This window comes from Coregonus lavaretus (assembly GCF_964263955.1).
Source record: "Coregonus lavaretus genome assembly, chromosome: 17".
Lineage (NCBI taxonomy): Eukaryota > Metazoa > Chordata > Actinopteri > Salmoniformes > Salmonidae > Coregonus > Coregonus lavaretus.
The window spans coordinates 13,922,319-13,994,407 of record NC_140004.1 but is presented as its reverse complement, the minus strand read 5'-3'; the positions used below and the strand labels follow the sequence as shown (position 1 = coordinate 13,994,407).

General features: G+C 43.4%; 1 protein-coding gene across 2 annotated transcripts; it reads right to left on the bottom strand.

Moving 5' to 3' along the window:
• Nucleotides 1–33,015: 33,015 nt before the first annotated feature.
• Nucleotides 33,016–54,184, bottom strand: LOC311144742 (lysosome membrane protein 2-like). Of its 2 annotated transcripts, none has more exons than XM_084180838.1 (13): nucleotides 53,689–54,184; nucleotides 48,808–48,965; nucleotides 48,290–48,437; nucleotides 47,088–47,282; nucleotides 45,747–45,838; nucleotides 45,281–45,400; nucleotides 43,071–43,249; nucleotides 41,400–41,518; nucleotides 38,779–38,852; nucleotides 38,604–38,655; nucleotides 38,195–38,347; nucleotides 37,325–37,372; nucleotides 33,016–33,776 (listed from the first exon to the last, which is right to left on the bottom strand). In XM_084180838.1, exons 1-13 carry the CDS (start codon nucleotides 53,809–53,811, stop codon nucleotides 33,639–33,641), a joined length of 1,599 nt encoding a protein of 532 aa, XP_084036964.1. In that variant the 5' UTR covers nucleotides 53,812–54,184; the 3' UTR covers nucleotides 33,016–33,638. The 2 variants fall into 2 exon arrangements, with proteins under 2 accessions (XP_084036964.1, XP_084036965.1); XM_084180839.1 differs by lacking the exon at nucleotides 53,689–54,184 and adding an exon at nucleotides 49,158–49,405.
• Between the last annotated feature and the right edge of the window lie 17,905 nt (nucleotides 54,185–72,089).

Sequence of the window (72,089 nt, the reverse complement as noted above, 5' to 3'; positions counted from 1 at the left end):
GTAATTGCTGCAAAAGGTGGCTCTACAATGTATTGACTTTGGGGGGGTGAATAGTTATGCACGCTCAAGTTTTCTGTTTTTTTGGTCTTATTTCTTGCTTTTTTTTTCACAAGAAAAAATATTTTGCATCTTCAAAGTGGTAGGCATGTTGTGTAAATCAAATGATACAAACCCCCCAAAAATCCATTTTAATTCCAGGTTGTAAGGCAACAAAATAGGAAAAATGCCAAGGGGGGTGAATACTTTCGCAAGCCACTGTATACAGTACCAGTCAAAAGTTTGGACACATCTACTCATTCAAGGGTTTTTCTTTATTTTTACTATTGTTTACATTGTAGAATAATAGTGAATACATCAAAACTATGAAATAACACATATGGAATCATGTAGTAACTAAAAAAGTGTTAAACAAATCAAAATATATTTTATATTTGAGATTCTTCAAATAGTCACCCTTTGCCTTGTATATATAACATAATATTATTTCCTTTTCATCAACAATTAATATTTTATAAAGAGAAAACCCTGCAGATTACACAATTTATGATGTGGGAACTGGCAACTAGACCCCCCCAAAAAATTTGCTATGTATAAATACATTTGTAATGCTTGTTATTTTGACCATTGAAACTGTCAACACAGGAAAATATTTCACGTCATAGCAAACATAGACCTTTATGATTATTGAGGTACACCGAATGTAATAGAATGGGAATGGCAATGTTTTTTGGGGGCAGTATTTTTGGGCGGTGTTAGCAATTCATTCAGCCAGACAAGACTAAACTAGACATCAGTCATACACAAAAAAAAGAAATGTATGCACGCATGACTGTAAGTCGCTTTGGATAAAAGCGTCTGCTAAATGGCATATTATTATTATTATTATTATTATTATTATTATTATTATTATATCAGGAAAGGGTAACATAAAATATGTAGTCAATGTGTAATTAATTATTAGTTTATGATGAAACAGGTTCAATCAAACAATTACTTTATTCACTGTTTTTAGTCTATCCTGTGAGGGATAGTGTTCTGTTGGTTTCCGTTTGATAAACACCTGTCAAACAGACAGCCTCTTATGTAATTGTGCCATTTGAAGCATTTGGGTTGGGCAGGATCCATCACAGCAGTGCTTGTCTTTTCCTGTCAGTGTGGAGACGGTTGTAGACACAACATGGACCATAGCTGCAGCCACCTCTTCCAGTTCAGCTTGAATTAGTGGTGTGTGGCATCCTTCCAGCTCACCCATGCAAAGGAATAAAAAAAGCAGTATGAGTCAACACATGTAAGACCTTCAGTGACACTGAGAGCATCAACATGTTTTGCAATATTGTCCAGACTAAACAAAAGTTGTGGGTCTACTTTCAAGTTGGTAACAGTGGTTAGTTAGACAAATGCAAAATTATCAACATGGTAACTACAGTTGTGATCACTGTAAAGCTATCTCATACCCTAATACTGGAAAAACACGTTGAATTGAGTGGGCAACTGCCCCATCAGTGGTTTAGCAGACTACGTTTTGACATTCAACAGTCATGAATTGGAGACATTCATTAGAACAAATAACACATTTAACATAGCAAAAAGCCAACTGGCTACATAGACAGACTGGAATACAGATAGCTGAGTAGAGTTTATCTGCAGACCGCAGACTGGGGGGTGCGCACATGGCGCGGCGTGTGGGATAATCGACTACATTTAACATCGACTACACACCGCTCCCACCAAGCAGTGCCACGCGAGAGTTGGGTTCAAAGGGTCTGGCTCCAGCAGATACGTGTACTATCTAGCTAGCTAGTGTTGTACTAGATAGTATGTACTAGCTCGCTAATGTGCATGTAGTGACGTAATGCTAATGGACGTCGTACTGTTACAAGTACCCAGTGGGCACAGCGTGTAGTTGGCGTGGCGTGTAGTTACTGCGGTCCTCCGATAGATATTATTGGGCTAGCTAGCTAGTTTAAGATTAACAAGATCAGTTATTATGGTGGATATCAGCAGCAAAACGATTACTACTAGCTACAATGCTAGCAACATTAGCTGAGTAAACCACACATTTTGCAACGATCACAAGTTCATCACTGTTTCGATTGTATATCTTCACATGTTTATGTCTTTGTTAACATGTAATTTGTGGGGAGACTTGCTGATACAGACCCGAAATGAATTGACAGGAAAGCTTGATCAGATTAATGTATTTTACTGCATCTGCTTCAAGAGTTGTGAAGCCAGGCTTCACCTCAGTGGATTCCTGGAGTAGCTGCACCCTCTACTGGACACTTGGTGAACCTAGCCAGACATGTCAATTTACACTTTGTAACGTCTTCATCAACATTTACATTTACATCAACAAATCATACAAGCATAGCTAATTGTCTTCAATTGGCTATATATAATAATGAATACTCTAAGCATCACATTGAAGAAATGTATCATTAGTGTGTGCGTTTTGAAATAAATATTAACTCAGTAGCCTTCAAATTAGCAATAAGAAAAGCCCCAGTCACAGTCTTTGTAAATTAAACTAAACTAGTTTTGATAGTGTGTGGAACAGAAGCATAACAAATACAATACCACACAGAGGTATTATCATAAAAGCGCAGCTAATTGCATTCTGAGGTCAAGTGTTAAAAATATTACAAAGAAAATTCCACCACTTTATAACAGTGATACTATGACTCCCAGACTGCATTGCAATGCTTTGCTAGCAAGCCCAGGAAAAGTCTAAATACAGTGGGGGAAAAAAGTATTTAGTCAGCCACCAATTGTGCAAGTTCTCCCACTTAAAAAGATGAGAGAGGCCTGTAATTTTCATCATAGGTACACGTCAACTATGACAGACAAAATGAGGAAAAAAAATCCAGAAAATCACATTGTAGGATTTTTAATGAATTTATTTGCAAGTTATGGTGGAAAATAAGTATTTGGTCAATAACAAAAGTTTCTCAATACTTTGTTATATACCCTTTGTTGGCAATGACACAGGTCAAACGTTTTCTGTAAGTCTTCACAAGGTTTTCACACACTGTTGCTGGTATTTTGGCCCATTCCTCCATGCAGATCTCCTCTAGAGCAGTGATGTTTTGGGGCTGTCGCTGGGCAACACAGACTTTCAACTCCCTCCAAAGATTTTCTATGGGGTTGAGATCTGTAGACTGGCTAGGCCACTCCAGGACCTTGAAATGCTTCTTACGAAGCCACTCCTTCGTTGCCCGGGCGGTGTGTTTGGGATCATTGTCATGCTGAAAGACCCAGCCACGTTTCATCTTCAATGCCCTTGCTGATGGAAGGAGGTTTTCACTCAAAATCTCACGATACATGGCCCCATTCATTCTTTCCTTTACACGGATCAGTCGTCCTGGTCCCTTTGCAGAAAAACAGCCCCAAAGCATGATGTTTCCACCCCCATGCTTCACAGTAGGTATGGTGTTCTTTGGATGCAACTCAGCATTCTTTGTCCTCCAAACACGACGAGTTGAGTTTTTACCAAAAAGTTCTATTTTGGTTTCATCTGACCATATGACATTCTCCCAATCCTCTTCTGGATCATCCAAAGGCACTCTAGCAAACTTCAGACGGGCCTGGACATGTACTGGCTTAAGCAGGGGGACTGCAGGATTTGAGTCCCTGGCGGCGTAGTGTGTTACTGATGGTAGGCTTTGTTACTTTGGTCCCAGCTCTCTGCAGGTCATTCACTAGGTCCCCCCATGTGGTTCTGGGATTTTTGCTCACCGTTCTTGTGATCATTTTGACCCCACAGGGTGAGCTCTTGCGTGGAGCCCCAGATCGAGGGAGATTATCAGTTGTCTTGTATGTCTTCCATTTCCTAATAATTGCTCCCACAGTTGATTTCTTCAAACCAAGCTGCTTACCTATTGCAGATTCAGTCTTCCCAGCCTGGTGCAGGTCTACAATTTTGTTTCTGGTGTCCTTTGACAGCTCTTTGGTCTTGGCCATAGTGGAGTTTGGAGTGTGACTGTTTGAGGTTGTGGACAGGTGTCTTTTATACGGATAACAAGTTCAAACAGGTGCCATTAATACAGGTAACGAGTGGAGGACAGAGGAGCCTCTTAAAGAAGAAGTTACAGGTCTGTGAGAGCCAGAAATCTTGCTTGTTTGTAGGTGACCAAATACTTATTTTCCACCATAATTTGCAAATAAATTCATTAAAAATCCTACAATGTGATTTTCTGGAATTTCTTTTCTCAATTTGTCTGTCATAGTTGACGTGTACCTATGATGAAAATTACAGGCCTCTCTCATCTTTTTAAGTGGGAGAACTTGCACAATTGGTGGCTGACTAAATACTTTTTTTCCCCACTGTATACATGCTATTACACATTTATCATATTATAATGCTCGCATGAATATAATGCTGAATATATGTTCATACCATTGACACCAATCAACTGCATTACACTCAAAATAATTCAAATTCAGATGCTAATCTGGTTTACGACACTCACCTGCTAAGTTAGCTAGATAACCAAACCCATTGTGATGGTTAGCTAGCATGCTAGCTAGCCCGACTACTACATCCGAAATAATTGTGTTTGCAACAATAGTAGCAAATGTCTTAAACAACAGTCCAAAACAACATATACAGTGGGGAGAACAAGTATTTGATACACTGCCGATTTTGCAGATTTTCCTACTTACAGAGCATGTAGAGGTCTGTAATTTTTATCATAGGTACACTTCAACTGTGAGAGACGGAATCTAAAACAAAAATCCAGAAAATCACATTCTATGATTTTTAAGTAATTCTGTCGAGACCAACTGGTCAACCGGATCCAGCCACCCACACCGCAGCACCCGGAGGGATCCAGATATTCCGACCACGGGGGTTCGACGGGACGGCGGCGCTCTGCCAAGGATTCCTCCTCCAACTGGAGCTCTATTTCTCCAGCTTCAGGCCGGCCCCATCGGAGCGGGAGAAGGTGTCCGTCTTCGTCTCTTGCCTATCGGGGAAAGCCCGGAGTGGGCCAATGCGGTGTGTAACAAAGGAGGAGCCGCGTTGGAGAACTACTGGGAGTTCGCTCGCCTCTTTCGGGCGGTCCTCGATCACCCGCCCGAAGGTCGAGAGGCAGGCGAGAGGCTGGTCCACCTGAGGCAGGGGACGAGAACCGCGTAGGACTTCGCTTTGGAGTTTCGGACTCTGGCAGCGGGGTCTTGGTGGAACGAGCGGTCCCTTATCGACCATTTCCGGTGCCATCTGTGGGAGGACGTCCGACGGGAGCTAGCTTGCCGGGACACCATGTTGTATTTCACGCAACTGGTGGACATGGCCATCGGTTTGGACAACCTGCTGGCAGCCAGAAGACGTCCTGGAGGGGGTCTGCTCGTTCCCACCCCGGCCGACTCAGATCCCGAGCTGATGGAGCTGGGTGGAGCCACCATCCGAGAGAGTGGAGGACGACAGCGACAGTACACCACACGGAGTCGTCAACGCTCTTTTGGGTCTGGAGGCGGCAGAAAGGGCAACTCTCGCATCACCCCAGGAATTGAACACCCACACTCGTTCAGAGCCCTCTGCTGCGCACTGTACCCTACCCATCTACTTTCCCGATCACATGGTAGTTCCCCAGTGTAAGGCGCTAGTCGATTCAGGCACAGCTGGGAACTTTATGGACAGGGCATTCTCACGCCGTCTAGGTATTTCATTGGTTCCCCTATCCATTCCACAGAAAGAGCACTTGATAGTCGACCATTAGGGTCCGTGTTTGTTCAGAAAGTTACTGCACCAGTCACCATGATTACCCAGGAGACTCATTGTGAGCAGATCACTTTTTTTATTATTGAGTCCCCTGCTTTCCCTGTGGTATTAGGTATCCCTTGGTTAGCACTCCACAACCCCACCTTCTCATGGCCGCAGAGGGTTCTCACGGGGTGGTCGCGAGAGTGTCAGGGTAGGTGTCTAGGTGTTTCCGTTGGTGCAACCACGGTGGAAAGACCAGACAGTACCTCCACCGTGTGCATTCCCCCCGAATACCTCAATTTGGCGCACACATTTTCAAAGACGCAGGCTACCAAGTTACCACCTCATCAGGTGGGGGATTGCGTGATAAACCTCCAGGTAGACGCTGTACCTCCCAGGAGTCATGTGTACCCATCCTTCTTCCAGTCCTTTGTGAACAAGGTGTTTCGGGACATGCTTGGTCACGGTGTAGTGGTCTACATCGATGACATTCTGGTGTATTCCGCTACGCACGCCGAGCAAGTGTCCCTGGTTCGCAAAGTGCTGGCCCGACTGTCACGGATTCTGCCGAGACTGCTCCTCCTCCTGGTTCGGGCAGGCTTCGGCGTTCGCCGTCCCCGGAGTACTAGCTGCCACCGCTCTATGTTTCGTAGTGTGATTGCTTTTGTCTGTCTTTTACACTTGTGTCCATTTGTGTGTTGATTACTTGTCTTATAAGTTCCTTGTTTTGCATTAGTCTGATTGTGTGTTGTTATTTTCTGCCTGTCGTGCAGAGCTGCGTGTCTGCACTCTGTCTATGTTTGGGATTATTGTTTACGCGTGTTTGCGTAATTGCCTCGCCTCCGTCTGTTTTCGAGGTCGTGTTTTGTTTGTTGCTCTTTGGACTATTAAAGTCTTTTGGATGTATCCTCTGTGTCCTGCGCCTGACTCCTCCACCACATCCACATCGGAACTACTGACAGAACAACACACCTAAACTATGGAGTCAGCAGGAACAGCGGCGGCACCCGAATCCCTGGAAGACCGGATCAGCTACGAAGACACCATGATCCGGCAACTTGGGGCCGCCATGGACGAGGTGACTGGAGAGGTGCCCACGCATTCTTACACCATCCCATCACCAACGGCCAGTCCTCCTCTCTCAGCACCGGAACCCAGTGGCATTCGGCTCTCGCTCCCGAGGGCATATGACGGTTCTGCAGCCGGGTGTCAGGGATTCCTCCTGCAGGTGGAACTCTACCTGGCCACCATACACCCGGCGCCCTCGGGATACGAGAGCGTCTCCGCCCTCATCTCCTGTCTATCCGGCAAGGCGTTGGAGTGGGCCAACGCCGAATGGAGGGGAATAGACGCCGCTACCATCACCTACGCGGAGTTCTCCCGCCGCTTCAGGGCTGTCTTCGATCATCCACCTGAGGGGAAAGCGGCGGGAGAGCGTCTGTTCCACCTCCGACAGGGGAAGAGGAGCGCACAGGAGTTCGCACTGGAGTTCCGGTCGCTAGCGGCGGATGCGGGGTGGAATGAGAGGGCCCTCATCGACCACTACCGGTGTAGCCTACGAGAGGACGTTCGTCGTGAGCTGGCCTGCAGGGACACCAACCTGTCGTTCGACCAGTTGGTGGACATCTCCATCCGTCTAGACACCCTGCTGGCTACCCGCGGACGTCCCGAGTGGGGGTCGTCCATTCCACCCTCCAGCACCTCCGAGCCGATTCCCATGGAGCTCGGGGGTGCTGGCGCTAGAGAGAGGAGGAGAGAGAACCCGAGGGGGGCCATCCCCTGCACCAACTGTGGTCGTGGAGGACACACCGCGGCCAGGTGCTGGGGAGGGTCTCCTGGGAGAGGGGACAACAGGTCACGCACTGGGGAGTCATTTCAGGTGAGTAGGCGCCCCACTTACCCAGAGCTTTCTGTTGGTCACATGAGTATTCCTGTGAGATTTCCACAGGTGGCACCTCATTCCCAGCATAAGGCGCTAGTAGATTCAGGCGCAGCTGGGAACTTTATTGATCAGGCATTTTGTTGTAGGTTAGGAATTCCCCTTCGGCCGGTAGAAGCTCCATTTCCTGTCCACGCCTTAGACAGCCGGCCGTTGGGGTCGGGCCTGATCAGGGAGGTCACAGCACCACTGACGATGACGACGCAGGGGGGTCATGAGGAGATCATTCAGTTTTATCTGATTGACTCTCCTGCGTACCCCGTGGTGTTGGGGCTTCCCTGGTTAAGCACCCATGATCCTACCATTGCGTGGCAACAGAGGGCTCTTATGGAGTGGTCTGCCCAGTGTGTAGGGAGATGTCTAGGTGTTTCCGTAGGGGCGACCTCGGTAGAGAGTCCGAACCAAGTGCCCACACTGCGCATTCCCCCTGAGTATGAGGACTTAGCACTTGTGTTCAGCAAATCGAGGGCAACACGGCTACCTCCTCATAGACAGGGGGACTGTGCGATAAATCTCCAAACAGGAGCGGCTCTTCCACGGAGTCGTGTGTATCCCCTGTCTCAAGAGGAGACAGCGGCTATGGAGACTTACATAGCCGAGTCCTTGGCACAGGGATACATACGGTCCTCCACTTCCCCGGTTTCCTCAAGTTTCTTCTTTGTGAAGAAGAAGGACGGGGGATTGCGCCCGTGTATTGATTACCATAGTCTACATCAGATCACAGTTAAGTACAGTTACCCACTTCCACTGATTGCGACTATGACGGAATCGTTACGCGGAGCGCAGTTCTTCCCAAAGTTGGATCTCAGGAGCGCGTACAATCTGGTGCGCATTAGGGAGGGGGATGAATGGAAAACAGCATTTAGCACCACCTCGGGTCATTACGAGTATCTCGTCATGCCATACGGGTTAATGAATGCTCCTTCAGTCTTCCAATCCTTTGTTGACGAGATTTTCCGGGACATGCATGGGCAGGGTGTAGTAGTGTACATCGACGACATCCTAGTGTACTCTTCTACACGAGCCGAGCATGTAGCCCTGGTGCGCCGAGTGTTGAGAAGACTGTTGGAGCATGACTTGTATGTCAAGGCAGAGAAATGCCTGTTCTTCCAGGAGTCCGTCTCCTTTTTGGGTTATCGGTTGTCCGCGTCTGGTGTGGAGATAGAGGTAGACCGTGTATCGGCCGTGCGTAATTGGCAAACTCCAACCACTGTAAAAGAGGTGCAGCAGTTCTTGGGTTTTGCTAATTACTACCGGAGGTTTATTCGGGGTTTTGGACAAGTTGCAGCTCCCATTACGTCCCTGCTAAAGGGGGGTCCGGTTCGTTTGCAGTGGTCGGCTGAGGCGGACAGGGCATTTGTCAAACTGAAGAACCTGTTCACCTCGGCCCCGGTGCTGGCGCATCCGGATCCCTCTTTACCATTCCAAGTAGAGGTAGACGCGTCCGAGACCGGTATTGGGGCAGTCCTGTCACAACGGTCCGGCACGCCACCTAAACTCCGCCCCTGTGCGTTCTACTCCAAGAAGCTCAGCTCGGCGGAGCGCAACTATGACGTTGGGGACAGGGAGCTGTTAGCCGTAGTCCAGGCCCTAAAGGTGTGGAGGCATTGGCTTGAGGGGGCTCAACACCCTTTCCTCATTCTGACTGATCACCGTAACCTGGAGTACATCCGGGCAGCTAGGAGATTGAACCCTCGTCAGGCTAGGTGGAACATGTTCCTAACCCGGTTTGTTTTTAAGATCACATACATCCCAGGGTCCCAGAATGGTAAGGCAGACGCCCTGTCCCGGCGGTATGACACAGAGGAGAGGTCCAATGAGCCTACTTCCATACTGCCGGAGTCTTGTTTGGTGGCTCCGGTGGTATGGGAGGTCGATGCGGAAATCGAGCGGGCACTGCGTACCGACCCTACTCCCCCCGAGTGTCCTGTGGGGCGGACGTACGTTCCGCTCGAGGTTCGTGATCGTCTTATTTATTGGGCTCATACATCACCCTCCTCTGGACATCCAGGTATTGGCCGGACCGTGCACTGTCTTAGCATGAAATACTGGTGGCCAACGTTAGCTAAGGATGTGAGGGTTTATGTCTCCTACTGCTCGGTGTGTGCCCAGTGTAAGACGCCTAGACATTTGCCCAGGGGTAAATTACATCCCCTGCCCGTTCCACAACGACCATGGTCCCACCTATCGGTGGATTTTGTAACCGACCTACCCCCCTCCCAGGGGAATACCACCATTTTGGTCGTTGTGGATCGGTTTTCCAAGGCCTGTCGTCTCCTTCCAATGCCGGGTCTCCCTACTGCCCTACAAACCGCTGAGGCCCTATTTACCCATGTGTTCCGGCACTATGGGGTCCCCGAGGATATTGTGTCTGACCGAGGTCCCCAGTTCACCTCCAGAGTTTGGGGGGCGTTCATGGAACGCTTGGGGGTCTCGGTAAGCCTTACCTCGGGGTACCACCCAGAGAGCAATGGGCAGGTGGAACGTGTCAACCAGGATGTGGGTAGGTTTTTGAGGTCCTATTGCCGGGACCGGCCGGAGGAGTGGTCTAGGTTCATCCCCTGGGCAGAGATGGCCCAGAACTCTCTCCGCCACTCCTCCACCAATTTAACACCTTTCCAGTGTGTTTTAGGTTATCAGCCGGTCCTGGCACCATGGCACGAGAGCCAGACCGAGGCCCCTGCGGTGGACGAGTGGATTCGGCGCTCGGAGGAGACGTGGGACGCTGCCCATGTCCATCTGCAGCGTGCCATCCGTCAACAAAAGGCGAGCGCCGATCGCCACCGCAGTGAGGGACCGGTGTACGCACCGGGAGATCGAGTCTGGCTCTCGACTCGAAACCTGCCCCTCCGCCTGCCCTGCCGGAAGCTGGGTCGGCGGTTTGTGGGGCCCTTCAAAGTCCTGAGAAGATTGAACGAGGTGTGTTACAGGTTACAACTGCCTATAGAGTACAAAAATATTAACCCCTCGTTCCATGTGTCTCTTCTCAGGCCGGTGGTAGCTGGCCCACTCCAAGAAGATGAGATAGGAGAGACCCCTCCGCCCCCTTTGGACATCGAGGGGGCCCCGGCGTACAGGGTCCGGACCATCTTGGACTCGAGGCGCCGGATGAGTGGTCTCCAGTATCTCGTGGAGTGGGAGGGGTACGGTCCGGAGGAACGGTGCTGGGTGCCCAGGAGGGACATCCTCGATCCATCCCTCCTGACTGAGTTCCACCGTGGGCATCCCACGCGCCCGGGTCCGCGTCCTCCTGGCCGTCCCCGGCGCACGGCTGGAGCCGCGCGTCAAGGGGAGGTACTGTCACGGATTCTGCCGAGACTGCTCCTCCTCCTGGTTCGGGCAGGCTTCGGCGTTCGCCGTCCCCGGAGTACTAGCTGCCACCGCTCTATGTTTCGTAGTGTGATTGCTTTTGTCTGTCTTTTACACCTGTGTCCATTTGTGTGTTGATTACTTGTCTTATAAGTTCCTTGTTTTGCATTAGTCTGATTGTGTGTTGTTATTTTCTGCCTGTCGTGCAGAGCTGCGTGTCTGCACTCTGTCTATGTTTGGGATTATTGTTTACGCGTGTTTGCGTAATTGCCTCGCCTCCGTCTGTTTTCGAGGTCGTGTTTTGTTTGTTGCTCTTTGGACTATTAAAGTCTTTTGGACGTATCCTCTGTGTCCTGCGCCTGACTCCTCCACCACATCCACATCGGAACTACTGACACCGACTTTTGAAAAATGACATTTATGCCAAGGCAGAGAAGTGTATGTTTTTCCAGCAGTCCGTCTCCTTCCTCGGATACCACATTACCACCTCAGGGGTGGAGATGGAGGGGGATCGCATTTCAGCCATGCGTAATTGGCCGACTCCCACCACGGTTAAGGAGGTGCAGCGCTTTCTGGGCTTTGCCAACTACTATCAGAGGTTTATCTGGGGCTTTGGCAATGTTGCAGCTCCCATTACATCTCTGTTGAAGGGTGGGCCGTCCCGGTTCCGCTGGTCTGCTGAGGTTGACCTGGCCTTCAGGAAACTGAGGGGTCTGTTCACCTCAGCCACGGTACTGGTCCACCCCGATCCATCACTATCATTCGTAGTGGAAGTGGATGCGTCCGAGGTAGGGATAGGCGCTGTCCTATTTCAACGCTCGGGCACGCCAACCAAGCTCCGCCCCTGTGCCTTCTTCTCTAAGAAGCTCAGCCCGGCGGAGCAGAATTACGACGTTGGTGATCGGGAGCTGTTGGCTGTTGTCCGAGCTTTGACTGTGTGGAGGCATTGGCTCGAGGGGGCGAAACACCCTTTCCTCGTCTGGACGGACCACCGTAACCTGCAGTACATCCGGGCAACGAGGAGGCTGAATCCTCACCAGGCCAGGTGGGCCCTATTCTTCACCCGGTTCGATTTTACACTGTCATACATCCCGGGTACGAAGAACGTGAAGGCAGACGCATTGTCACGGCTGTATGACACAGAGGAGAGGCCCAGAGACAACACCCCCATACTCCCAGCTTCCTGCATTGTGGCGCCGGTAGTATGGGCGATGGACGCGGATATAGAGCAGGCATTACGCACAGATCCATCTCCATCTCAGTGTCCAGCTGGTCTGCGGTACGTGCCTGCTCTTATCCGTGATCGTCTGATCTACTGGGCACACACGTCACCCTCCTCTGGTCACACAGGTATCGGTCGTACAGTGCGCTGCCTGACCGGAAAGTACTGGTGGCCTACCTTGGCTAAGGACATGAGGGTGTATGTGTCCTCCTGCTCGGTGTGCGCCCAGAGTATGGCACTTAGGCACCTCCCAGCGGGTAAGTTACAACCTTTACCAATTCCACAACGACCATGGTCTCATCTAAGTGTTGATTTCCTGACTGATCTTCCCCTCTCCCAAGGTAACACCACCATCCTGGTCATTGTGGACCGCTTTTCCAAGGCCTGCCACCTCCTTCCTCTGCCCGGTCTCACCACTGCCCTGCAAACTGTGGAGGCCCTGTTTACACACGTCTTCCGGCACTACGGGGTACCAGACGATATAGTGTCTGACCGAGGTCCCCAGTTCACATCCAAGGTCTGGAAGGCGTTCATGGAACGTCTGGGGGTCTCGGTCAGCCTGACCTCTGGGTTCCACCCGAGTCTAATGGGCAGGTGGAACGGGTAAATCAGGATGTGGGTAGGTTCCTGCGGTCCTACTGCCAGGACCGGCCGGGGGAGTGGTCGGTGTTCTTGCCATGGGCCGAATATGCCCAGAACTTTCTCCGGCACTCCTCCACTAACCTAACGCCATTTCAATGTGTGTTGGGTTACCAACCGGTTCTGGCACCGTGGCACCAGAGCCAGACCGAGCCTCCTGCGGTGGATGACTGGTTTCGGCGCGCAGAGGAGATGTGGGACGCTGCCCATGTTCAGAAGGCCAACGCTGACCGCCACCGCAGTGAGGCCCAGGTCTTCGTACCGGGTTATCGGGTCTGGCTCTCGACCCGGAATCTGCACCTCCGCCTGCCCTGCCGGAAGCTGATCCCGCGGTTTGTGGGGCCGTTTAAAGTCCTGAGGAGAATCGACGAGGTCACCTATAGGTTATTACTTCCCCCCGATTACTGTATTAAACCCTCGTTTCATGTGTCCCACCTCAGGCCGGTGGTGGCTGGTCCACTCCAGGAGTCTGAGGTGCGGGAGGTCCCTCCGCCTCCTCTGGACATCAAGAGGGCCCCGGCGTACTCTGTCCATTCCTTCCTGGATTCAAAGCGTTGGGTGGGGGGCCTTCAGTACCTCGTGGAGTGGGAGGGGTACGGTCCGGAGGAACGGTGCTGGGTCCCGGTGAGGGAAATCCTCGATTTTGTTGCCTTACAACCTGGAATTAAAATTGATTTTGGGGGAGTTTGTATCATGTGATTTACACAACATGCCTACCACTTTGAAGATGCAAAATATGTTTTATTGTGAAACAAACAAGAAATAAGACAAAAAAAACAGAAAACTTGAGCGTGGATAACTATTCACCCCCCCCAAAGTCAATACTTTGTATAGCCACCTTTTGCAGCAATGACAGCTGCAAGTCTCTTGGGGTATGTCTCTATAAGCTTGGCACATCTAGCCACTGGGATTTTTGCCCATTCTTCAAGGCAAAACTGCTCCAGCTCCTTCAAGTTGGATGGGTTCCGCTGGTATACAGCAATCTTTAAGTCATACAACAGATTCTCAATTGGATTGAGGTCTGGGCTTTGACTAGGCCATGCCAAGACATTTAAATGTTTCCCCTTAAACCACTCGAGTGTTGCTTTAGCAGTATGCTTAGGGTCATTGTCCTGCTGGAAGGTGAACCTCTGTCCCAGTCTCAAATCTCTGGAAGACTGAATTTCCCTGTATTTAGCGCCATCCATCATTCCTTTAATTCTGACCAGTTTCCCAGTCCCTGCTGATGAAAAACATCCCCACAGCATGATGCTGCCACCACCATGCTTCACTGTGTGGATGGTGTTCTCGGGTTGATGAGAGGTGTTGGGTTTGCGCCAGACATAGCGTTTTTCTTGATGGCCAAAAAGCTAAATTTTAGTCTAATCTGACCAGAGTACCATCTTCCATGTAATTGGGGAGTCTCCCACATGCCTTTTGGCAAACCCCAAACGTGTTTGCTTATTTTTTTCTTTAAGCAATAGCTTTTTCTGGCCACTCTTCCGTAAAGCCCAGCTCTGTGGAGTGTACGGCTTAAAGTGGTCCTATGGACAGATACTCCAATCTCTGTGGGATGTTCAAAGTTTCTGGATTTAATGGTGCTCCGTGGGATGTTCAAAGTTTCTGATATTTTTTTATAACCCAACCCTGATCTGTATTTCTCCACAACTTTGTCCCTGACCTGTTTGGAGAGCTCCTTGGTCTTCATGGTGCCGCTTGCTTGGTGGTGCCCTTGCTTAGTGGTATTGCAGACTCTGGGGCCTTTCAGAACAGGTGTATATATACTGAGATCATGTGACACTTAGATTGCACACAGGTGGACTTTATTTAACTAATTATGTGACTTCTGAAGGTAATTGGTTGCACCAGATCTTATTTAGGGGCTTCATAGCAAAGGGGGTGAATACATATGCACTTTTCCGTTATTAATTTGTTTGAATTTTTTTTAACAAGTTATTTTTTTCATTTCACTTCACCAATTTGGACTATTTTGTGTATGTCCATTACATGAAATCCAAATAAAATCCATTTAAATTACAGGTTGTAATGCAACAAAATAGGAAAAACGCCAAGGGGGATGAATACTTTTGCAAGGCACTGTAGGTGATTTGATGTTGAAATGTTGAAGTTGAAAGGGTGCTGGAGTAGTGGAGGCAGCTCCTGTTTTCTTTGGGACTTGCGGTAACTCTCCGTGGTTCTAAATCAATAGTTGTTTAGTAGTCCGAAAATGTCGGAAACATTAACTTGCTTGACCATTCTGTAGGTAATTTAACTGTTTGTTACATGCAATATGCTTTGTGGACTTCACCGGACAGATGTTGCTCTTCAGTTTTGTGATGAAACAAAGATGTGGTTGAATTTATTCTGCCACTGTGTTTTCTTATTGTCTCGGCCTAAGGCCTATATATCAATGTGGCAAGCCATATGAACCAACAGATTATAGAGCAAATAACGCAATTATCACAACACATATGTTGCAATATAGCATTTTTTTCCTGGCTTCCCCAGTGATTTTACCCATGCAACGCTACTTACGCCTGTTGGAACAAAACAGTCCTAGCAAAATGCTAATCACTACGGAATATGTCCAGTTGAGCATTGTCTCTCCAGTTGAGCAGTGTCTCTCCCTGACAGAGGGGAAAGGCTATACGGACACCGCTGGTGTCCAAATTGATGACGTATGTCGCGCAGCTGTGAATCAAATGTGGAGACGAACGGATTCGGTTTTGTCAGTCATCCTGATGAGCCCTTCCCAGCTAGATAGTTTATGCTGGCTAGCTGGCAGTAGCAGCAGCATGGCTCTAGTTATGGTCAAAACTTGTAAAAGAAAGTGATGTTTATTTCGATGGGCGAGGGAGAAATAACTTGTAGTATTGGTCACCATCTGGATGTCACCGTGACATGCCAATTAGCTAATGTAACGACAAACCGGTGTGAATGACCACTGACCAGTGCAATGGTGTTGTATTGAGGTGCTTGCCGACGTGAGTTGCTTCCCACCTGGCAGTTGTAGGCTATCACGTCGCAGGCGGTCAAAGCCGGTTCCAGGTATAAGTGACATAAGCGGTCGCTTAGGGCCCCTGGCCTGACCAAAAGGAACTCAGTCGGGATCTCAACTTACTATTGAGAGTAAGAATAGTAATATTTATGTATAGTCACTTTAACTCTACCCACATGTACATATTACCTCAACTACCTCAACTAGCCGGTGCCCCCGCACATTGACTCTGCACCGGTACCCCCCTGTATATAGCCTCCATACTGTTATTTTATTTTACTTCTGCTCTTTTTTTCTCAACACTTTTTTGTTGTTGTTGTTTTATTGTACTTTTTTAATAAAAAATAAATGCATTGTTGGTTAAGGGCTGTAAGTAAGCATTTCACGGTAATGTCTACACCTGTTGTATTCGGCGCATGTGGCAAATACAATTTGATTTGATTTGATTTGATACCCATGTTTAATTCTGACTCCATGTTCGTCCTGTTTGTGATTAACTTTGTTTATCTCATAGTTTACTGAAAAATCCTCATCAGTAGCTAGACTGTGTAGCCAATATCTGGTCAAGGTGACAGCTAAAGCACATTTATTGTAGTGATTTTCACAGAAAATGTACACCTGCAGTATGCATTAACGTCATTTTTTTGTTCTTTTTTTTTGTGTTGAACAATTACTCCAATAAACAGATCAACATCCTAGCAGTCACTGCTAGCGGTACACATCCCTCTCTCCCCGAGACGCGCAGGTCCGTACAGCTCGTTCCATTTCCGCATCTAGTTCAACATCCACTCGAGATCCAATTCAACATCCACTCGAGGACGTTCCATCCATCTGGACAGTGGATATAGCCAGAGCCATATATTTAAAGAGTTGGGCCAACTTTTAGAATGTTGAATATTGTTCTAATTCTAGACATTCAGTTACATGGCATTTTTTCTATATTCCCCATGTAATGTAATGGGGTGCTAACATGGATGCCATAGAATTTTGAAGTGTCATGTAAGCTAGGCTAAATGCATTATAATGCTCATTCTGTTAAAGGGAGCTAACATGGCTGCCATAAAATGTTGTAGTGTCATGTAAATGCATCATAATGCAGAAATCTCAATGTCCCAATTCTCTCAAAACATGGCTTTGGATATAGCGTGGTCAGATATCAAGTTTTGCAAAAAAAAAAAAAAAACTTTGTAAAGCACATGTCAAGTAAATGTTTTAAAAGTATAAGAACAGCCATAATTCATACACATAGAAAGGGACCCATGAGCATTAATTTCAGATGAAATAATGAATAATGTGAAAAATTAGCATTTATCACGTTTTGGAATAAAACCCTTAATTTCCAGAACCATTGTAGTTAATGTATTAATATATATTGACCAACCCACTATAACATATTATTGTGAACTAGACACAAATTATTTATTGGAAATTCAAGACAGGCATACGAAAAACCTTTTTTTTCCTGTGAAGTACACGATTTTGTATACAGTGCCTTTCAATCACAGATAAAGACAGTAGGTTACTTCAGACAGAAATAAGAGGAAGGGAGGGATGTTGATTGACAGGCGTATAATGGGAAGGTCTAGCAACCCAAACGCTGTATGTTCGAATCACATCATGGACAACTTTAGCATTTTAGCTAATTAGCAGCTTTGCAACAATACTTACAACTTTTTAACTACTTAGCTAGCATGTTAGCTAACCCTAACCTTAACCCTTTAACTACTTAGCTAACATGTTACCTAACCGTAACCTTAACCCCTAACCCTAACTCTAATCTAACCCTAACCTTAATGCCTAACCTTAACCCCTAACCCTAACCTTAACCCATAGCCTAGCTAATGTTAGCCACCTAGCTAACCTAGCTAACATAATTTTGTCTATATTACAATAAGTTGTGTTATTGTGTTGATATTGACACAGAAAATACTTAATATGACTTGAAGGTCATTCAGTGTGAGGGCCATTGAGTTTTGTTCTGTATCTTCAGTCTGTGGTAAATTAATCCCACTGACCAGAGCTGGAGGAGTGTTGAATGGACATAGGCATCCCTCTAAATGGCCCAGCTGGACTCCACTTGAAGGGAGAGATATGGACAGAAAAATGCACCATCCATATCTCTGGCTCAAGGACACAGACGTTGTTTTAGGAGACTAGCCAAAATCTGTCTTTGTTGGATGAGTAGCTAGCTACCTTACAGAGGAGACTATATTAAATTCATGGTATTTGGGACCAGGGAGATTAGGCTGCACATGGTGTAAACTTAGCTTTCAATCAAATTCCCAGGGTAGGGAGTGTGGGATAGATGGATACAGTGATGAAAAGTAGAAGGCGAAAAGATGTACAGTATCTGCAGATAGCGGCTTTTCAAGTGACAGGATACTTCACACTCAGTAATAAAATCACAATTCTCACCTCATTTTTTGATATAATTTTATAACAGTGAATTAAAGATGATTTTTCATTTGATTAAAACTTTTATTTCAGTTTTGCAAACTGAGGTAAACATTCATATTGAATTATTTTCTGTGGACGTGAGTGAAAAAATTACTAGCTGCATTCTATCAGTCTGACACTTTTCCAGGAACATTTTAAAGGCCCTGTGCAGTCCAAATTCAGTTTTTCCAGTTTTTTTTATTATATTGTACAACAGCTGATGAAACTGATGCTGTAAAAGTGTGGAAAAAATGTATCTGTGTTGTTTCCTGATAGTTGCTGGTTGAAAAATACAATCTACACAGGACCTTTTAATAAGCAGGTTTGCAGGGGCGGGAGTTTAGGCTTTCCATGTTGACATCACCATGCAGTAAATTGGTTAATAGACCAATAACAAAGAGAGTTCCAAACAGCTAGTTTTCAGTTTCCCCCTCCCCACTTAGACAACTCCCAGACAGTCCTAGCAAAAGTATTGCTTGAGGAATATGTTTTTGCTAAAAAGCTATTTTGGACCATTTTAGTGGGAATCTATAGACTGGTTGGTTGTTTAGCAACAAAACCGACGCGTGCGCAAATATGGGGCAAAACAGACATGGTTGGCTTAGATTTTTGACAGCATATAAACTATATTTTGTCTCCAAATGTTTATTAAAAACATAAATATATACATTTTCACAATGAGTACTTGGCGTCTCTCAAATGCATCAATACAGTTGCAGGTTAGCTAGCTAGCGATTTAGCCATATTAGCATTGACATGAAATCAGTCAAAACAACTCAAAACATCAAGAACAAGATAAAACTAGCTGAAACGAGCCACCTACGATTCCCCACATGACAGCTTCTTGTCATTGTTGCTAGCTTCATAACAGTGGGAGGCTACCGGCCACATCGATAAGCGCGCATAATTTTAGTGATGTTGTCAGCCAACCCGTCTATTACAGTAAGGTACTTAATTTTTACACAGAAATGATTTGATATTGATATAAAAACAGATGCATTGGGCCTTTAATGAATGCTGAGATATGCAAGCAAATTCTTTTCCCAAAGCTTTATAATTCCTATTCCATTTATCCTGACATGACCCTATCCTGGGACCGACCTCAAGAAGTGGAACTGTCAGCAAAAAATAGGGAATTTGTAGGGAAGCAAGGAGATACATTTTTGGGGGGTTTCATGGGATGAAAGACATAAAGAAACCCTTATAATATAATATGCTGATTGCTGTTTCAAAGCTATAATGAACGTTCAGGCTGCTGCATCTAGTAATAATTAATTTATTATACCCATAACAGTACATAGTAAACATTACATCTTTGTCATTCTGTAATTAGAAACTATGTGAGAACACTCACACAAACCCCATACCCAACAATCATGTCGATACAGACAGCTGTAATCAATGATGAAGTCTTGGTACATCCCCAAACAACACATTGCCTTTTAACAGTTACAGTTTGCCATCCTCCTATATAACAAACAGTCTAGCCCTATCAAGTCATTAGCCAGCCTATTCCACTTGAGACTCGTTGCCTTGATTAAGACATAATGCCTAACAAGCCACACCAGAGAACAAGAGAGCAACAAGACAGCTACCATATGGAATAGCAGCACATAGCTAAGATGTCAGTGGTGAAGTATAAGAATTAAGTGGAAAATGGTATTGTCCACCTCACTAGTATGTCTGATGATCTCAAACCTTGACTTGATGTGTGTGGATTGAAGAGAAATGCAAAGGTGCAAATGCTTCTGGAATACATACTGAGACTAACCATTCACCGGAAAGAATACTTGGAAACCTGTTGACAGAGTAGCTCCAGTGACCAGGTAAGTTGTTTTCTTTGAAAATAGCATTTCATATTTCATATATGGCTATGTTAAAGGGGCAATCTGTGATTGCTACATACATTTGGGGACTTTTAAATTGATTATATATACAGGTACTCATTGATTCTTGAAAAACATAACTTCTAAATGCTTAATGAGCTTAGTTCAAATACCCCATCAGAACCCAAAATATAAGCTTGTTTTACCAAAACAGTGGCAGGGTAATGCTTTGTTATTGTTTGAAATGCAGATTGGCCCTTTAAAATGAGGTGGTCTCTTACCATTTCAGTGTTTCCTGAATGAAAAAAGTGGAAGAAAATAAAAAGAAGCAGTAGAATAAAACGGTCAATATCTTACTTTTATGTATTGTTATATGTTTGTTATCAGACAGAATAAATTCAACATTAATTCCATCATGTTCCTCTTGTTGACTAAATCAAAGAGATTATGATTGTCAGATGTACAGTTGAAGTCGGAAGTTTACATAAACTTAGGTTGGAGTCATTAAAACTTGTTTTTCAACCACTCCACAAATGTCTTGTTATCAAACTATAGTTTTGGCAAGTCGGTTAGGACATCTACTTTGTGCATGACACAAGTAATTTTTCCAACGATTGTTTACAGACAGACATTATTTCACTTATAATTCATTGTATCACAATTCCAGTGGGTCAGAAGTTTACATACGCTAAGTTGACTGTGCCTTTAAACAGCTTGGAAAATTCCAGAAAATGATGTCAGGGCTTTAGAAGCTTCTGATAGGCTAATGGACATAATTTGAGTCAATTGGAGGTGTACCTGTGGATGTACTTCAAGGCCTACCTTCAAACTCAGTGCCTATTTGCTTGACATCATGGGAAAATCAAAAGAAATCAGCCAAGACCTCAGAAAAATTTTTGTAGACCTCCACAAGTCTGGTTCATCATTGGGAGCAATTTCCAAACGCCTGAAGGTACCACGTTCATCTGTACAGACAATAGTACGCAAGTATAAACACCATGGGACCACGCAGCTGTCATACTGCTCAGGAAGGAGACACGTTCTGTCTCCTAGAGATGAACGTACTTTGGTGCGAAAAGTGCAAATGAATCCCAGAACAACAGCAAAGGACCTTGTGAAGATGCTGGAGGAAATAGGTACATGTGTCTATATCCACAGTAAAAACAAGTCCTATATCGACATAACCTGAAAGGCCACTCAGCAAGGAAGAAGTCACTGCTCCAAAACCGCCATAAAAAAGCCAGACTATGGTTTACAACTGCACATGGGGACAACGATCGTACTTTTTGGAGAAATGTCCTCTGGTCTGATTAAACAAAAATATAACTTTTTGGCCATAATGACCATCGTTTGGAGGAAAAAGGGGTACGCTTACAAGCTGAAGAACACCATCCCAACCGTGAAGCACGGGGGTGGCAGCATCATGCTGTGGGGGTGCTTTGCTGCAGGAGGGACGGGTGCACGTCACAAAATAGATGGCATCATGAGGAAGGAAAATTATGTGGATATATTGAAGCAACATCTCAAGACATCAGTCAGGAAGTTAAAGCTTGGTCGCAAATGGGTCTTCCAAATGGACAATGACCCCAAGCATACTTCCAAAGTTGTGGCAAAATGGCTTAAGGACAACAAAGTCAAGGTATTGGAGTGGCCATCACAAAGCCCTGACCTCAATCCTATAGAAGATTTGTGGGCAGAACTGAAAAAGCGTGTGTGAGCAAGGAGGCCTACAAACCTGACTCAGTTACACCAGCTCTGTCAGGAGGAATGGGCCAAAATTCACCCAACTTATTGTGGGAAGCTTATGGAAGGCTACCCAAAACATTTGACCAAAGTTAAACAATTTAAAGGCAATGCTACCAAATACTAATTGAGTGTATGCAAACTTCTGACCCACTGGGAATGTGATGAAAGAAATAAAGCTGAAATAAATCATTCTCGCTACTATTATTCTGACATTTCACATTCTTAAAATAAAGTGGTGATACTAACTGACCTAAGACAGGACATTTTTACTAGGATTAAATGTCAGGAATTGCGAAAAACTGAGTTTAAATGTATTTGGCTAAGGTGTATGTAAACTTCCGAATTCAACTGTAAGTGATGGACTATGTCATTTGTCTGTTTTTCTATGATCCTATGTACATTAAACCACCTAGTCCTATAAACAACACTGACTTTCCATTTCAGAAACACAATCAGCTATGAAACACAGAAATCAATACTCACAATGTCATAGAAACGACAGTATTTCCCTGTAATGGCTTGTTACATGATAGCCACTGGTATATAAATATATTTCAGAAACTAAAAGTCACATACATATTATAGGCCTTACCAAACATGTAAAACTGTTTCAAAATCTAATTTCATAGAGGCAATGGCATAAGTAAGCCTTCATAGAATTACAGACTTCTGTAGGATTGAGACTATTAATTGAGGCCAGAGGTGAGCCAGAAGATAACAAGATTAAAATATTGTCTCAGTGAACATTATCACCCAGCACCATGCTCTCATCAGTTTCTGTTTAGTGGACATGTTTATTTTGGTCTGATCTATTTTGGTCTTTTAACGTTTGGCAATGTGACACGGCCCAGTTTCTATAAATTGTGATTCTTCATGTTTGCCTGACAGGAATAACCAAAGGATGTGACGTCACAAAGTCGAACCAGTTCCATACAACAAAGGGCGGAAAAGGAAGGCCTAACCTGACAGTTTGGAGTCCTGATCACTGGCCCTTATGTTCTATAAGCATCAATCATGTTTACTTCTTTCTTGTATCATTGGTGTATTGAAACACTTAGCATCTGTCTAAATTGTTCTTTACATATGAAATGTATCATTACCATAATTGATCAGAAAGGATAAAAAAAGGCATTCACTGATATTTTTCAAATAGTTGTGTTCTGTTTATCAACTACAGTAAGGTATTCTAACCACACACCCCTCTATTTCACTTCCATAACATAACATAATGGTAGGTGCAATCGTCCCAGGTAAACTCAGAGTCCAGTGCCATGTCTATCAGTCTTTCTCAAACTTTTTTTTGTCCCAGGAACCACCAAACGATATGGTTCTTCCTCATCTGAGGACCGCTTACATCAAATCTATTAACGAGAGCTGACTAAATGTATATTGGCTAACCATGTCAGGGACCAGTGTTGGTCCACAGACTGGAGGTTGAGAAACACTGATCATGTATCCATCACTCCATGCTTTTTTAACCTTAAAAGCACCAAGAGGGGTACATGACCCCAAGGGGTCAAAATGTCATAATTTGAAGAGTTTCATTCCAAAACACTCTATATACATTTTTAGATATGTTGGTAAATTTGCTTTTATTGTTCAAATAAATTATGAAAGAGATTGGTGTACTTTTTCCACTGTCTAATCACTATCTAATCATGGTGTTCAATGACAGACATGTATTTGTTTAAAATGTATCACTTGATGGTTTCATTTCAGAGAGACAAATAATCATGTTTTTTTTGCTAAATGCTATATATCTGCCTCACTCTCAGAGAAATAAGTAGTACTGCTAGGTTTTACACAGTCAAATGTAACAAATAAAAATAATAATAATAAAGAAATGTACAAAAGATACATTTGTGACATCAATATTTAAACTAGATGGTAATTTTCCATGAAGAAAAATTGTGGGACTTGCTTTAACTCTTTCAACATATTATTGTGGTAGTGGAAGACGTTTAAAACGTTTTACTTAAGCCAAGCAGTTAAATATAGTCAATGTTAAATGTAGTAAAATAATTGGTCTGATTACTTTGATAGACTACCATATCAACCTGTATGACCCTGTACCGCCATTGTGCAACCTTGGAGACCATCTTCAGAATAGTGGATTTAGACAACTCCGGTAACAATACTCTTTTACTCCACTTTCATTCCATGTATTGTTTCTTCAGGTGAATGTTTTGATCCTGTAGTATCTAACCAGTTTATGATTTTGCTGACGTTTGCAAATGGTGTGTTAGAGGAAGTTGGCTCTGCTTGCGGAAACATCTGGAAAGCATTACTATAGGGGCCCCCTAAAACAGAGGAGAGTCTGTTATGTGAAGGCCAGGGATTGGTCTAATGAAAAACCACCCATATTATGTTACATATTATAAATACCAGGGTTGGAACAAAGGACGGGGAGAAATAACATATTAGAGATTGGGTTGGTTGTTCTCCGGATTTTCTGCAGAAATCTGTAAATTGACGCTGAAATCTTTGATGTAATAAACCATTATAATCGAGGACAGTGTCAGCGGATTTCTTGTCATCACAGCATAATCAGCATCATTGTCTCGACACTACAATCCCACAAGACGTCAATCACCTGTTACCTGTGTTGACTCGGTTATTTGTTTGGGATGTGTAGTTTGCGTGCGTACACTCAGACGCCGTAGTTATTGAGGCCAATCACCCTGTAATCCATCTGTGGGGTGTTAAAACTAATGTCAGCAGCAGGTGGTGGCTGACTCTCGAAGTTAAATTGAGAATTAACCCACTGATCTCCTAGTGTCACATCCAGCCAACTGAAGCCAGCCCTGCTACATATCTCTCCCCTACTCCCACTGGCTCTCCATCTCTCCTCCACTTTTCTCCTCCCTCTCTCTCTCTCCTCCTTCTCCCTCCCCTCTCTACCATTCTCCCCCTTTCTCCTGCCTCTCCCTCCCCTCCTCCTCCCCTCTCTCCTCCAGGGTTTATCACAATGGAGGACTTCCGTCAGACGTGGGAGCTGCTGAGTGCCGACTTAAAGATGGAGATCACTGATGAGGCCATCTCAGACCTGTCCATCACCATAGACACCAACCAGGATGGCAACATTAACGAGTTCATGGAGGCCTTCCGGCTGACTGACATGAAGAGCCGGCTGGATAGGGGAAAGAGCATGTTCATGGGGACCGCCACTGACCTGACAAAACTGGAGGGGGACCCCAATATATGAGGGAGTAGTGGGGCTGGAGGGGGACACCAACATATTTTGGAGTACTGGGAATAAGTGAAAAAAGCAGACACTCAAGACCCAAGACACCCAAGACCAGGAACTACTACTAGCTGGAGTTGTTCAGTATGGAGAGACAGAGAGGATGGAAGAGACTGCTTGTTAATTACCTCAGGGACTACGGAGGGAGAACAAAAAAACGAACAAACAAATCAACCAAAAAGCTGCTTTGAGACACTGACACTATGGAGTGTTACAGCAGTGCCGAATAGACTAGAAGGTGGATAGAAGCCAATTAATCTCCTTGGTGATTAGAGAGATGGATGGATATTATTTTCATCATAGGTTGAAGTTCAAGAAGACACCACAGAGGGATGTGGTATTGGATTAATTCAGTCCATATGCATATCCAGAGCCCAATGATAAACATACACAACGTCGTCAAAGCTTATGTCATTCCAAGCAGAGTGACTTGCACATAATTTGAAACTTTCAAACATTCAATTTATGCCAGACTCACATAAATAGATCTGGACTAACTGTTATTGGTGCCTTAGTGATAGAATAGGGAAAGCCATCAATTTAGTGAAACTCTTATTAGTGTACTGATTGTATTGTCATTACCAACGGACAGTCACCTGTTCACTGGATGTTGCAGTGGGATTATATCTCCATTGGGACATTGGTCCTTTCTCACAAGAGCGGACCTCAAGCTCAGTGGCACCCACTGGTTTACTGTATAAACACCACTACAGGAGAAGGAGGCAGAAACTACCTCTCCAAATGTTTTTTTGTTTGTCTTGGACCCATCACTGTAATTGTCCTAACTTTTACTAAGCCCCATAATTCCTTCCATCATAAAAAAAAACTGCAATTGTTGGGCAACCTATAATTTAGCCTGATGTTTGGTTCACTTGTAATTACTGTAAATTGCTGTTGATGCTGTAATGTTATTTGACATATTGGAATGCATTGGATGTAAACATAAGTGACATTACTTTTGATTAATATTTTTAACAAAACAAGCTAAGCATGTGTACGTATGGGTAATTCATCCAAGAATGTCAGGTAGAATGTTTCTGTTTTTTATTTGTGTGTTTCACAAATAAAATCTTGATGACCTGATAGCGAACTTGGTAAAAAATATTTTTTGAAGCAACTATGAGTTTATTTTTAGAGGTACAACAAAATAGTTACTGGAGAGCAATAGTGGCAAATATTATATAATAATATCATTCAACAATACATCAAAATAAAAATTTCTGAAACATCCAAAGGAAAACATTGGTATTAATAAATAAAAAACACTGTGCAAGCAGGTCAATGCAATTTTTTAAAGAGAAGGATGTGAATACTGAGCTCTTTACGAGTAACCACCAGATGGCGCACATACACCACTTGTTGTTCACGTGCGTATATCCAATCAGACAGAAGGCTGTCTCAGTACTCTATTACTTCCTTTCCTTATCTCCTTTCCTTAATTAATACTGATAGGTGAAATGAATTGATTTCAGCCACATTTCTTTCACCTGTTATGTTGTTTCAGATCAGCCGTCAGGAAGGAAAAGGGGCTATACTACTATTGAGATACAGCCATGGGTAGACGAATTTGCCCTACACTCCTCCTGCATGAGCTTTTCTTGATGAATCAATATTGTTTTAATGCTGGCATGTGTGATGTGATTTCTGAAGAAAGAAAAAAGGTTTTATTTCATGTTCATTAAATGCCCGACAAAGTGAATTACTAAGCTCAACAGGAATAAAAGGACCTGAGAACACTAAACAAAGATAAGCTTACACCCACGCATTGCAGACAGTGCCCAAACATGCCTCAAATTCAGTGTGGTGGTATGTCCATTTTCAAGACTTTCAAAACAACTATGGTAGAGGATATGGAGATGGAAAAAACATGCCAGAAGTGTCCATGTTCAATGTATGTAGGAAGAATAGGATGGCCTATAGGAATTCCTGAGCCTGAGATCATGCTAGAAGAGGGACAAACAGCATTATTCTCTGCTGGAAGCAAGGCAAGGTTATTTATGTTTTGAAACTACTGTGTTCCTTTGTTTCCCAGAATCCATATGAGGGCCTGTAGGGGTGGTGGCTGGACAATAAGGTGACTGACTACTACAGAGGTAACATACAGTTGAAGTCGGAAGTTTACATACACCTTAGCCAAATACATTTAAACTCAGTTTTTCACAATTGCTGACATTTAATCCTAGTAAAAATTCCCTGTCTTAGGTCAGTTAGGATCACCACTTTATTTTAAGAATGTGAAATGTCTGAATAATAGTAGACAGAATGATTTATTTCAGCTTTTATTTCTTTCATCACATTCCCAGTGGGTCAGAAGTTTACATACACTCAATTAGTATCTGGTAGCATTGCCTTTAAATTGTTTAACTTGGGTCAAATGTTTCAGGTAGCCTTCCACGAGCTTCCCACAATAAGTTGGGTGAATTTTGGCCCATTCCTCCTGACAGAGCTGGTGTAACTGAGTCAGGTTTATAGGCCTCCTTGCTCGCACACGCTTTTTCAGTTCTGCCCACACATTTTCTATTGGATTGAGGTCAGGGCTTTGTGATGGCCACTCCAATACCTTGACTTTGTTGTCCTTAAGCCATTTTGCCAATACTTTGGAAGTATGCTTGGGGTCATTGTCCATTTGGAAGACCCATTTGCGACCAAGCTTTAACTTCCTGACTGATGTCTTGAGATGTTGCTTCAATATATCCACATAATTTTATTTCCTCATGATGCCATCTATTTTGTGAAGTGCACCAGTCCCTCCTGCAGCAAAGCACCCCCACAGCATGATGCTGCCACCCCCGTTGCAAACCGTAGTCTGGCTTTTTTATGGTGGGTTTGGAGCAGTGGCTTCTTCCTTGCTGAGCGGCCTTTCAGGTTATGTCGATATAGGACTTGTTTTACTGTGGATATAGATACTTTTGTACCTGTTTCCTCTTGCATCTTCACAAGGTCCTTTGCTGTTGTTCTGGGATTGATTTGCACTTTCGCACCAAAGTACGTTCATCTCTAGGAGACAGAACGCATCTCCTCCCTGAGTGGTATGACGGCTGCGTGGTCCCATGGTGTTTATACTTGCGTACTATTGTTTGTACAGATGAACATGGTACCTTCAGGCGTTTGGAAATTGCTCCCAAGGATGAACCAGACTTGTGGAGGTCTACCATTTTTTTTCTGAGGTCTTGGCTGATTTCTTTTGATTTTCCAATGATGTCAAGCAAAGAGGCACTGGGTTTGAAGTTAGGCCTTGAAATACACCCACAGGTACACCTCCAATTGACTCAAATGATGTCAATTAGCCTATCAGAAGCTTCTAAAGCCATGACATCATTTTCTGGAACTTACTGTATGTAAACTTCTGACCCACTGGAATTGTGATAGAGTGAATAAGTGAAATAATCTGTCTGTAAACAATTGTTGGAAAAATTACTTGTTAGATGTCCTAACCGTCTTGCTAAAACTATAGTTTGTTAACAAGAAATGTGTTGACTGGTTGAAAAACGAGTTTTAATGACTCCAACCGAAGTGTATGTAAACTTCCCACTTCAACTGTACAAGCCACAGCCTGCCCTCTGGCCCTCTTCTCAGTCACAACCCCCCAAAATTCTGGTAACTTTCCCAAAATTCCCTGGTTTTCCAGAAATCCTGGTTGGAGGATATCAGATTTCCTGCTTATTCCCTTCCAATTCCGGGAATCTTTCAACTGGGATTTCTGGAAAACCTGGGAATTTTGGGAAAGCTCGAGGAGTTTTGCAACCCTAGCTACTGTAGGGGTGTTACTAAGGAGGAAAACATGACTATTTTGTTAAGTTAAAGCTATAATTTGTGAACATTTCTTATTGTTAATATGCACAAAGCTCTCTTATCTGAAATCCTCAATAATGGAATGCAGAGATTCTAGCATACTATGTGAAGGCACCAATAAATACCATGAGCAGAAAAAAGGTATGTTAAACTACTACAGTCTCAATTAATTAAAAAGTAAAACATGAGTATTTATTGGTAGTGTTGGTATCATGTTAAAAGCAAAACACAGCCGTCAACTGTATTCTTTGCAACTTTATATTTTGGGCAAATACACAAAACATTTTTACAAAAGCATTGTATAAACATTTGTGCAGTGTAAATGATCAAAACTAAAAATAATGTATATTACATTTGAAATCGTTTTGCACCCAACATGACATGAGGATTGTCATTCTCAGCAGCAAAAAAAAATTTTATAACTCAGAAGTAACATGAAATGTCTGTTAGATGGTGACTGAGACTTTAAGAAACAGACACAAAATGAAATGTGAAAAAATAAACAGTTGCTACACTGCTCAAATACATTTCTTGAAAGCAAATTAAGGAAATAAAGGATGGTTTTGCACTACAGTTCTTTTTCCATGAAGGAGGGCTTCATTCATCTATGGGTTAGATTGCTTGTACATGACCCTTGTGCCCATCCAGGCACTAAGGCAATCTCCTTCCACATGTATACAGATTATCAGCCTTCCAATTAAATCACCCCAGTTGGAGAAAACAGTGCACTGGCTGCACAAAATTGTCTACATAAGCTTATCATCCCACACACACACACAACCATCAAGGAATTCTCTCTAAGAACATTTGTGAGACGGCAATATTTAAAGATCAACTGAAATGTGCTCGATGACCCCCAGTTGAATATTACTAAACTGTAAAAAAATAAAATGAAATAAAAATAAACAAAAATATTGGAAATGAAACGGACCACCAAAAAAAAAATTATACAAATTCTGAAAACAAATAACATTGAACATATGGATACATAAATATTGTCAGATTACATAACATTTAATAAAATGTATTTTTATGTAACATTGTATTGCTGTGTCAATACATAAAACGTATTTTTCCCCCCGCACATTAGAGCGGCATTTGTGCATAACAAGCAATACAGATCGCCCAAGTCTCTTGATATTAGTAATACTGATCGAATTATAAAAACATTTTTTTTGCCTTGTTGGGAAAAGAACACGACTCAAACACTGTTGTAAATACCCTGCACTTGGATCCTGGCACAGCTTTAAATGACGTGCATCTGAAATGGCACCCTATTCCCTAAACAGTGCAATACCTTTGACCAGAGCCCTTTGGTCCCTGGTCTAAAATAGTGCACTGTATAAGGCAGTCTTCTCCAACCCTGTTCCCGAAGAGCTACCCTCCTGTAGGTTTTCACTCCAGCCCCAGTTGTAACTAACCTGATTCAGCTTATCAACTAGCTAATTATTAGAATCAGGTGTGCTAGATTAGGGTTGGAGCAAAAACCTACAGGACAGTAGCTCTCCAGGAACAGGCTTGGAGAGCCTTAGTATAAGGTATACGGTACAATTACTAGAAGGTAGGCGGTGGTGGTGGCACAACCGTTATCTCTGAGGAGAGTAAACACAAGCTGGAACAGATCTATGTAGGTTATCTTTGGTCACGCACAGGGGAGCGAATGGACTTGAATGATTGAGTACAAAGGTGAATGGGACTAGTCAGTCAGACAGTGTCTCAGATGTGTGTGTGTGTGCACGCGCATGCGCACCGTTAAGTACATAACACACACATGGCTCTCAGGTTTAAGGTCTTATATGTTCAAGTCAATAAAGGATAGTATGATATACTGTGATGATTATACAAGTACAGCCATGTGTCACACCCTGGCTCTGGGGACTCTCGTATGTTGAGCCAGGGTGTTCGTTTCTATGTTTTGTGTTGTAGGTTGTGGGTCTAGTTTTTGCATTTCTATGTTGGCCAGGGTGGCTCCCAATCAGAGACGGCTGTAGCTCGTTGTCTCTGATTGGGAGCCATACTTAGGTAGCCGTTAGGCATTCGTTTGGTGTGGTTTCTTGTTCCTTTTGGTTTGTGTGTACCGTATGGTTTGTATTGTAACCAAGGACTTCACGTTTCGTATCGTTTGTTGTTTTGTTTGTGTGGTGTACTAATAAAATATGTACGCATCTCACGCTGCGCATTGGTCCACTTCCTCTATCGACGATCGTGACACCATGCTTGCACAAGGCAATGATTGCCTGTGTGTACGTACAGTAGGTTTCAAACTGAAAAGAAGGCCTATTGTGAATTGGTTCTTGATATATAATCATGACCAGTTTATCAGAGTACATCCCCAAAGCCATGTCTGACAGGCATCCTTAATGGCACAAACAAACAAACTAATGCTTGAACAACTCTCCTTCATTTGTTTACTAGGGCATCCATCTAGACCTCCACAGACAGGATTTCAATTTTTACCAACCCAAGCTATCATCACCCACAGAAACAAGTACAACAAATATAAAAATGATCTCAATATGGACAATTCTTCAGCCACTTTGTCTGCCACAATTACAACTGAGATCAAAGCATCATCAGTTAACAGAAGTGGTGTTAAAAACCATGATACTTGATGTTACAATTTTGCTATCTATAGTTATCTGCTAATTCCAGTAAATGGCAGCAAGCTTTGGGCATTGTATCCTATGCTCAAATAATCTTCAACATTTAAAGAGTTCACAGACCAGACTTATCAATTCAGAAGCGTTGATACCAGTTTCTGTTGGAACAACCCTAAACAGAATATGAGCATGGATGGTTTATCCACAGAAAAATACAAGCCCATAGGTTATGGCAATTATTTGCAGCAATAATAGATAAAGAAAAATATTAAATGTACTGAAAAGCAAGTAACAAAGGCAAAGTGTCCATCTAGAATTACACCTCAGGAACCAAAGAAAAACAACCCTGGGTCAAACCACTGAAATGCACTGAAGGACCATTGCATTTTACATAACATGGCCAAAAAAATACAGGGCACGTTTTCTTTTTTTGGAAAGTGCAGGAATCACATTTCCAAGTTGACAGTATTATGGACTTAGTTCATTTTTTCCAGAAGCAACTGCCAAAAGCCTTGACACAACACAGAGACTAGTGACCAACGACAGCAACAAAAAACATAACATAAGACAAATAGTGATTCAAGTGCCGTGTTTGTCTGAATACCTGAAGCTCCTTGGCTAGCCAGTTGACTCTGTTCGACATAACATGCACAGCAGAAGCAGTGTGCAGGGCCTGACTGTTTATTCTAGAAATCACTTATTTTCTTCTTTACAGGGCACCCGTCTGTGTTCAAATCAAATCTTATTGGTCACATGCGCTGAATACAACAGGTGTAGACTTTACCGTGAAATGCTTACTTACGAGCCCTTTCCCAACAATGCAGAGTTAAGTAACAAAACAATGCAAAAAATGTAAATATAATATGTATAATATGCTTCTAGCAGGGTACAGTCTATGTGAAGACCTGTTACCTTGTTATGAGGACTGTATTAGCAATCCAAATTGTGCTCATCCTAAGTATCAGTGAAGACACACAATGTGGGTCGACTGTTGTTTAAAAAATGTTTGTCTTAGACACACCTTTGACTACTTGCTGGATTAGGTCAGAGGTAGCCTAACATTTCCCCATTACGTATGTACAACTAAGATATCCAGCTTTTTACCATATCCACATAAAGAACCAACAAACGGAACAATTGTAAGGCAGAAAGTAGGTTCAAGTCTCCCTTGTACTGTAGGTTTGTCTTCCATTTTGAATATTAGATTCAAGTCTATGGCATATCTACTTCGGCTATAGGTACAATCCCCTAACACCACAATGGGAAAAGCAGCTATCTACTAATGCCTTATCTTCTGAGGACTTTGACATGTCTTCAAAAGGTTTCCAAAAATGCTGTGTTAAATAAAAAAAGCTAAATCTCTCAGTTGTCATACTACACAGTGCCTGCATCAAGCAAAATAGTCACCCATAGTCCAATCAAAACAGTCCAATCAAAACAGGACACTACAGTGTAAGACATGCACACACACACAGTCACAAATTCTGTTTGATGACAACTTGGGTACGTGAACTGACTGATTTATCTCAGGAAAATGCAAAATATAATATAAATAGTTTGGCTCAGTCCATTTCTTTTTTTTTTCCTTCTATCGTTTTTTTCTACAAAAAGGATATGGTAAGTAAGTACACAGTTTTGTTAGCAAAACCACATTCTGAGTCGCTAAACTCAGTTACAGGGAGGGAGGGAATACTACTAGTCATACTATTTCACTTTAGGAGCAAAGGTTTTAATCTGTTTGCTTGTTTTGGAGGTAATCTCACAAATACTGATACAAAGAAATGTTAGAGGACCCTCTGGTCTTCATTGTTCAGGTAAATACTAGAGTCAGTCAGTGCTCTTTGAGCCCTGTTAGAAGGCTGATAGTGGTTGCTCAGTGGTTGTTGATCACTGAGAATACTGCCTAATATTCTACTTATTCCCTCAAAGTGCAGAAAAAACTCAAAAAACCTTTTGTCCTGGCTGAGATAACTAGTGTTCCGTCATGAACCCAGTGCTGAGCTCGACAGGAACAAGAAGAGTGACAATAGTAGTAGACCGGAGATGTTGTTTTGCACTATGGCAGGAAGAAAGGCCATGCTCAGCAGGAGAGTAGGACAGTCCCCAAAAGTGAAAACCCCTGTCCTCACTGCAAAACCCTGCCTTGGTTATAATACCACGCCCAGGCTGCTCCGCCTGCCCCTCCCCTCCACACACTGCAGCCTCCATCAACACTTCTGAGCCTCCACAGGAGACATGGCGATGTAGGAGCCGTTCCTCATTGGCTGGTTGGTGTGGTTGTTGTCTGATGGTTCAACCTCTGGTTTATCGCTGACTTGAGTGTAGGCAGTTTCGTCTTTTGCCGTCTGGAGAGGGAAGAACATTTTGTAAAGGACAAAGCAGAATTCCACCATGAAAACAACAACCAGTTATATACTTATAACTAAATTGGAAATGTTATACACATGAAAATGAAATGTTTAATGCAATGTTATAGAATAAACTAATGGAGGATGAATCATGAATTAATGTCACTGTACAAAACCAACAAACCCCAAATACTTTTTAACTTAAATAAAAAATATAATATGAAGCAGGAATGAGATAGATACACACTGAACAAAAATATAAATGCAACATGTAAAATGTGAAATAAAAGATCCCAGAAATGTTCCATACACACTTGTGCTCAAATCTGTTTACATCCCTGTTAATGAGCATTTCTCCTTTGCCAAGATAATCCATCCACCTGACAGGTGTGGCATATCAAGAAGCTGATTAAACAGCATGATCATTACACAGGTGCACCTTGTGCTGGGGACAATAAAAGGCCACTCTAAAATGTGCAATTTTGTTTTGAGAGAGTGTGCAATTGGCATGCTGACTGCAGGAATGTCCACCAGAGCTGTTGCAAGAGAATTGAATGTTGATTTCTCTACCATAAGCCGCCTCCAACGTCATTTTAGAGAATTTGGCAGTACGTCCAACCGGCCTCACAACCGCAGACCACGTGTATGATGTTGTGTGGGTGAGCAGTTTGCTGATGTCAACGTTGTGAACAGAGTGACCCATGGTGGTGGTGGGGTTATGGTATGGGCAGGTTTAAGCTATGGACAAGGAACACAATTGCATTTTATCGATGGCAATTTGAATGCACAGAGATACCGTGACGAGATCCTGAGGCCCATTGTCGTGCCTTTCATCCGCCGCCATCAACTCATGTTTCAGCATGATAATGCACGGCCCCATGTCGCAAGGATCTGTAGACAATTCCTGGAAACTAAAACTGTCCCAGTTCTTCCATGGCCTCCATACTCACCAGACATGTCACCCATTGAACATGTTTGGAATGCTCTGGATGGACATGTATGACCGTGTGTTCCAGTTCCCGCCAATATCCAGCAACTTTGCACAGCCATTGAAGAGGAGTGGGACAACATTCCACAGGCCACAATTAACAGCCTGAGCAACTCTATGCAAAGGAGATGTGTCGCGCTGCATGAAACAAATTGTGGTCACACCAGATACTGACTGGTTTTCTGATCCACGCACCTACCTTTTTTCTTTTTAAGTAATCTGTGATCAACAGATGCATATCTGTATTCCCAGTCATGTGAAATCCATAGATTAGGGCCTAATGAATTTATTTCAATTACTTATATTTTTGTTCAGTGTATGTATGCATACATATATACTGAACAAAAATATAAATGCAACATGCAACAATTTCAAAGATTTTACTGAGTTACAGTTCATAGAAGGAAATCAGTCAATTGACATAATTCATTAGGCCCTAACCTATGGATTTCACATGACTAGGCAGGGGCGCAGCAATGGGTGGGCCTAGGGAGCCAGACCCAGCCAATCAGAATGAGTTTTTCCCCACAAAAGGGCTTTTTACAGAAATAAATACTCTTCAGCACCCCCCCTCCCCTTCCTCAGACGATCCCACAGTTGAAGAAGCCGGATGTGGAGGTCATGGGCTGGCGTGGTTACACATGGTCTGCGGTTGTGAGGCCGGTTGATGTACTGCAACATTCTCTAAAACGACGTTGGAGGCGGCTTATGGTAGAGAAATCTACATTTTCATTCTCTGGCAACAGCTCTGGTGGACATTCCTGCAGTCAGCATGCCAATTGCACGCTCCCTCAAAACTTGAGACATCTGTGGCATTATGTTGTATGACAAAACGGCACATTTTAGAGTGGCCTTTTGTAATGATCATGCTGTTTAATCAGCTTCTTGATATGCCACACCTGTCCAGGTGGATGGATTATCTTGGCAAAGGAGAAACGCTCACTAACAGGGATGTAAGCAAATTTGTACAAAGAAATGGAGATTAATAAGCTTTTTGCGCGTATGGAAAATTTCCAGGATCTTTTATTTCAGCTCATGAAAAATGGGACCAACACTTTACATGTTGCGTTTATATATTTGTTCAGTACACACACACACACACACACACACACACACACACACACACACACACACACACACACACACACACACACACACACGTATGTGGACACCCCTTCAAATTTGTGGATTCTGCTATTTCAGCCACACCCATTGCTGACAGGTGTATAAAATCGAGCACACAGCCATGCAAATCACCATAGGCAAACAATAGCAGTAGAACGGCCTTCCTGAAGAGCTCAGTGACTTTCAACGTGGCACCGTCATAGGATGCCACCTTTCCAACAAGTCAGTTCGTCAAATTTGTGCCCTGCTAGAGCTGCCCCAGTCAACTGTAAGTGCTGGTATTGTAAAGTGGAAAGGTCTAGGAGCAACAACGGCTCAGCCTCAAAGTGGTAGGCCACACAAGCTCATAGAACAGGACCGTAGCGGGCAAAAAAATTCTGTCCTCGGTTGCAACACTCACGACCGAGTTCCAAACTGCCTTCGGAAGCAACGTCAGCACAAGAACTGTTCGTCGGGAGCTTCATGAAATTAGTTTCCATGGCAGAGCAGCCGCACACAAGCCTAAGATCACCATGCGCAATGCCAAGCGCCGGCCGGAGTGGTGTAAAGCTTGCCGCCATTGGACTTTGGAGAAGTAGAAACGCGTTCTCTGGAGTGATGAATCACGCGTCACCATCTGGCAGTCCGACGGACAAATCTGTGTTTGGCAGATGCCAGGAGAACGCTACCTGCCCAAATGCATAGTGCAAACTTTAAAGTTTGATGGAGGAGGAATGGTCATGGGCTGTTTTTCATGGTTCAGACTAGGCCCCTTAGTTCCAGTGAAGGGAAATCTTAATGCTACAGCATACAATGACATTCTAGACGATTCTGTGCTTCCAACTTCGTGGCAACAGTTTGGGGAAGGCCCTTTCCTGTTTCAGCATGACAATGCCCCCGTGCACAAATCAAGGTCCATACAGAAATGGTTTGCCGAGATCGGTGTGGAAGAACTTGACTGGTCTGCAGAGCCCTGACCTCAACCCCATTGAACACCTTTGTGACTGCAAGCCAGGCCTAATCGCCCAACATTAGTTCCCGACCTCACTAATAATAATAATAAGCCATTTAGCAGACGCTTTTATCCAAAGCGACTTACAGTCATGTGTGCATACATTTTTACGTATGGGTGGTCCCGGGGATCGAACCCACTACCCTGGCGTTACAAGCGCCATGCTCTACTAATGCTTGTGGCTGAATGGAAGCAAGTCCCCGCAGCAATGTTCCAACATCTAGTGGAAAGGCTTCCCAGAAGAGTGGAGGCTGTTATAAGAGCAAAGGGGGGACCAACTCCATAGTAATGCCCATGATTTTTTAATGAGATATTCAACGAGCAGGTGTCCACATACTTTTGGCCATATATCATCCCTAAAGATAATTTAAATGATAAGCAACAAGCAAGAATTGCTAACAGCTCAAAGAAAATAGCAAACGAAGCAAAATGAAGACTTACAGTAAAAGAATGAAAAGCTTCAGTAAAATCAATACGTTTTACTTCATTCTAAAACAGAAAGGAAAAAGGGGGGGGGGGTTACAGAAATGTTTTATCATAATACGGTAACTATACAGTTCTTTATAATAGCTTTATTTGATAAAACAATATTTATCTGAATACTTTAAAAATACCAATTCTCTGTCTGTGATGTGAACTCCTATTTTGTTTCTCAGCATGAACATGTAGGCAGGCCTATGTCTGTTGTTGAACCATGTGGGGAAGATACTAAGCTAACTCTTATCTATCTGAGTCATGACTGATGGGTGGGGAATGGGGTCATGCACAAGGGGTCAGATCGACTAACCTAGACAAACACGTAAGTGTTGAAAGGACACTGGCTATTCTACAGGATTACTTGAGTTCAGTGCCTGTACGCCACTGTAGACTATACACTGTTATCATTGTGACAGTCTGCCAACGGGGAACTGCTCAATTCAGATATATACTTCCTGTTCTGACATCAGTGGTTTCAATTGTTAGAAACGCCAGCCGGAATAACATTTCATACAGACATTACAGGAGGTAGGACCTGCTGACTATGTGAGGTTACCCTCAGTCACCAGACCAGTGATGTTAATATAGAAGAATAAATGGTATATAAACAGATAAACATGGAACACAGTCAAAGCTAACATAAAACCTTTGTTGTGTCATTGCACCCCTATAGACTAATCACTTATGAAATCCTTCACAACAACTGACATATTGTGAGTGAAGTGCCCAATTGTTAATGAAATGTACAATTTACACTATATTTCAGAGAAGCTAATGAATATTCTTGTTTGGGGTGTCCTGGGAGTAAGTGCAAGGGTAGAGGGGAGGTCTTACCTTCTTCTGGCGAGACCTGCAGACCAGGATGACGAAGACTATGAGCAGGATGGCGCCCATGCCCACGATGAGCAAAGGGAAGTTGGACACCAGGGTCACGATGAGCAGCAGGGTCCTCATCTGGGCAGCAGAGTCATCGTCGATAGTGGCCGTCTGGGGGAGGTGGGGGTTCACTAAGGTTATCAACCTGTCTTTACTATGTTATTAACTGGTGTTATTAATGGATGCTGTAAACCAGTTATTAACTAGTCTTAATAATAGACCAGTAATAAAGGGTTATCTCTGGCTACATTTCTAGATTTTTTCAATGTCTGATACAACTTAATTTGACATTTCTACGCTGCGCGTGAGACCGACTGAATTTCACAAAATAAATTGGAGAGTGAGGGATGGAGGATATATGTCTTACCTCATTGACAAACATGATAGGGAAAATTATCTCCTTTAGATGTTTGGTTTTGCTGCAGAAGAGAAAATGCAGTGAGAACTCGAGGTTCAACAATGGGCCTTCTCATCCCTCATACGAATTGAGTGAAAAAAGATCAGGCTTCAAAGTGTGGAAAACTGTTCTGATTTTTACTTACGGGAAGCCTGGAACTCTGTTCAAAATGATATTGAGCTGGGCTCTCTTGCAGGCACGGATGGGGACACCAGTGGTCTAGAAATACAAAATAAATTGAAACATGCAGTTACATCTTGTCCTTTCCAATATGGAGACAGCAAATCTTAATAATCAACTGGTACTGCATAAACACACATCCAGTTGAAGTTGGAAGTTTACATACACCTTAGCCAAATACATTTAAACTCAGTTTTTCACAATTCCTGACATTTAATCCTAGTAAAAATGCCCTGTCTTAGGTCAGTTAGGATCACCACTTTATTTTAAGAATGTGAAATGTCAGAATAATAGTAGAGAATGATTTATTTAAGCTTTAATTTCTTTCATCACATTCCCACTGGGTCAGAAGTTTACATACACTCAATTAGCATTTGGTAGCATTGCCTTTAAATTGTTTAACTTGGGTCAAACATTTTGGGTAGCCTTCCACAAGCTTCCCACAATAAGTTGGGTGAATTTTGGCCCATTCCTCCTGACAGAGCTGGTGTAACTGAGTCAGGTTTGTAGGCCTTCTTGCTCGCACACGCTTTTTCAGTTCTGCCCACACAATTTCTATAGGATTGAGGTCAGGGCTTTGTGATGGCCACTCCAATACCTTGACTTTGTTGTCCTTAAGCCATTTTGCCACAACTTTGGAAGTATGCTTGGGGTCATTGTCCATTTGGAAGACCCATTTGCGACCAAGCTTTAACTTCCTGACTGATGTCTTGAGATGTTGCTTCAATATATCCACATCATTTTCCTTCCTCATGATGCCATCTATTTTGTGAAGTACAACAGTCCCTCCTGCAGCAAAGCACCCCCACAGCATGATGCTGCCACCCCCGTGCTTCACGGTTGGGATGGTGTCCTTCGGCTTGCAAGCAACCCCCTTTTTCCTCCAAACATAACGATGGTCATTATGGCCAAACAGTTCTATTTTTGTTTCATCAGACCAGAGGACATTTCTCCAAAAAGTAAGATCTTTGTCCCAATGTGCAGTTGCAAACCATAGTCTGGCTTTTTTATGGCGGTTTTGGAGCAGTGGCTTCTTCCTTGCTGAGCGGCCTTTCAGGTTATGTCGATATAGGACTCGTTTTACTGTGGATATAGATACTTTTGTACCTGTTTCCTCCAGCATCTTCACAAGGTCATTTGCTGTTGTTCTGGGATTTATTTGCACTTTTTGCACCAAAGTACGTTCTTCTCTTGGAGACAGAATGTGTCTCCTTCCTGAGCGGTATGACGGCTGTGTGGTCCCATGGTGTTTATACTTGCGTACTATTGTTTGTCCAGATGAACGTGGTACCTTCAGGCATTTGGAAATTGCTCCCAAGGATGAACCAGACTTGGAGGTCTACAATTTGTTTTCAGAGGTCTTGGCTGATTTCTTTTGATTTTCCCATGATGTCAAGCAAAGAGGCACTGAGTTTGAAGGTAGGCCTTGAAATACATCCACTAGTACCTCTCCAATTGACTCAAATGATGTCAATTAGCCTATCAGAAGCTTCTAAAGCCATGACATCATTTTCTGGAATTTTCCAAGCTGTTTAAAGGCACAGTCAATTTAGTGTATGTAAACATCTGACCCACTGGAATTGTGATACAGTGAATTATAAGTGAAATAATCTGTCTGTAAACAATTGTTGGAAAAATTACTTGTGTCATGCACAAAGTAGATGTCCTAACCGACTTGCCAAAACGATAGTTTGTTAACAAGAAATTTGTGGAGTGGTTGAAAAACGAGTTTCAATGACTCCAACCTAAGTGTATGTAAACTTCCGACTTCAACTGTACAAAATGTCACACAGCTACTAAATACAGTATATTTGTTATCAGATTGAGACTATGTAAACAGTATTTATTAGGTACACCACCCCGTTCATGAAAATGGCTTGCTCCTGAGTCACGTGGACGTGGTTTGCTATATAAAGCAGTCAAACAGGCATTCAGTTACTGTTCGATTGAACGTTAGAATGGGCAAAACGAGTAACCTAAGCGACTTTGAGCGTGGTATGATCGTCGATGCCAGGCGCGCCGGTTCCAGTATGTCAGAAACGGCCGGCCTCCTGGGCTTTTCACGCACGACAGTGTCTCGGGTTTACCGAGAATGGTGCAACAAGCAAAACACATCCAGTCAGCAGCAGTCCTGTGGGTGAAAACAGCTTGTTGATGAGCGAGGTCGAAGGAGAATGGCAAGAATCGTGCAAGCTAACAGGCGGGCCAAACAGGAACACAAATCCTGGTTCCTGTTGTGTCATGTTGATGGCAGAGTCAGGATTTGGCGTAAGCAGCACGAGTCCATGGCCCCATCCTGCCTGGTGTCAACGGTACAGGTTGGTGGAGGTGGTGTAATGGTGTAGGGAGTGGGGAGTGTTTTCCTGGCACACGTTAGATCCCTTGATACCAATCGAGCAACGTTTGAACGCCACAGTGTATCTGAACATTGTTGCTGACCAGGTGCATCCCTTCATGGCTAAAGGGGGGTTTCACCCGGTACTAGATGGGTGTACCTAATAAACTGGGCACTTAGTTTAGGCCCCATAACATATCCCACATATTGGCCTTATGACTTTAGATGTTAGATAAAATGTTTGTTCATACTGGATTAAGGTCAAGGTAAGTCTCATGCTCCTCCTTGTTGGGGCTCAGTCCTTCAACAGCGTTAATGTACTTGTCATCTGCCTGATAGAAGTGGGGGAATGACACCACAATAGGAGCACCTATGGACAAGAGGAAGGAGATGGGGGTGAAACATGATTTAAAAAGGCCCAGTGCAGTCAAAAATGTGCATATTCTGTGTTATCTAAATCTCCACTCTTTGGTTGGAATAATACTGTGAAATTGTGAAAATTATGATAATGCCCTTTTAGTGTAAGAGCGGTTTGAAAAGAGCGCCTGAAATTTCAGGCAATTATTTTTAATTTTTTTAGGGGGTAGATCAGGTTTAATATTGCAGATAGAATTTCAGCCTATTTTGGTGGGATGGAGTTTTGGCCTGCAACACCAGGCACTAAATTAGTTAATAGACCAATAAGAAAGAGAGTTCCCAACCGCTCTGCCAATAACAGCACCTATTTTTTTCTCCCCACTCAGACCACTCCCAAACAGTCTTTGCTCTTTGCCAAGAAGCTATTTTTGTTTGTTTTTTACCATTTTAATTTAAAACAATCACAGTAAGGTACTTAATTGTTACCCAGAAATTATTTGATATTGAGAAACGGCTGCATTGGACCTTTAAGAGACAAAACACCACAAGCACCCTCTATGCTCAAATAACCTATATCCTTATCCTGGACTTCCATCAGGGACGATTAAGCAAAACAAAGTCAAATGTTTGAATATTGAGGATCTAAAAAGGAAATATCAAGGACAAATATCATGGACAGATGTGAGAGATTGCTAATGTGTGCTATCTGGTATTATAACCCAAGCACAGAGATAGCGGAACAGATAGCAAAAATATGTGTTGAGTTCCTTCCTTGCCATTGGAAAGGCAGCCCATACCGGACAGGTTCTGATAAGATGACACGGTGAAATGATGGCCGTTTTTCACAACCCAAGAGAAAAACAATTCCTTTGAGGTCAGAATGACCATTCTGAAGTTCCACAAGGTACTACCTCAGAGACACAACATAATGTGTTCCATTTCATTCTGTGGTACAACTTGAGTGAGTTAATAACCCTCACTAAGGAATATGGAAACGACTCTAAACTGCAATATCTGACAAATGAAATTCATACCAACAAAAGGCATTAACAAGGGCCCTAGTTCACTTGTAGCCCTGAGATTACTCAGTCATAACAGCATCCAGATTGTTGAACTTTCTCTGCTGCACCACACCGCAAATGCGGATGTTTCTTAACACACATACAGTATGGGACTTAAAGACAGATCTACTCCCCCCACGAGACTTAAGGGTTACAGTAGTGCATTTATATACCATGTGTTTGTACATCGATTGTTTTATGAGGGGAAACTATTTAGAGATATGCCTTATCCTAGCCCTCACGTTCATAGCTATGCAGGCAATTCAAGTGTTTTATAGCCCTCATCCAGAGTTAATCATTCACCATCTACACTATTGTAAAATCTGCATAGTCAAACATGGGAATTTCTGATATTTATTGCAGCTAGAACTAGACTGACTGCGGTATTCTTTTCAGTCCAAAAAAATAGGTTATGTTGTTAGTCAAATCAAAACAGTGGGTAAGTGGGGCGCATGCTTTGTTATGCAAACCAGGGTTGCAACAGGGTGATGAACAGTCTCTTACCTTCTCGGCAAACACTGACTTTAAGCACCCCGGTGCCAAGGCAGTCCCCAGCTGGCACACAGAAGCCGGCGTTGGTAGGGTTCTCCTCAGGACTCTGCAGGACGTCATGTGGAGGGGCGAAGCGGTAGGCTGGGATGCCCTTCACTTCCACATCCTCAACATAACCCAGATGGATAGACCTAGACCACAGGGAGAAGTGGGAATAAGGTTATGGACACAAGACGTGTACAGTGGGGAGAACAAGTATTTGATACACTGCCGATTTTGCAGGTTTTCCTACTTATAAAGCATGTAGAGGTCTGTAATTTCTATCATAGGTACACTTCAACTGTGAGAGACGGAATCTAAAAAAAAAATCCAGAAAATCACATTGTATGATTTTTAAGTAATTTGCATTTTATTGCATGACATAATTATTTGATACATCAGAAAAGCAGAACTTAATATTTGGTACAGAAACCTTTGTTTGCAATTACAGAGATCATACGTTTCCTGTAGGTCTTGACCAGGTTTGCACACACTGCAGCAGGGATTTTGGCCCACTCCTCCATACAGACCTTCTCCAGATCCTTCAGGTTTCGGGGCTGTCGCTGGGCAATACGGACTTTCAGCTCCCTCCAAAGATTTTCTATTGGGTTCAGGTCTGGAGACTGGCTAGGCCACTCCAGGACCTTGAGATGCTTCTTACGGAGCCACTCCTTAGTTGCCCTGGCTGTGTGTTTCGGGTCGTTGTCATGCTGGAAGACCCAGCCACGACCCATCTTCAATGCTCTTACTGAGGGAAGGAGGTTGTTGGCCAAGATCTCGCGATACATGGCCCCATCCATCCTCCCCTCAATACGGTGCAGTCGTCCTGTACCCTTTGCAGAAAAGCATCCCCAAAAAATGATGTTTCCACCTCCATGCTTCACGGTTGGAATGGTGTTCTTGGGGTTGTACTCATCCTTCTTCTTCCTCCAAACACGGCGAGTGGAGTTTAGACCAAAAAGCTCTATTTTTGTCTCATCAGACCACATGACCTTCTACCATTCCTCCTCTGGATCATCCAGATGGTCATTGGCAAACTTCAGACGGGCCTGGACATGCGCTGGCTTGAGCAGGGGGACCTTGCGTGCACTGCAGGATTTTAATCCATGACGGCGTAGTGTGTTACTAATGGTTTTCTTTGAGACTGTGGTCCCAGCTCTCTTCAGGTCATTGACCAGGTCCTGCCGTGTAGTTCTGGGCTGATCCCTCACCTTCCTCATGATCATTGATGCCCCACGAGGTGAGATCTTGCATGGAGCCCCAGATCGAGGGTAATTGACCGTCATCTTGAACTTCTTCCATTTTCTAATAATTGCGCCAAAAGTTGTTGCCTTCTCACCAAGCTGCTTGCCTATTGTCCTGTAGCCCATCCCAGCCTTGTGCAGGTCTACAATTTTATCCCTGATGTCCTTACACAGCTCTCTGGTCTTGGCCATTGTGGAGAGGTTGGAGTCTGTTTGATTGAGTGTGTGGACAGGTGTCTTTTATACAGGTAACGAGTTCAAACAGGTGCAGTTAATACAGGTAATGAGTGGAGAACAGGAGGGCTTCTTAAAGAAAAACTAACAGGTCTGTGAGAGCCGGAATTCTTACTGGTTGGTAGGTGATCAAATACTTATGTCATGCAATAAAATGCAAATTAATTACTTAAAAATCATACAATGTGATTTTCTGGATTTTTGTTTTAGATTCCGTCTCTCACAGTTGAAGTGTACCTATGATAAAAATTACAGACCTCTACATGTAAGTAGGAAAACCTGCAAAATCGCCAGTGTATCAAATACTTGTTCTCCCCACTGTAGTAGGACTTTCTCATTACATCAAAATTATGGCAGGATTTTGGAATTCTTCATTCAGATCTACACGTCATTTCCAGAGAAGAGTGTGAGGACGGTGGTCCCAAATGTGTCACATACTGTGCTGAGCATTGGGTAACTATGAGAAGACAAAGTACATGATTGAATCAAAGCTTCTTTTTCATATCATGTGCCGTTTTTCCAGTTTCTCCTCACGCCATGCTCAGCTCACACTTTTTACCATGATCAGGGTGTGGCGTCTTCTACAGTTGTTTATCAGTCTGGCTATCACCTAAACCACTGCCCCTCTTTGTACTTGCTGCTTTGACTGTAAATAAATCATAAACTACCGATAATACAAGATTTGGAGATACGACTGTGACGTACCTGCAGAGGTCAGCAGCGAAGATGTACAGCAGCTCTTTCCTGGATAACAGAGGGTGGAACACACTGCCATCCGTGCCGTTGATCATGTTGCTCTGGTTAGAGGACCACCATGACATTTCACTGTTGGTAGGGGAAAGGTAGGGGAAATGTTAGACATCAACAGGAAGCCTTTGTCTACATAAGGTTATTGTAACACAACGGGACCAAATACTGATTCCATTTCAACTGCCTGGAAGCCATTAAACATAAGGTTTTGCAATCTGCTCTGTCATGACAGGGAACAACTGGGTTTATCCTTGGACTTTGAATACTTGAATTGGAAAGATAACAAGTCATCCCTGTTCAATGAGTAAACCCAATGGCCGGGGCAACGACCAAAAAGCAAAATGCTGACATGAGAAACTTTCTTGATATCCATTCCTCACAACAACATGAAGGTGGAAAAACTGAGGAAAAGGGTCCTTACGTCAGCCCGTTCCATGTGTCTATTCTGCCATATTCCATGTAGTCCCGTTCACCAGTCAGGAACACAAACTCTCCTTCGTGAGTTCCATTTTTCTGGGAGGAGAAAGAGAGCGACAATAGTTCAGTTAGAATGTCATATCAAAACAAATACATCCAACAAACAGGGGAACAGTGGACAGGTACAGAATTAGAAACAGACAAACAACCTTTAATAAGCCATGTTAAAGTTAGAACGTCTTCCTTTATTGATGTTACGTAAATTGGGAAGTAATTTCCGTGTTTAAAGCGGCTGGTTGTCGTCGTTGGAAATGTACTGACGGGGAATATTGTGCTCTAGAGGCTCAAATAAAAATGCCACTGTATTACTGTACCTGCCTATCCAGTTCCGTTTTCCCTTTCTCATAATACAGTTTTATAGGCAGTAGGTTTGGGCGATATACCGTATACTGGGATATTTCTAAATACAGACGGTATGCTTTTCAATACCGTTTTTTTAAAACAGGGCGTGTTGCTGCAGGGGTGCGTGCTACGTCACTGCTTATAACTAGAAGTATAACTATAACAAATCTAAGATGTGTCAAATAAATGATTTCCAGCTCAGGGCTCCAGCAATGCATTTTTGTTTGCTAACTTGCTAGCTAAGTGGCTAGATGTCAAGATGAAGCTTCTTGGTTACAGCAGACATTCAATCCCGTCCTGATCCCTGTTGCCTAAATTGTTTTGTGCGGGTAATACCTTGTACCCCGGCATGGTACAGAAAAGGTATGACGGTATAAAAATCTGGATACCGCCCAACCCTAATATGCAGCAGTAAGACTAAGAGTGCCAAACTAACCATAAAAAGTCCCTTCCACGTAAATGCTTTGACAGTTGAGATTGAGATTTGAAAGTTTAGGTATAGGTAAAATTCTACCCAACGTCTACTTCTTTCGGGGATTTTCCAAATAATGCCCTGAACTTGTTTGTTAAATCTGACTGTTTGCTTTCTTATTGCTTGAGGCAGAATAGCAGACACGAGTCTCCAAAGCAGACATGAGTCTCCCAGAAAGAGGGGAAGTAAGCAAGCTTCATCAGCATATTGTCATTTTCACTCTCATCATGTGATGACACCACAAGACCTCGTCCCAGTCCCTACCAACCGCCTTCTGGTCCGATGACTAAAGGATTTATCGCGCAATGTCACAACTTCTACTAAATCCCAATTTCAAGACCGGCCATTAGCTAAGGCTATAACTTTAGTGAATAACTGTATTAACAAGGACCAGTTCTGAAGGGTAATCTGAGTGAGCATATGGTTTATTACAGTATTTCAAGGTTTTTACTGAATACAAACAGTGCTTACCTTCCACATCAGTCCAAACATCTCGTCCACCTCTGGCTTCATGGCGTGGATTTTGGAGAGCAGAGGGTCCTTGAAACCCCATAGCACCTCGTGAACGGTGCGGGTCATGAAGATTTCCACACCGATGGAGTTCATCCACATGGAGACGAAGGTACGCAGCAGGAAGGAGTAGGAGTTCAGCTCGCTCATCACCGCCTGTCCAGGGAGAGGGGAGGAAACAGAGAGAGAGGGGGTTAGAGATCACATTCGATCATACCACCCAATTTCCACTAGTAACACAACGGCACTATGCAACACAATCATAAACAACGTTTGTAAGTCCATAGCTTTGGTTGCCGTCTGGTCTGGTTCTTGTCATTGGAAATTGGATTAAGTCCACGGAAGTGTCTGCGATAAAGTAACAAGTTTATAGGAACAAGTCACCAAGATGTCATAAAACGGAGTTTAGCATTATGCTTGGAAAGTCTACTGGAATGATGCAGTAAAGCAGGGGTGTCAAACTTATTCCACGGAGGGCCGAGTGTCTGCGGGTTTTAGTTTTTTCCTTTCAATTAAGCCCTACACATCCAGGTGAGGGGAGTTCCTTTCTAATTAGTGACCTTAATTCACCAATTAAATACAAGGGAGGAGCGAAAACCCGCAGACACTCGGCCCTCCGTGGAATGAGTTTGATACATGTGCAGTAAAGGAATGTCAGTACATGGTTATAGTGGTTATACTGCGACTCTCGAAAGGTTAAAGTTGACCAAAACAGAACAGTTGTGGAATGATTCACACCCTCATGTTTCTATGTATTCTTAGAACCGCGTTGCACCATAGTTTATAATAATAATTAATTATTATTATTATTATTAGGTGGGTGCTTACATTTGTCCTATTTCACATATGTACAAGTGTGAATTGGAAATGTGTTTTTTGCATATTCCAATCCCCCCCTCGAAGACCCCCCAAGGATCAGCCATTATTGACTGCAACCCTGGAGCCTTGCTCAAAGGCACGTCGGCAGGTTTTTTAACCTAGTTGGCTCGGGATTCAAACCAGTGACCTTTCGGTTACTGACCCAACGCTCTTAACCGCTAGTCCATCTGCCGCCCAACATACTATACTATGTCCATGGCAGCTAATATACAGTACATAAGCGAAGACTGTACAAGTATGTAGAGGTAACAAGCAGAGACCGAGAGACACACACACTAACTCACCACAGCTGGGATGTTGACTGTCCTCAGAATGTCGACCTCTGGATTACCCCGGGACTTCTCTGGGACGAAGACAAAGCTTTTGGGGTTCAGGGCATAAACCTTGGTTCCATTTTCAAGGAAAGTTACATTTTCCCTGGGTCTGTATTCCCTGTTATGGAAAGGTGTGGGTAGAAAGGTTAAGTCGTTCCACAGAGATATTTCCCCCCCCATGTGAACGAGTTCAAACAAGTCCATGAGCAGGTTCAGCAGCATGGAACAACATTCAGTCAATATGACTTTCCCAAAACCTGCATCACCAGCTTCCCATGATCAAACGAACAGATCATAAAACAAATACATTGTGGACCGAATCTTAACTTGAGATACGCACATGAAACACAAATATTAGCAAAAACCTTTCATTGGTATCGATATAGGCGTTCCACTGAAGTCTCGAGTTACGAGTGTGGACCTCAAGCCCTTTGTGAACTGAGGCCATCTCATTTGAAAGGAGAGCAGTGAGTGTGTTGTCAACCTACCTGTAAGTGTAAGGTCCAATCTGGGTGACCGCTGCCTTGCCCCCTGCTAAGAACACTTCAGGGTTGGTCACGTTGAAGAAGTAATACTCCATGTAGACTGGAGGAGGCGGGTTCTTCCACGACTCAAATACTTGGCTCGCTTCAGTCAAGGTCAATTCCTACAAAAAAAGAGAGAGAAATACAGTTAATGATCAAGGACAGACCAAAACAACAATGATATCTCCAAGCATAATCTGTTTATGGTAGTACATTCCGGAGGGATAGAAAGCTATTTAGCCTAAAATGCTATTTAAAAACGTTTCCTCATTAATTTCTAAACTAAGGATATTTTGGCTTTCAAAAGCAATTACATTTTTGATTCCGTCAGCATCATCCAGCAACAATCCTTTTCAGGTTATGCCAGGAAAGAGCACACACTGCAATTAATGTAGTGTAGACCCTATGCCAGCACACCAAAACAGGGTGAGGGGGAAAAGTCCTTCACAGGTGAATAACTGTCAGTACAAGCAGAAAACCTGAGTGAAAACTGCACAGGAGGAGTCTCTGTCGACTTCAGCAGGATGAGAAAGATGTTTGCATTTTGCTCAGGACAATCCTCAAAAAGCCTAAATTGCCACCCACCATAATGGCAGCGTGACAGTTTGAATAAACAATATGGACTGGCATCACTGTCCTATTAGTCATCATCTGAATACAGGAAAGTGGTTAAAAGTTAGCCGTCATGCCTGGACTAGAAAACAGTAGTTTCAACAAGGTAATTCAACTGTAACTAAAACTGACGCAGTGACATTCAACACTTAGAATGAATGAAGCGTGTTGAAACATGGTTGTCAAATCTAAAGAGCAAATTACTGTTAAGCTGTCTGTTGATCCATAAAACAGCGGTAAATAATCTACGCCAATAGGGCCTACTGTATAGAGAAATCGGTATTTCTAACTTCAAGTGAGAAATGTCTCACTTCCCCCGTCCTTTACATAAGGGGTTCCTGATTGCTTTCTCTGTCCTCTGAGTAAAGTGAGGTGTACTTGAGAAAGGCCTTTAACATTCACACCGCTCACTCACTCAGCTGAAGTCTCAGAGAAGCTCAGCGAAGCTCAGTGATTGAAAGAGGATGTTTATTTTAAGGTGTGGCCCATCAGGGTTGCACAAACACTTGTTTCCTGTCAAGACTTTAGTCCAACCATGATTTAAGATGGTAGAATGACACATTACAATGAGGTGCATACTCCCTATGAAGTCATAAAATGATAGGACAGTATTTTGGCTCATACACACACATTCTGAGAAAAACACTATTTACAACTGGGCCAAAGGTCACCACTCTCTCACTAGAGCATTGAACTGGGGGGCATGCTCCTCAGGGGCAAAACAGAAGCCTATTGCTTCACTTAGATTCTAGTCAGTTTTAAACAAGATCATAACTTGGAGTGGGCATATTGCGGCAGTGAAATATGCTAGTATCCAGCACAAGTAATGTAAACAGGGTTCTAATAAAAGGTTAGGAGCACAACATAAAATCTAGGAGCACCAGAATATATATATATATATATATATATATATATATATATATATATATATATATATATATATATATATATATATAATGACTGCTGTTTCGGCATCACTAACTTGCTACACAAAGTGGTTGACAGCTGCATTCCCATGCCATTTCGTCTTCAGAAAGTTGCAAGAAATACAAATCACTGATGCATTCTTTAAAATGTAGGCTTTGGACTGAACAAATCTGTAACCACGTTTTTTTTCTCTAGGGCACTAGGAAACAACTGCACAGTGAAACCTATCATTACAATAATTATTATCTGGGGGATTTTTTCTCTGGTCGCACTGGTACTCCCAAAATAAAATATCTAGGGGCATATGCGACCAACATGGTCGCAATTTAGAGCCCTGAATGTGAATCAACTCAAATTGAATAATCAATGATGTACAGCAAAGTATGAATGCTGTGGAGTGAAATATTGCTTCACATTAAAGAAAAATATCCCTGAGTTATTTTGGAACAAGTAACAAAAAGCCTATTTGATACGTTAAAGACATTTCCCTTTATTTTACAAGATCATTTGAGTCACCTGAATGGTAAGTAAAGCCAAAGTAAGCCACCTATTCCAATGCTGTGTGTTGGATTGAATGTGTTTAAAGCCAAACACTGATTGCATACAGAAAATGAGAGAGTGAGGGAAACACAAACAGCACGTGATTCAGAGTCATCAGCAGTGTTCTACCAAGTTTCCAAATTTCGCAATCAGTGAAGTCTGTTTAGTTTTTCTAGATTAAATTGAGTCCCTTTCAAACAGATACAATTCAAGAGTGACAGTTTCTGTGTTTACAACATTTGAACTTTTGGTAAAACCAAGGTCTAGATTAGAATCATTCCTGTGTTTACCAACCTTGAAAAAGGAAGGTCTCTCAAAGGGCTTCCATAGACGTGATGTCTACATCATTTAGCTCTTAGAAATGCTTAAAACCTTGATCTCACAAGCAAGCAGGGACAGAGGGTTGCGGTTTATCAATCTTATCAAAAATCTAACTCACTATGTGTAGCTGGTGGGTGGGGGTGGGTCACATGGTGAGTGGTAAGGACATGCAAGCATAACAACTAAAGCCAAAATATATGCAGGAGTTGTGGTTTGATAACTGTTCTCAACATAATAAGAAATTATATTGAGTGGCATATTTTTCTCTGGTTTTCCAATCTATAAATGATGACAAAAACCTGTTTGAATTAAAGTAAACAGGTTTGTCACCTATACATTTGTTGTGAAAGTTTTTTACTCTACCCTCCAAAATATAGTGTGAGGAGGGGCAGAGGGTTTTTTTTCCTGGAAGAGCAGTCCTCTAGACCTAGATCAGGCCAGGGCTGAAACAACAAGTAAACAGATGACTGCTGTCTGAGCAAAAAAAATCCTGCCTCCAGGCCAAGGAGTCCGTCAGATTCCTCACATGAATTTAACCCTCCTCCCATCCACGCCCTTTTACCAGAAGTCCTCTAGGTAGGCTACTGCAAAGTTGTTCTAAAAGTGCACTATGACACGAAACAACAGATCAGTTTTAGAAGTGGTACAGTTGTGAATGGACAATACTTCTTAATTTCTCATTTATCTTTTCAGTCACCGGCAATGTCCACATAAGACACTTTATTGAACATAAAGTACCCGGTAGGCTGATATTTGATAACAATATTTTGTTTGTTTCATTTCATGACGTTATGTATTCTAGGTCTAGGATGACACCACCATATCCAAAATAAACCCAGATGTGAATTTAACAGCAGCAATTAAACTGTGGCAGGGAACCTTGGGCTGTTTGTCTGTATACGCTCACTGTCAGTTTGACATTTCTGCTGAGGTTGGCAGTTTTAGAAAGAGAAATTGAACCTGTTCAGATCCCTAGGACATTTTGGGGGGATTATTTTATAGTGTAGTATTCAACCTGTTCAGCAAAGACGGGGAAGAATGAAATGCAAAGTATTTCAAAAGAGAGCAGGACTCCGAGCCTTCACGATCTCTCTCCCTTCCCCCACCCATGTGCACGCACACACCTCCCCCTACCCTCCTACAACCACGAAATTCCTACCCTACTACAACCACTGACTGATAAACCCAATAAGCCACTAGGAAAGCTCATATAACTTTAAATCCCAAATCAATTATATTGTGAGACACAGACGTGTAAATAAGATGAATACACTGCAGTTGAAAATGCAGCAGTTCTATTTCAAATAATCTGTATCGTGTATAATAAAGCTTGACTTTGAGATTTAGCAAATGAATTTATAGTGGGTTTATTGTATTGATGGAATAAAGCATGTTGCTTGCTCTGAGTGCACCCATCCATGGTGATGGTGTTACCACCACGCACTGTGACATGAGCATACCCCGAATTGTAAATCAGCCAGCGAGATTCCATCCATAGGCTACTACAATACACTGAGTTTACATGCAGAGCTGTTCAAGAGGTTTGAATCAATGTTGCGGATTTATGAATGATACAATGTTGCGTCCTACCACAAAAACCATCCCTGGTTGGTGGTAAAGAATGCAGCACATAAATTGGTGAACTTGGAAAGCATGGTATGTTGTACTGACCCATGTTGGGTGGGTAAATGACTGGAGATAAGGTTTGAGGGAACTCAATGCTGTAGCTAGCTAGCTAACATCACATTTAAAGCTCCAGCTTGGTCTCAGACTAGATGTAACATAGTAAACCGGGACACTGAAAATAGTATTCTATGTTACGTTTGGTATGGTTACATAAGACAGAAGGTATAACGCCAACGTCTAGCAACTCAAAGGTTGCGTGTTCGAATTTTATCACAAACAACTTTGCTACTACTTGCTACTTTGCAACTACTTAGCATGTAAGCTAACCCATCCCCTAACCCTTTAACCTAACTCCTAACCCTAACCCCTAGCCTAGTTAACGTTAAATACATAGCTAACATTAGCCACCTTGCCAACATTAGCCACAACAAATTAGAATTCGTAACATATACGTTTTTTGCAAATTTGCCAACATATTGTATGAATTGCAATCCGTAACATATTGTACACATTGCAATCCGTAACATATCATACAAATTGTAATTCATAACATATCATATGAAATAATAACGGACACCCACAAATTCACATATATCATATGAAAGGTAACATATCATACTAATTGAATTGCCCGGTATACATTAACTATGTTACGTCTACTCCTGAGTCCAGGTTGAAAACCCGTACCTACAAGGGATGGGAAATGTGACTCACCGTCTGCTGTTCAGTGCAAACACAACAAACGTTAACAATTTAAAGCCACCAGACTACAAAAAACTATAAAATGCATGTTTGAAGTGAGGAAAAGTTACAACTCACCTTTTTTAGCCGATTGTAAATCATTGTTTGGAAGACTTGAGCCACGACCAAGGCGATGCCCACTATCAGTAGATGGGCGCAGACAAACCCAGTAGCGTAAATTGCACATGATCTCCGAGTCATGATGCTGGCCAACTATCAAACTAGCTAATTTGGCAAATTTGAAATTACTTATAACAGTAACGATAATACTGACTGTAGGTTCTGATCTTTATTTGGACTTTCTTTTCCTCAAAGGTAGCTGCTACTTCTCACTTTGCATCCTGCTCACTACAGACAACACTTGAGACGAATATAAAATTGCTCGTTGATGTGTAGGTATCTACTCGCAAACTGTCTTCGGTAATAAGAAATACTGGTACTCAGTGCTGTCAAAAAAAGCTGTTATTCTGCCCATACAGTCGGTGCCTAACGGGAATCGACTGTGTTGTTCTGAGGCAGCGGGAGAAATAGCAGCTCGCAGTGACCTCCACTCCCTCCTTACCAGATTCAAATGAACTCGATCAAGGCGTCGTTTTGGTTTCTGCTGCGCGGTGGGTGTGTTAAAATCAATGACTGTATATGATGTTAAAATGTAGCGTGCTTTCTGTGTGGCTGAGGTCAGTGTTTTACTTTAAAGCACCATAATAAGACAGCACAAACTAAAATACCTAAGATATATTTGCCCTTGATTTTCTCTACATAGTTAGCTAATGATTTGTATTTCGATACATTCAACCAAGCAACGATTTGAAAGTAAACTTAAGGTTCTGACAATTTCATACCAATTCACTTTCATATGAAACTATGCAAGTAATATTATGAAGTAGTGAGGCTAACAACGTGAATGTACTGAAGGGAGCTTGTGAATGAATTAGCATCGCATGCTCATTCACATATCACCCTAGGATTGCTGCTAGCTAACTTTATAAACTGGTGTTGAGTGTAGCCTAGGCATACTACTGCCACTACTTAGCAGGGTGGCATATACTATTGCATAACTATAAAACATTTGAAAACTGTGCATCTGAGTTGAGGAGTTAGCTAAATTAATGTACACATGATGCTGCCTTCATACATGTTTGGGAGTAACCGACCGTTACTTCTCAACATGAAATTCCGCTATCTCACCTCATCATGTCTCTTTAAATAACTACAACATGAACATGAATAATGTGTTATTCAGAGAACCAACGATAGTTGACGTGAACCGTTTGTTCACTGAGCAGTAAACCTTATTGGCTAACAGCCTCCCGGACCACCATCCTAAGACCACCCCCAGTGGGTTATGATTGGACGGACGAGGTTGAGCGTGTTGCAGAATTTGATCGACCGATTTCAGGGCGGGGCTTGTTTAAAGGGGGAATGGCAAAGTGAATCAGATGCGCTCAGAGACCTGACTGGAAATTCCCGGACTACTCAATCCAGCTAAGGTCGACGGAAAAAGAGAAAACGCTAAATAAGTACAGACACACATCTTGAAATAATTCCTACCTTCAGCAAATAGTTATCCTCTGGTTCTCCCTTGTTAAATGTTATACAATTTCCCCCATCTGTACAATAATAGGCTACTATGCTTCCCATTGATTATTGCCTCAACACTAATGACAAAATGCGGATACATTTATGTCCATACTGTATAGTGTCTCAATTATTTCAATCAATGCAGTAATCAATGCAATGAGTGGAGGGAGTAGCCTAGGGCCAATAACAAGGCAGAGTAATCAAATAAGGCAAGTAAAACAATTAAATGAAGAACACTTTTAGATAAGGGACAGTTCGACATTTACTGGGGGTGGCAGGCTGGGGGAGGCAGGGCTCCTCCAACTCAAGGTTTCCAAAAATGCACCCCCTCCCCAACGTAAAAAATATTTTCACCTGACCTTCCCCTTGTTCTGTAAAATAAATTGCACACCCTGCCCCCTCATAGAATTATATCAAAATAATGTTTACGACAACAAATAACAATAACTGTAGAGACCCTGTGTTTATAAACGTGGATATCGACTTTGCCAATTCAGCATGCTTTTGTGGCCCAGTCAATGCCACGCAGGGCTATGAGCCAGAAGGTTGAGGGTTCACCATACGAGCTCACTCTCCCTGCCTGTTTCATTACACTAGAATCAGAGCCGGCTGCAGACAATGATCAGCTAGGGGGAAATCTGATTTTCAATATTTTGATGCCATATTTATAATTATATAAAATACATGCATCGAATTTTCCACCAACAGCTTTCTGTGCCAATGCACCACACAACCAATAAACAAAGCATACCAACTTCAGGCACTTCAATATCATGGTTTGCGTTTTCAACACCACAGTAAATAGACTATGTCAATCTCAACAAAAAACCTTGTAGGCCTACCCAGCATCAAAGGCTTGGCTTGACAATGTCTGTATGTCATTCAACTTTTTGGTATTTGTAATGATGTGTCCTTCCATTCATCAAATGGCCACTGCACAGTTTGGATTGATTGATTGATTTTATTTGTCAGTAAAAACAATTACCTATATACACACAGTACAAAGATTTTTAAAAGTGACCGGGATTGCTAAAAAAAGTTGGGACTTATTTCCATTGTGGTCCCTATTTTTTAACATAAATACATATACAATTACATAGATAGACACAGACACATTACAGCGATACAGACAAAAAAATGCTCGACCTCCAGATGACTATGAGGGGGGAGTTGTGTTTCCATCAAATTGACTTTTTGCGCATAAAGGTTTGTAAATACGTACATAAAAATAACTTTTGCGGTTAAATGATCATGTATTGAATAAAAAAAATACAAGTTAAATTGGTTTCCATCACATTTTCAACTCTAGGCCTACTGATGGTTTTGTCACAAAAAATGTTTAATAGGTATAGCGAATGTGCCCACTCTGGTATTGGCACGTGCACTCTAGTCAACAGCTGGCAGATACAGTGCGGGTATAGCCTACATGATGAGATTATTATGGACAAAAATTGATCATCATGTCACCAGAATAAGACCCTTGATATTTATTGAAAGGAGCATCAAGCTCATCACCGTGCACTTTCACCACCCTGTGAAGTTCAGCATAATTTATTTAATCTGTAGCCTAATAAACTGCATGCTTTCCCATGATGTCATGATATTTTTTATCCAACATGTACTTTACTCTCATAAAAAGGTTGGATGTAAACCTGGTTAATGTCAAGCCATTTTGAGAATGCTGGAATTCTATTTTGGACATACGTGCTCATGCCTACAGAATACTTTTGAAGTAGCCTAATCAGATTAAAACATTGTGACTGGTTGTGTTTATGTCACATATAAAAGGTAATACATTTGAAAAGTTAAATGATAAATATTTAGTCTATGTTGAAGCGTTAGGTTCTAGGTAAGTGAGGAATAGCCTCTTGGATTGGAGAGGAGGCAGAGCGTGCGTTAAGTTTTCCTGAATAACTAGGCCTGGAGCATATGTGGTCACATTATTATAGGACGACTTGGAAGAATGATGATCTGCAACATTTTTTTTTTACATTTTAGTCATTTAGCAGACGCTCTTATCCAGAGCGACTTACAGGAGCAATTAGGGTTAAGTGCCTTGCTCAAGGGCACATTAACGTCATTTAGCAGACGCTCTTAGCCAGAGCGACTCGCAAATTGGTGCGTTCACCCTATAGCCAGTGGGATAACCACTTTACAATTTGGGGGGGGGGGGTTAGAAGGAACACTTTATCCTATCCCAGGTATTCCTTAAAGAGGTGGGGTTTCAAATGTCTCCGGAAGGTGGTGAGTGACTCCGCTGTCCTGGCGTCGTGAGGGAGCTTGTTCCACCATTGGGGTGCCAGAGCAGCGAACAGTTTTGACTGGGCTGAGCGGGAACTATGCTTCCGCAGAGGAAGGGGAGCCAGCAGGCTAGAGGTGGATGAACGCAATGCCCTCGTTTGGGTGTAGGGACTGATCAGAGCCTGAAGGTACAGAGGTGCCGTTCCCCTCACTGCTCCATAGGCAAGCACCATGGTCTTGTAGCGGATGCGAGCTTCAACTGGAAGCCAGTGGAGTGTGCGGAGGAGGGGGGTGACGTGAGAGAACTTGGGAAGGTTGAACACCAGACGGGCTGCGGCATTCTGGATGAGTTGTAGGGGTTTAATGGCACAGGCAGGGAGGCCAGCCAACAGCGAGTTGCAGTAGTCCAGACGGGAGATGACAAGTGCCTGGATTAGGACCTGTGCCGCTTCCTGTGTAAGGCAGGGTCGTACTCTCCGAATGTTGTAGAGCATGAACCTGCAGGAGCGGGTCACCGCCTTGATGTTGGCGGAGAACGACAGGGTGTTGTCCAGGGTCACGCCTAGGCTCTTCGCACTCTGGGAGGAGGACACAGCGGAGTTGTCAACCGTGATGGCGAGATCATGGAACGGGCAGTCCTTCCCCGGGAGGAAGAGCAGCTCCGTCTTGCCAGGGTTCAGCTTGAGGTGGTGATCCATCATCCATACTGATATGTCTGCCAGACATGCAGAGATGCGATTCGCCACCTGGTTATCAGAAGGGGGAAAGGAGAAGATTAGTTGTGTATCGTCAGCGTAGCAATGATAGGAAAGGCCATGTGAGGATATGACAGAGCCAAGTGACTTGGTGTATAGGGAGAAAAGGAGAGGGCCTAGAACTGAGCCCTGGGGGACACCAGTGGTGAGAGCACGTGGTGCGGAGACAGCTTCTCGCCACACCACTTGGTAGGAGCGACCGGTCAGGTAGGACGCAATCCAGGAGTGAGCCGCGCCGGAGATGCCCAGCTCGGAGAGGGTGGAGAGGAGGATCTGATGGTTCACAGTATCAAAGGCAGCAGACAGGTCTAGAAGGACAAGAGCAGAGGAGAGAGAGTTAGCTTTAGCAGTGCGGAGAGTCTCAGTGACACAGAGAAGAGCAGTCTCAGTTGAATGACCAGTCCTGAAACCTGATTGGTTTGGATCAAGAAGGTCATTCTGAGAGAGATAGCAAGAGAGTTGGCTAAAGACGGCACGCTCAATAGTTTTGGAAAGAAAAGAAAGAAGGGATACTGGTCTGTAGTTGTTGACATCAGTGGGGTCGAGTGTTGGTTTTTTGAGAAGGGGAGCAACTCTCGCTCTCTTGAAGACGGAAGGGACATGGCCAGCGGTCAAGGATGAGTTGATCAGCGAGGTGAGGTAGGGGAGAAGGTCACCGGAGATGGTCTGGAGAAGGGAGGAGGGGATGGGGTCAAGCGGGCAGGTTGTTGGGCGGCCTGCAGTCACAAGTCGCAGGATTTTATCTGGAGAGAGAGGGGAGAAAGAAGTCAAAGCATAGGGTAGGGCAGTGTGAGCAGGACCAGCAGTGTCATTAGACTTAACAAACGAGGATCGGATGTCGTCAACCTTCTTTTCAAAGTGGTTGACGAAGTCATCTACAGAGAGAGAGGAGGGGGGGGGGGGACGGGGGGAGGATTCAGGAGGGAGGAAAATGTGGCAAAGAGCTTCCTAGGGTTAGAGGCAGATGCTTGGAATTTAGAGTGGTAGAAGGTGGCCTTAGCAGCAGAAACAGATGAAGAAAATGTAGAGAGGAGGGAGTGAAAAGATGCCAGGTCGGCAGGGAGTTTAGTTTTCTTCCATTTCCGCTCCGCTGCCCGGAGCTCTGTTCTGTGAGCTCGCAATGAGTCATCAAGCCACGGAGCTGGAGGGGAGGACCGAGCCGGCCGGGAGGATAGGGGACACAGAGAGTCAAAGGATGCAGAAAGGGAGGAAAGGAGGGTTGAGGAGGCAGAATCAGGAGATTGGAGGGAGAAGGATTGAGCAGAGGGAAGAGATGATAGGATGGAAGAGGAGAGAGTAGTGGGAGAGAGAGAGCGAAGGTTGCGGCGGCGCATTACCATCTGTGTAGGGGCAGAGTGAGTAGTGTGGGAGGAGAGCGAGAGAGAAAAGGAAACAAAGTAGTGGTCAGAGACATGGAGGGGAGTTGCAGTGAGATTAGTAGAGGAGCAGCATCTAGTGAAGATGAGGTCAAGCGTATTGCCTGCCTTGTGAGTAGGGGGGGACGGTGAGAGGGTGAGGTCAAAAGAGGAGAGGAGTGGAAAGAAGGAGGCAGAGAGAAATGAGTCAAATGTGGACATAGGGAGGTTGAAATCCCCCAAAACTGTGAGGGGTGAGCCATCCTCAGGGAAGGAACTTATCAAGGCGTCAAGCTCATTGATGAACTCTCCAAGGGAACCTGGAGGGCGATAGATGACAAGGATATTAAGCTTAAATGGGCTAGTGACTGTGACAGCATGGAATTCAAATGAGGAGATAGACAGATGGGTTAGGGGAAAAATTGAGAATGTCCACTTGGGAGAGATGAGGATTCCTGTACCACCACCCCTCTGACCAGATGCTCTCGGGGTATGCGAGAACACATGGTCAGACGAGGAGAGAGCAGTAGGAGTAGCAGTGTTTTCAGTGGTGATCCATGTTTCCGTCAGCGCCAGGAAGTCGAGGGACTGGAGGTTGGCATAGGCTGGGATGAAGTCAGCTTTGTTGGCAGCAGAACGGCAGTTCCAGAGGCTGCCTGCGACCTGGAACTCCACGTGGGTGGTGCGTGCAGGGACCACCAGGTTAGAGAGGCAGCAGCCACGCGGTGTGGTGCGTTTGTGTAGCCTGTGCAGAGAGGAGAGAACAGGGATAGGCAGAGGCATAGTTGACAGGCTGTAGCAAATGGCTACAAAAATGCAGAGGAGATCGGAATGAAATGAGCTAAGCATCTGGGAGCGGAGAGAGCAGGGCCTCCCTCACCAAAAACGTCTACCTCAGAAACTAAAATTGTTTCACTGAACCACCCGAACAAAAACTCTCCCAACTTCCGCCTTTAGAAATCAGAATTGTTGTGAACCACAGCGGTTCAATGTTTAAAGGAATAGACTCAACCCACTTTATTCAGCTAGCCAACTATGACACCATAGCTAACTAGCAAGCTAGCATCCAATAACAATAACACACCAGCGCATCTCAGTATCAGAAGTAAACATACAGCCAGACTGGCCTGCTACAGTGCCTTTGTATACCTTATCAACTGTTGAGAGTACGGTCCCGTGTAGCTCAGTTGGTAGAGCTTGGCGCTTGCAACGCCAGGGTTGTGGGTTCGATTCCCACGGGGGGCCAGTATGAAAAAAAAAATGTATGCACTCACTAACTGTAAGTCGCTCTGGATAAGAGCGTCTGCTAAATGACTTAAATGTAAATGAGAGTAGACCAACAACGGATCCAAATGTAATGACAATTTCAAATCATAGGGCCTTTGCCCCATTATTCAAATTACATTTTCACTGCAGCCTAGAGTAGAATTTTGTACTCACTTGAAAACAATCACGCAATTATTCATTGTATTGTGGTGTTCTAGGATAGTCTAGGTAGGATGATTGTATTGTCCCTAAACAAGATCAATAGGGGAGCTTTTTGAGCTGTGTGTCTCAAGTCTTTACTGTTCTTTCATGGACAATGATCAAATCAAATCAAATTGTATTTGTCACAGGCGCTGAATACAACAGCTGTAGAACTTACCGTGAAATGCTTACTTACAAGCCCTTAACCAACAATGCAGTTCAATAAATAAAGTTAAGAAAATATTTACTAAATTAAATAAATTAAATAAAAAGTAACACAATAAAATAACAATAACGAGGCTATATGCAGTGGGGGAAAAAAGTATTTAGTCAGCCACCAATTGTGCAAGTTCTCCCACTTAAAAAGATGAGAGAGGCCTGTAATTTTCATCATAGGTACACGTCAACTATGACAGACAAATTGAGATTTTTTTTTCCAGAAAATCACATTGTAGGATTTTAAATGAATTTATTTGCAAATTATGGTGGAAAATAAGTATTTGGTCACCTACAAACAGGCAAGATTTCTGGCTCTCACAGACCTGTAACTTCTTCTTTAAGAGGCTCCTCTGTCCTCCACTCGTTACCTGTATTAATGGCACCTGTTTGAACTTGTTATCAGTATAAAAGACACCTGTCCACAACCTCAAACAGTCACACTCCAAACTCCACTATGGCCAAGACCAAAGAGCTGTCAAAGGACACCAGAAACAAAACTGTAGACCTGCACCAGGCTGGGAAGACTGAATCTGCAATAGGTAAGCAGCTTGGTTTGAAGAAATCAACTGTGGAAGCAATTATTAGTAAATGGAAGACATACAAGACCACTGATAATCTCCCTCGATCTGGGGCTCCACGCAAGATCTCACCCCGTGGGGTCAAAATGATCACAAGAACGGTGAGCAAAAATCCCAGAACCACACGGGGGGACCTAGTGAATGACCTGCAGAGAGCTGGGACCAAAGTAACAAAGCCTACCATCAGTAACACACTACGTCGCCAGGGACTCAAATCCTGCAGTGCCAGACGTGTCCCCCTGCTTAAGCCAGTACATGTCCAGGCCCGTCTGAAGTGCATTTGGATGATCCAGAAGAGGATTGGGAGAATGTCATATGGTCAGATGAAACCAAAATATAACTTTTTGGTAAAAACTCAACTCGTCGTGTTTGGAGGACAAAGAATGCTGAATTGCATCCAAAGAACACCATACCTACTGTGAAGCATGGGGGTGGAAACATCATGCTTTGGGGCTGTTTTTCTGCAAAGGGACCAGGACGACTGATCCGTGTAAAGGAAAGAATGAATGGGGCCATGTATCGTGAGATTTTTAGTGAAAACCTCCTTCCATCAGCAAGGGCATTGAAGATGAAACGTGGCTGGGTCTTTCAGCATGACAATGATCCCAAACACACCGCCCGGGCAACAAAGGAGTGGCTTCGTAAGAAGCATTTCAAGGTCCTGGAGTGGCCTAGCCAGTCTCCAGATCTCAACCCCATAGAAAATCTTTGGAGGGAGTTGAAAGTCCGTGTTGCCCAGCGACAGCCCCAAAACATCACTGCTCTAGAGGAGATCTGCATGGAGGAATGGGCCAAAATCCCAGCAACAGTGTGTGAAAACCTTGTGAAGACTTACAGAAAACGTTTGACCTGTGTCATTGCCAACAAAGGGTATATAACAAAGTATTGAGAAACTTTTGTTATTGACCAAATACTTATTTTCCACCATAATTTGCAAATAAATTCATAAAAAATCCTACAATGTGATTTTCTGGATTTTTTTTTCTCATTTTGTCTGTCATAGTTGACGTGTACCTATGATGAAAATTACAGGCCTCTCTCATCAAATCCAGAAAAACGCATGTAAAAAATGTTATATATTGATTTGCATTTTAATGAGAGAAATAAGTATTTGACCCCTCTGCAAAACATGACTTAGTACTTGGTGGCAAAACCCTTGTTGGCAATCACAGAGGTCAGACGTTTCATGTAGTTGGCCACCAGATTTGCACACATCTCAGGAGGGATTTTGTCCCACTCCTCTTTGCAGATCTTCTCCAAGTCATTAAGGTTTCAAGGCTGACGTTTGGCAACTCGAACCTTCAGCTCCCTCTACAGATTTTCTATGGGATTAAGGTCTGGAGACTGGCTAGGCCACTCCAGGACCTTAATGTGCTTCTTCTTGAGCCACTCCTTTGTTGCCTTGGCCGTGTGTTTTGGGTCATTGTCATGCTGGAATACCCATCCACGACCCATTTTCAATGCCCTGGCTGAGGGAAGGAGGTTCTCACCCTAGATTTGATGGTACATGGCGCCGTCCACCGTCCCTTTGATGCGATGAAGTTGTCCTGTCCCCTTAGCAGAAAAACACCCCCAAAGTATAATGTTTCCACCTCCATGTTTGACGGTGGGGATGGTGTTCTTGGGGTCATAGGCAGCATGCCTCCTCCTCCAAACACAGCGAGTTGAGTTGATGCCAAAGACCTCGATTTTGGTCTCATCTGACCACAACACTTTCAACCAGTTCTCCTCTGAAACATTCAGATGTTCATTGGCAAACTTCAGACGGGCCTGTATATGTGCTTTCTTGAGCAGGGGGACCTTGAGGGCGCTGCAGGATTTCAGTCCTTCACGGCGTAGTGTGTTACCAATTGTTTTCTTGGTGACTATGGTCCCAGCTGCGTTGAGATCATTGACAAGATCCTCCCGTGTAGTTCTGGGCTGATTCCTCACCGTTCTCATGATTATTGCAACTCCACGAGGTGAGATCTTGCATGGAGCCCCAGGTTGAGGGAGATTGACAGTTATTTTGTGTTTCTTCCATTTGCGAATAATCGCACCAACTGTTGTCACCTTCTCACCAAGCTGCTTGGCAATGGTCTTGTAGCCCATTCCAGCCTTGTGTAGGTCTACAATCCTGTCCCTGACATCCTTGGAGAGCTCTTTGGTCTTGGCCATGGTGGAGAGTTTGGAATCTGATTGATTGATTGCTTCTGTGGACAGGTGCCTTTTATACAGGTAACAAACTGAGATTAGGAGCACTCCCTTTAAGAGTGTGCTCCTAATCTCAGCTCGTTACCTGTATAAAAGACACCTGGGAGCCAGAAATCTTTCTGATTGAGAGGGGGTCAAATACTTATTTCCCTCATTAAAATGCAAATCAATTTATAACATTTGTGACATGCGTTTTTCTGGATTTTTTTGTTGTTATTCTGTCTCTCACTGTTCAAATAAACCTACCATTAAAATGATAGACTGATCATTTCTCATCAGTGGGCAAACCTAGAAAATCAGCAGGGGATTAAATACTTTTTTCCCTCACTGTAGGTAGGGGTAAAGTGACTATGCATAGATAATAAACAGTGAATAGCAGCAGTGTAAAAACAAAGGGTGGGGGGGTGTCAATGTAAATAGTCCAGGTGACCATTTGATTAATGGTTCAGCAGTCTTATGGCTTGGGGGTAGAAGCTGTTAAGGAGCCTTTTGGACCTAGATTTGGCGTTCCGGTACCGCTTAACGTGCGGTAGCAGAGAGAACAGTCTATGACTTGGGTGACTGGAGTATTTGACTTTTTTTGGGGCCTTCCTCTGACACCGCCTAGTATATAGGTCCTGGATGGCAGGAAGCTTGGCCCCAGTGATGTACTGGGCCATACACACTACCCTCTGTAGCGTCTTACGGTCGGATGCTGAGCAGTTGCCATACCAGGCGGTGATGCAACCGGTCAGGATGCTCTCGATGGTGCAGCTGTAGAACTTTTTGAGGATCTGGGGACCCATGCCAAATCTTTTCAGTCTCCTGAGGGGGGAAACGTGTTGTCGTGCCCTCTTCAAGACTGTCTTGGTGTGTTTGGACCATGATAGTTTGTTGGTGATGTGGACTCCAAGGAACTTGAAACTCTCGACCCGCTCCACTACAGCCCCGTCGATGTTAATGGGGGCCTGTACAGCCCTCCTTTTCCTGTAGTCCACGATCAGCTCCTACCTATAGGCTGTCTCATTGTTGTCGGTGATCAGGCCTACCACTGTTGTGTCGTCAGCAAACTTAATGATGGTGTTGGAGTCGTGCTTGGCCATGTAGTCGTGGGTGAACAGGGAGTACAGGAGGGGACTAAGCACGCACCCCTGAAGGGCCCCTGTGTTGAGGATCAGCGTGGCAGATGTGTTGTTGCCTACCCTTACCACCTGGGGGCGGCCCGTCAGGAAGTCCAGGATCCAGCTGCAGAGGGAGGTGTTTAGTCCCAGGGTCCTTAGCTTAGTGATGAGTTTTGTGGGCACTATGTTGTTGAACAATGAGCTGTAGACAATGAACAGCATTCTCACATAGGTGTTCCTTTTGTTCAGGTGCGAAAGGGCAGTGTGGAGTGCGATTGAGATTGCGTCATCTGTGGATCTGTTGGGGCGGTATGCGAATTGGAGTGGGTCTAGGGTTTCCGGGATGATGGTGTTGATGTGAGCCATGACAAGCCTTTGAAGCACTTCATGGCTAACAACATGAGTGCTATGGGGCGATAGTCATTTAGGCAGCTTACCTTCGCTTTCTTGGGCACAGGGACTATGGTGGTCTGCTTGAAACATGTAGGTATTACAGACTCGGTCAGGGAGAGGTTGAAAATGTCAGTGAAGACACTTGCTAGTTGGTCTGCGCATGCTCTGAGTACACGTCCTGGTAATCCATCTGGCCACGCGGACTTGTGAATGTTGACCTGTTTAAAGGTCTTGCTCACATCGGCTACGGAGAGCGTGATCACACTGTCATCCGGAACAGCTGGTGCCCTCATGCATGCTTCAGCGTTGCTTGCCTCGAAGCGAGCATAAAAGGCATTTAGCTCATCTGGTAGGCTCGCGTCACTGGGCAGCTCGTGGCTGGGTTTCCCTTTGTCTGTAATCCATGGCTTCTGGTTGGGATATGTACGTACGGTCACTGTGGGGATGACGTCGTCGATGCATTTATTGATGAAGCCGATGACTGAGGTGGTATACTCCTCAATGCCATTAGATGAATCCCAGAACATATTCACGTCTGTGCTAGCAAAACAGTCCTGTAGGGTAGCATCCGCGTCGACTGACCACTTCCGTATTGAGCGAGTCACTGGTACTTCCTGCTTTTTCTTGTAAGCAGGAATCAGGAGGATATAATTATAGTCAGATTTGCCAAATGGAGGGCGAGGGAGAGATTTGTATGCATCTCTGTGTGTGGAGTAAAGGTGGTCTAGAGTTTTTCTTCCTCTGGTTGCACATGTGACATGCTGGTAGAAATGAGGTAAAACGGATTTAAGTTTGCCTGCATTAAAGTCCCCAGCCACTAGGCGTGCCGCTTCTGGGTGAGCATTTTCTTGTTTGCTGATGGCCTTATACAGCTCGTTGAGTGTGGGCTATGAAAAATAGAGATGAAAACTCTCTTGGTAGATAGTGTGGTCTACAGCTTATCATGAGGTACTCTACCTCAGGCGAGCAATACCTCGAGACTTCTTTAATATTAGACATTGCGCACCAGCCGTTATTGACAAATAGACACACACCCCCACCCCTCGTCTTACCAGACGTAGCTTTCTGTCCTGCCGATGCACGGAAAACCCAGCCAGCTGTATATTATCCATGTTGTCGTTCAGCCACGACTTGGTGAAACATAAGATATTACAGTTTTTAATGTCCTGTTGGTAGGATTGTCTCAAACGGAGATCGTCCAGTTCATTTTCCAGTGATTGCACGTTGGCCAATAGAATGGATGGTAGAGACGAATTCTCACAAGGCACCCCGATCGCCGCCCCCTTTATTTCCGTAATTTCTTCATGCGAATTACGTGGATTTGGACCTGGTCTCAGAGAAGCAGTATATCCTTCACGTCGGACTCATTAAAGAAAACATCTTCGTCCAGTTCGAGGTGAGTAATCGCTGTTCTGATATCCAGAAGCTCTTTTCGGTCATAAGAGACAGTAGCAGCAACATTATGTACAAAATAAGTTACAAACAATGCGAAAAAACACAAAAATAGCACAGTTGGTTAGGAGCCCGTAAAATGGCAGCCATCCCCTCCTGCGCCATTGTAAGAATGCATCTGGCCTCTCCGCTGCCTATCAGCTATTGCTATTTGTTCTTGTGGATTCATATTGAAAATGTATGCAGCTTTGAATGCTTTTATGTGTGGTATGATTGCTAGTTAGCCTATTGTAGATCTGGACAAACGAGAGGGCAGGATAGACTGTTAGACTGGTAGACTATATTGACCTGTGGTATAGTAAAAGTTAGTGCGGGGAAAAGCGTAGTGCATAAGGGAAGTACCAAAACACCTTGATATAGGGGAGGGGCAAGCAAGCAGATGAGGAAATTTGGCTAGGATGAAAGAAATGGTATAATACCTGCAAAAGAGTGAATTTAAACCAGGGAAAAAAACGCACTACCCTCCCCTGTGCCCAATGCAAAAAATAAAGTTTGACAACGCTCTCCTATTTTGGAACCCTTGCATAGGAGGGCCTTGCATAGCAGAGAACCAGTCTTCTGTAGAGGACAGTTATCACGTTTTTAGGTTATTTTGTTTCACAGTCACACAAGTTAACCTTCAGAAATGGATCACGGCATGTTGAGACTGGATGTCAGAGTGTCATAGCTCAAGCTCATTGCCACCATAAGGGGTTTCGAGACCTTTTTCAAATGACCTTTTGGATTCTATGGCATTCACAACTTGAGATGGACAGTTGGGTGTAATAGGACACAGGTGTTTTTAGAGCACATTGTGAGCAACCATCCTTATTTACAGTTAACACCTGTTGCTTGACTCAAGGACATGTATTTACACAGAACTTCTGTGGAGTGAATTAGTGGTCAGATAACAGGTTAGGCATAGGGAAATGGCTAAGTCTGCCAATAAAGTCTCTTATTTTCGTGACCTGGAAAATTAGGCAAATATTTATAAAGAACAGTCATTAGGTGTTGGCCCTAAAGACTGCCAACACTTTGCATATCCACCCTGAAATGATTGTTGGTAAAACAGTCACCCACCTTATTTTACCATGAGGTATAAATCCAGCACCAAACTAATATACATTTCACAAGTAGACCGGCTCCTAAAATGTAATCTGTTTCCCATTGACTATCACCATGACTTTATTGTAATTTGGTTGGCCAATAGGTTACATCCTGCTAAAATGCTGTTTGGTATTGGAGGCTACAGACTGAGCTGTTGAGTGCAGTCATGCAACAACCTTTCACCTCAGACAAACTTTTGCATGCCATTCCCTGGAATCAGACAAAAGACGCCCATTGATAATAAACCATAGGAAATGTTATACATCATATCGTTAGATGTTGCTTGCTAAAAAAAGTGAACTTACTTGGGTGTACTCTAAAATTAACATAATTGCGTGTTACTTCATTGTACTAATATGTAAGTACTATAACAATCCCTGGGGTCGGGCCATGCTGGAGGGGGGCGGCATCTGTTCAAACAAGAGAAGTGAAAAATACTGAAGCAAATCATCAGGGGAGAATGATAATAGTCAAGTAATGCAGCAACATTGTTTCTGGCAAAAAATAAAAAGTGAGAAAAAAACAGTTTGGTTAGTGAAGCGAAGACTGATTTTGTTCCCAATATTTGATCATATTGGGAACCAAAACTTTTGGGTGCAAGGGACATATCCTTGGTGCACTCTAAAAGGGTCCAGTGTGCGAATAAGGCAACCATTCATACATACCAGGACAAGGATACTTTTATTTAGAGGGTAAATCACTTTGAATAAGTTATTCTAACCCGTCTGGGTATCTGTTGTCCCTACATATCATTAATTGTTTTCTCACAAGTTCCTGTCCTAGAAGCAAGAAACTGTGCCCATAGCGCTTGGTTTGCACTTTGGAGGCAGGACCTGTATCACAACAGTGAAGCATTTCTCAGACAAAACATGTGTTGTCAAATGTAATTGAATGATAATGTCCCATCACTTCTGTAAATGTAGCAGTTTTGCATCCCCCGAAACTGTGCTAAATGGATTCAGTCAAAAAGCTAAAGTGTATTTGCCTCTCACATGTTGAGAGCGTAAGCTCAATTAAAGGACCAGCAGATTTCCCACCCAATGATAGGGTGTATTATCTAGTCAATAAGTGCTCTGAATTCAGTGCTTGGCTGCCCATGCCCTCCCAGTGGTGAGTGGTGGACGTGGTGAAAGGTCTAGTTGCAGTAGAGCTCATCTGACCGAAAACAGATTAACTTTCATTTTGCAATCTGAGTTTACAGGAGAATAATTCAACCCATCTCTAAATAACTTCCTAGAATGTGTGCTCCTAGAATATGTTCCAAAAATCACTCCTCTATTACAATTCTTTACAGCAGATAGGTCAGATAACATCCTCTTCTATATCATTCACTGACCTAAGCCCTCAAAGAGCAACTACTTAATTAAAACCTATCCATTATAATTGTAAATTAACAGTCAATGCAAAGCATAAGAATAATGAACATTACTATGGATGCTTTGCATCATTCCCTGGCTTGCAGCAAATTCGGAATCATGCAAAATCAGTGTGCAGTTCAGGCCCAGTCAAGCCCAATTTGTGAAACACCTTTAACATGTCTCATCATCTAACTCCTTCCATTTAGACAAGTGAATTCCTCCATGGACATGCAATTCACTAAACACATTTTGACCTAAACTCCCTCATCCAAAACACCCTCCTTAAATCAACACAATTGGAATAATATTAATACTTTCAGCAAACAGAGCCTAACATAGGGGAAGAGTTAATTGAGGCTAAACGCAGTGCACCCTGGTACTGCATGTTTGTCACGCCACTTTCAGGCCCCAGACAGTCTTTGTAGACCAGAGACTGATATACAGGCATAGCTGTGGGAGTGCCTTTTTTTAGGAGACGTGATTAATGCAACCAAAGCCATGGGAGGATACACTATACTGAATGTATATTTGTATTATTCCATTCCAAGCTGTCCTTGGATATATAGTGGTGTTAAGAGAGAACTTGCTGTGCCGGGGTGAAAAAAATGAAAATAATAAGAAATTGTTGAGTGTTATAAGTAGAATCCTATTGTTTAAAAAGTGTAACTAAATCTACACTGAACAAAACTATAAATGCAACATGTAAAAGGTTGGTCACATGTTTCATGAGCTGAAATAAAAGATCCCAGAAATGTACCATACGCACAAATTTGTTTACATCCTTGTTAGTGAGCATTTCTACTTTGCCAAGGTAATCCATCCACCTGACAAGTGTGGCATATGAAGAAGCTGATTAAACAGCGTGATCATTACACAGGTGCACCTTGTGCTGGGGCCAATAAAAGACCACGCATAAATGTGCAGTTTTGTCACACAACACAATGCCACAGACGTCTTTTGAGGGAGCGTGTAATTGGCATGCTGACTGCAGGAATGTCCACCAGAGCTGTTGCCAGATAATTTAATGTTAATTTCTCTACCATTAGCCGCCTCCAACATCATTTTAGAGAATTTGGCAGTACGTCCAACCGGCCTCACAACCGCAGACCACGTGTATGGCACCGTGTGGGCGAGCGGTTTGCGGATGTCAACATTGTGAACAGAGTGCCCCATGGTGGCGGTGGGGTTATGGCATGGGCAGGCATAAACTACGGACACTGAACACAATTGCATTTTATCGATGGTAATTTGAATGCACAGAGATACCGTGACGAGATCCTGAGGCCCATTCTCGTGCCATTCATCCGCCGCAATCACCTCATGTTTCAGCATGATAATGCACAGCCCCATGTCGCAAGGATCTGTACACAGTTCCTGGAAACTGAAAATGTCCCAGTTCTTCCATGGCCTGCATATTCACCAGACATGTCACCCATTGAGCATGTTTGGGATGCTCTGGATCGATGTGTACGACAGCGTGTTCCAGTTCCCGCCAATATCCAGTAACTTCACACAGCCATTGATGAGGAGTGGGACAACATTCCACAGGCCACAATCAACAGCCTGATCAACTCTATGCGAAGTAGATGTGTCGCGCTGCATGAGGCAAATGGTGGTCACACCAGATACTGACTGGTTTTCTGATCCACACCCCTACCTTTTTTTAAAAGTATCTGTGACCAACAGATGCATATCTGTATTCCCAGTCATGTATTTATTTCAATTGACTGATTTCCTTATATGAACTGTAACTTATTAAAATCTTTGAAATTATTGCATGTTGCGTTTATATTTTTGTTCAGTATATTATATAAAAATAATTTTAAGACAAACAACAGTCTTTGATGCATTCCTTCCTTCGTTGGTCAAGGTAAAGCAACACATTTTTTCATAGTATGCAAGTTATTTACTTAAAGGGATTCTCCTGTACTTTTGTGTACTTTTTATCCAGGAGTTCTGAAAGTAGCGCTCACGAGCCAAAAGTGTTCCCCGAAAATTGGGTACTACGTCCAATAACGTATATAAACCCTGGATTGCTGATGCTATGTATTGGCCATTGAGAGGCTTTGAAGCCACCGGTCGGCCATATTGGCACTCGCTAGTAGGAGCAATCCTCCATAGGGCAAAATAACATGTATTTAAGTAGTTTTTGTTGTTGTAATGGGGACAGTAACATTAGTACTCTCTAAAAAAAAATGCTTTAAGGAAAATGTTTTGGTATATTTTTAATTTTTTAATTTTTATTTTAAGCTCACATAATATCATTTAAAAGTATGCATTAAGGTGTCTGTAATAGAACGAACATGTCAAAAACGAATGCAGACATTAATAAATGCATTTCTATTGCTTCCAAAATATTTTTTACAATTGAGGAGGAGTGCCAAGATGGCTGCCCGGTGGCTTCAATACAGCCTGGTGGCTGTCAGTCATCCAGGGTTTATACACATAATTGACTACATAACATACGTGCAGATATGTGCACCACGTCATTGCTCTCACTCTCACTCTGCTGTGGGTGCATCATGTGCATCTTGCTAGCTGTCAATCATACGGCGAGGGGCTGAAGCTCATTAGTTGAACTTGAATTTCTAGGGGGCTGGCCCATGTGGGGGAAAATGTAGGGAAAATGGCACAGCACAGCTTCCAGAAAAACAGTTGCTTTCAAACTAGGGATTTCGTGGCTAATTGAGGTAAAACAGTA

Coding starts and splice junctions, on each gene's coding strand:
- LOC311144742 (XM_084180838.1), bottom strand. CDS start 53,811: ATGACTCGGAGATCATGTGCAATTTACGCTACTGGGTTTGTCTGCGCC. Junction 41,519..43,070: donor AGTCAGTGTTTGCCGAGAAG/GTAAGAGACTGT, acceptor TCTTGTCCATAG/GTGCTCCTATTGTGGTGTCA. Junction 38,853..41,399: donor CTTACCTTGACCTTAATCCA/GTATGAACAAAC, acceptor TTGTATTTCTAG/ACCACTGGTGTCCCCATCCG.